Source organism: Pseudorasbora parva, chromosome 25 (assembly GCF_024679245.1).
Source record: "Pseudorasbora parva isolate DD20220531a chromosome 25, ASM2467924v1, whole genome shotgun sequence".
NCBI classification, from domain to species: Eukaryota; Metazoa; Chordata; class Actinopteri; order Cypriniformes; family Gobionidae; genus Pseudorasbora; species Pseudorasbora parva.
The window spans coordinates 20,092,929-20,165,017 of NC_090196.1; the positions used below are offsets into that span (position 1 = coordinate 20,092,929).

Here is a 72,089-nt window from a genome sequence, read left to right on the forward strand (position 1 = left end):
ACATGCACATCTAAAATACTTCTAAAAGCAATGCTGCGTCTACTGAGCAAGTAAACAAACCAGCATGCTCAATGAACAGATTATGTCATTGCACAACTAAAGCAAATAAAATTACCACCAAGCAGTCGAGTCCTTCCACTAAGACCAGCTTACTTATGTAACACAGAGAAGAACCCTACATGCATTAAAACAGCTAGATGTCAAAAAGACATCTTGTACCATCATTACAGTATAAGTGGTTCTTGATGCCAAAAGCATGACAGCGACAAATCAAATTTTAGAAATGTAGTGCAAAATATGTGTATGAACTGAACTAATAAAACATTTGTGTGTACTACCAGGACCAAGAAATGTTTTTCTGAGAATTAAACCATGTGCATGTGGCCAGTAGTTTAGAGTGCCCATCACAGATATTCACTTGAATCCTCCAAAAGTAAAATATAGGAGGCTTTAATTGCATTGAAGACAACAATGGTGAGAGTGAAACTGAAGGTTATTTCCAAGGTCGACTACTCCGTGAACGAGCGCTGTCTGATCCTGCTATGGATGAGCCTTGTCGACTGCTCCGAACTGTAGATGCACTGGAGCCAGCGCTGCTAGTGGACATTCTACTGCTCAGACGACCTAAAATGTGGGGGGAGGAAATAGTTAATATTATATACACACACACACACACACACACACACACACAAGTTTGGACACGGTTTCCCCATCAAAGAGGATGGGAAAGTGTCCAAACTTTCGACCGGTAGTGTATTTGTGTATAGTATGTAAATGTGGTGTAGAGAATAAACTGAAACATGCCTCCTATTAAAAGAATGACTAAAAATCATACTGAGATGGCCATGACTGCATTTGGATATTTTGCTGCCATCTACTGGTAAGTTCATTATTATGAATCCCTTTAAGGGTTAGTTCACCCAAAAATGAAAATTCTCTCATTAATTATTCACCCCCATGCCGTTCGACACCTGTAAGACCTCCGTTCATCTTCGGGAACTCAAATGAAGATCTTTTTGTTGAAATCTGATGGCAAAGAAAGGCCTCCATTTACACCAATGTCGTTCCTCTCTCAAGATCCATAAAAGGATCTTCCAACGCTCTCCATTGACTTTGTATTGTGTGAGGCTACCTCCTTGTCATTTCGGACTTATTACAAAAAGCAGAACCATTTCTAAAAGATGATATGTGACAAGGTGTACAGCAAACCTACATTTTTATAAGCTGTTGACCCCCAAAAAACGGGCATTTAAGGAGATAAAAGTGGATACAGGCAATAAGACGTGACGCTTCAGCAGGAAGAATGGGTCAATTTTGGGATCCTGACACTCAGTATGTCTCACAGTATGTCTACGTGTGCAGTAAACATGTTGTCAAATATCCAAATGTCAGTTTTATATATTATATTTCCTGTCGCTGATTACTTTGCCATCCAGTGGGCGTAGTTCTCAGTGTAATATAACATGTTCTCTGTCTTAATTGTCTGTATCCCCTTTTAGGACTTTAAACGCTCGTTTTTTGGGTCCACAGCTTATAAAAACTTCTGGGTTTTTGGTTCTGGTTTCTTTAGCTTGTTTTCTGTACACCTTGTCACATATCAGCTTTTAGACATTGTTAGATTTTTATAAGAAGTCAGAAATGGTAAGGAGGTTGCTTCCCGCAATAGAAAGTCAATGGAGACAGTGGGTTTGTCTCTTCAAAAAGTTTCAAAATGTCAAACTGCGTCAAGTAAGCACGGTTGAGCTTTTGTTATCCTCTGCCTCTGCACTGTACGCTCTGTTTTAAGGGGCGTGTCTGCTGCGAGACTTCAGTGTAAATACCCACTGCTGTGATTGGCTAATTACCATTTGAAATAACTAAGTATTACTCTCTCTTTTAGCAAGTTTTTACAATTACAACTCTCATGGTTAACTAATCGTGAAAAGTGTTGCATTATATTTAGATCTATGGCATTATATTTAGATCATGGCATGAAAGGTTGCAGTGATGATCATTGTGGCTGATCCCACACCTTGAGCTCATGAAAGCAAGCAGTGATCTAGTCATTGCAACTGTTTCTGTACACTAAGGAATGCTTTCATATTCACTACCAGTGCAAACGTGATATAGTTAAGAGATTTGTTGAATAAAATGGGAGTCACCGATAAACTCTCGCTGATAGACAGCTGCAGCGCGCGCTACTCCAACGATTGCAAAGGGAGCTTTCTTTGATAGCTTTCTTTACATAAATGAATCACCACTAAATAACATTCATCCTACTAAGAGAAACAACGCAAGTTGATGTTTAGTCACTGGTTTGATTTACTGACATACAGACAAAGAACATCTGACTGTACATGAGTCAAATTTCAGATCAGGCATTAGAATTAACACAGTTTATTACTTGTTGTTGCATTACTGTCGAGCCCAGGCACCGCACAATATTTTGTAATCCTCAATGGCAAGTTTATGGGTCGTTAGATCGATCTGGTTTAACACTAGACCTATGTTAAATGCGTGAATTAATGCGCAGGGTTAAACAGACAGTGATGAAGTAGGCGTTGATCTTCTTCTGTTGAGGCGGTTTCACATCATGCGTTGGCACATTTTGAGATCAAGTGTTTGCTGGGCCTGGTGTCAATAAAAGTTTTTCGTCTGTAAAACTTACAGGATATTATTATGTCACGACAAACTTTTATATATAAAAGGCTGAATGAAAAGTTGATTTCTTAATTCATGACCCCTTTAATCCACTAGATTCACATGGATTTATTTTATGATCACTTTATGAACCATCAAAGTTTTGGGTGAATAGACTTTCAATAATAAAGAAAGAAACCTCAGTTTTCATTTAAACTATCTTAATTTTTGTTAGTGTTATGGGTTTAATGACAACTAACCCCTTAATGCAGTGAAAATAGTTACTTCATTTCATCATGTTTGAAATGTATGACTCACTGCTAGGCCCACTGGGTATGAACACCTCTTCTAGGTAATGCTGGATTCTGCTGAGGTCCTCTGAGGTGAACCGCCACTTTTTTTCTGCTGCCTGTGGTGTCTGCTGTGGCACCGATCGCTTACGACCTCCAGGCCCCATAGGTGAAGGCACACAGGAGATGGGAATTGAGCCGGTTGTCATTCCCTCAGGGAACTTCTGAGCAACAACTTTTAAACCTAGTTGAGAAAGGAAAAGATGCCTGATACTGACAGGATGAACCCACATGTTGTTGTTTTTTTATGTTTGGAGATAATTGAGACCCTCTATAATAATTTGAAAAACAAACTTCTTATTTTCCCTTCTATGAGAAGTAATGTTTAAAACGTTCATGGAAGTCTTTGCATTTTGTTAACAGTCTCCTGTCAGCCTGGAAGAAGTCGGTGCATTGACTCACCCCCCGACAACATGAAGAGATTCTCGAACCCTCTCTCGCACATGGTGGTGGCCGCCTGACTTGCTATCCTTTCATCTTCATCATACAAAATTATGATCTTTCCCGATGCATTTTTCTGTGTAGCAGTTAAAGATGTTAAATCTAGGAATGGATATGAGTATACACAAATTTAAATGACTGATCACACAAAGCAGTGTGGCCTTGGGTTCCTATGTAATATATATATATATATATATATATATATATATATATATATATATATATATATATATATATATATATATATATATATATATATATATATATATATTACTGTGTAAAACAAATAAAAGAAAAATATTATTTATTTATTGTGCTTCTGTGGATTACATGAATATTATAGGTTTTAATACAGAACAAACATTTTCACATATCAGGAATAAAAGGATACGTAATCAAGGACTTCTTTGGTGTATGGGTTCATTATCCTTGATAAGGTTGCAATGGGGTAACTATATGCTGTGAAAAAAATAAAAGGACAAAATATTTTTGAAAAATTATATGAATTAATGTATATCAGGCTTTGAGCAAAATACTATTTGTTTTCCAGGTACGTTTCTTACCACTAATAATATGGCACTGATCATACTGCTCTCTGTCCCGCACATCCAGCAACAGATACGGACAGTCAGGAAAGGGGCACTCTGTGGTGTTGGCAGTAGACACTGGAGACAGTCGAATGGTCTTCTGTCCGTTCTTGTCCAGATCCAGTTCTCCCACGCCACTGATGACACTATGAATGAGCCCAGAGATTCTCAATTACATCAAGTGAGGACAGTCAGGGGTGCTCAGCGTTACAGGCTACATCTCGTCTATCTCCCCCCCCCCCCCCCCGGACAGGGTCTCTGAGGATGGAGTCCGATTGCATCGACTGTCCCCAAACAGACTTAATGGAGCTTGGGGCCATGAGAAAGCAGCCCAGCCAATGAGAGCTCTTGTGGGTGGACAATAGAGGAAATGTTAGAGGGGGGATCAGTTAGATGCATAAAATGATATTTTGATGTGGGCGGTTGAATTAAGGACATAGTTTGAGCTGTGTGTTACAAACACAAAAGTGATTTGACTACCTTTGGAGTGTAGATCTAGGAGAAAACAAAGTGTCGCCGGATTCGTCATTGTTGATACTCTGCGGGTTGAGAAGTGTCGGCTCTGGGGAGCCATTAATCGGATCGGAGAGATGGTCGAGCCCCGTTGAGCCAGAGAATATTGAAACATCATCTGAAATCATATACAAAAAAGAAAGAAAAGAAAAAACGGTTACCACTCTACGTTTACACCAGACATGATCGCTGCAACGCGATGCAACAGAAGACAGTATAACCCACCATAATCAGGGATTTTTGTCTGCACTGGATGTGCCTTAATTGTAAACTGAAGCCTTAGCCTTATTCTATTTATGACATTTTGACATGATGGAAAAATGCTTTGCAATGGTCGCTTTGTTGCTGGTGTAGACACGGTGTCAAGAGTGTTGCTATGTGGTTGCTAAGAGAAACAATGAGATAGAAAGGAAAAGCTGCTTTGTAAAGCACACAACTTTTGTACTCCCTGAGAAACGTAACATTCGCTTGCGAAACATTTGCGCTCACAAAATAATTGTTTACCAAGAGACTTTGCGTTTGCTTGAAAATACTTTGCAATCCACTAAGAACCTTTATGTCTGCTTGCAAACTTTTACGTTCCCCTGAGGAACTACACATTTGCGTGCACAAATTGTGTGTTCCCCCAAGGAACTTTGCGTTTGCATACACATTTTTTGCGTTTCCCTGAGGAACTTTGCGTTCGCTTCCACAAATTGTGCGTTCCCCCCGAGGAACTTTGCATTCGATTTTACAACTTTTGCATTCTCTAAGAAACTGCATTTGCTTACAAAAAATGGTGTATTCCCCCAAGAATTCTACATCCCCCTGAGGAACTTTGTATTTGCAAGAATTTCTTTTGCATTTACCGAGAAAAGTTGCGTTTGAGAAATTGTTTCCCTGAGCACCCGCTCAAAAAAGCATCAATAATATAGTAGTTTCCTCCCATCTCAAATTGTTTACATTTGCAGTTTTACGAGCTCATGCAAAATAAACAAGCGAACACAAGGGTTCTCAGGTGAATGCAAAGGATTTGTGAACATACAAAAAAGCCTTGCAAAATACCTTTTCCACCACCATGCCCTCTTAGGAGCACCGTACTAAATGGTCCTGAAATGTTGATAATATGTTGCTATGCAGTTGCTAGGGTGTTATGGATGGTAGCCAAGTTTAATACTTCAGGATAGGGATTTGTTCAAATAATTTTCCTTAAATATCAGCACTAATAATTCTTATTATTGAAAGATATTCAAGATACACTACCGTCTAATCCCGGCATTTCATCTTTAATATTGTCGTTCTGATCTGACACCGAAGCAACTTGGAGCACCTGAAAAAAAAAAAAAAAGGATATATAATATTAATAAATAATAATAAGGGTCAGTACATTTATTTTGTTAAAATATTTGATTTAAAATAAATGCTGTTCTTTTGAAATTCCTCTTGCAAAGAAGCATTGTCAATTTGTAAACTTAGTAATAATACAAATAAATGTCTCTTGAGAAGCAAATCAGCATATTAGAATGGTCTCTGAAGAATGAAAGAGAATGAAGAGTAACACTGAAGGCTGCAATAATACTTCTAAAAATATATATTTTTACTGTACTACAACTAAAAGTAAACCATATTCTTTGCCTTTGTATGTAATTTCTTCTTTACTTACCAGCTGAGCAAATGTTGTCACTTTCAGTCTTTTAAATAGCTCGTCCTTCCTATATCTGTAGTCTGGATAAAAAAAAAAATTATATATAGAATAAACATGCATTTCAAAGTATGCAGAGCTGCTGCACAAAAACTATTTTGCTGCATTTTACCTGGATCCTGAGCATTACCATTTCTCACTTCATCTTCATTTAAAGATACATCATTTAAATTCACACCCAAAATATCGAACTCCATTTTGATACCGATTAAACTCTCTAAATTTGACTTTAACGAGCCAATTGCTGCTACAAACTGAAACGAGCTATGCCAACATCGCTTTATATCTTTGGCAAGAACTCCAAAGTCCAGCCTCACCACCAAACCCACTGTAAGGCGCCAAGTGACACCACTGGATGAGGTTATGCATCTCGGTTTCAGACAATCTTGACAGAGGAATTACTGTAATCTACAGTACAATAATCCTTTGCTTATGTGTCCAAAAGAAGGAACAAGATTTGCTTATCCTTGAGAAATCAGAAGGAACCTGTAACAAGATGACCAATATGGACAAAGCAGTCTTTCTCTCCTTATCAGGCGAATAAATATAAGCAGGACAAGTGCATTTGGAGACAAAACAGCTGAACAAGTCATTAAGGAGCTGTTCACACAATATGCTTTTGTGACATTCTGCACCCTTTTGTATTCTTTTAAAACATTTTTTTAATATAAATTGTTTGAAATATGTGATGCGTTTGAACGTCTGCGATTTGTTAAGAGTTATAAAAAATATTTTAGTTAGAATTAAAGGGCTAGTTCACCCAAAATTTTAAATTAGCCCATGATTTACTCACCCTCAAGTCATCCTAGGTGTGTATGAGATTCTTCTTTAAGACTTATAAAATCAGAGTTATATTATCCTTGCTCTTCCAATCTTTATAATGGCAGTGAGTCATTGTTTCTTTTTTGAAGTCCATGAAAGTGCACCCATCCATTATATAAATGTTCCACACTGCTCCAGGAGGTTAATAATGGCCTTCTGAAGCAAACTGATGTGCTTGTGTGAGAAAAATATCCATATATAAAACTTTTAAGTAAATTATCTAAATTCCACCAGATTGCCTTTTAATTTACGGAAAAAAGTGTAATGCCTCTCGCAGTTCAAAATGCTTACGCTACGCCTGATGACATTGCACGGCAGTTTTCCGATCTGGCAGAGACATTTTACTTTATAAAGTTTAAAATATGGATATTTTTCTTACACAAACACATCACTTTGTTTCAGAAGGCCTTTATGAACCCCCTGGAGCTGTGTAGAGCAGTTATATGATGAATAGATGCACTTTTATGAACTTCAAAAACTAAACAACAATTTAACGCCATTATAAAGCTTGGAAGAGCCAGGGCTTTAATATAACTCCAATTTTATTCATCTGAAAGAAGAATGTCATATACATCTAGGATGTCTTGAGTGTTAGTAAATTATGGGGTAATTTTCATTTTTTGGTGAACCCTTTAACCTTCTGAAGTAAATGCACCATGACATTTTGACTTATTTCTTCAATATAACTTATGGATTTATTATATTCTGAACGTACTTTTCCTGGCCTCTTCTAGTCTCTCCATGTATTTTGTCAGGCTGAAGCCTAGAAAATAAACAGCGTTAGTCTTCACATATTTTGTCATATATCCAATAAATATTCAAAATGTTTTTGTTTTCCAAAAAGTGGATACCTGTATCAAGTCGTGTTTTTACATGTTGATATTTGGGGTTCTGTGGAATCCTCTTCTTTAAATACTGGGAAAACAAGCATTAATTTCAAGAAAACATGCATTGTGTAACTATTACGTCTGTCATAAAAAATGTGGCGTAACGTTAGCTGAAATTATTGTTTTTGGGATCAATATAATCGTTGGTTCTCACTGGCAGTGGAAAAATGATGTGTATTGAAGCAATCATTGATTTTAATGGAGTTTACAGTGCATATAAAGCCACTGTAAGCTCTAATAACATCGATTCGTTTAGATAAATTGTTTATTTATTGATTAGCACTGGTAGAAATTAATACAACATGAAAGCATCAGCAGTGACCTGATGTTGATGGTCAGACAGGTATGTTGGTGATGGCAACGGAGGTGTCAGATTCCCTTTTTAAACCCCATCATCTCGTGTGAAACATTCCCTGAGCTATCTTTCATAATATTATAAACCACAAAGTAACACGGCAGAAACATAAAAACACTGACCTGTGAATCACCAATCCCCCGCTTGACCGACATCTTCCAGTGGCTGAGCTTCGGCGGCTAACGTTAGCTTTTAAAATCAAAACTCAACGCGTTGCCTCTTTGAGCAACGTCTTCGCTGATTGGCTGGTTGAACTGTTTATCCAATCAGTGACGGAGATCTTTTCACCTCAATATTGAGTTCTACCACTTTACCGTTTGGGGAAGTTGCTATGCAACGGCGTTATTTTGCAATGCTGTTTCAATTCTGCAGTGACAGAGAGCCGGAATATTTTTTTAAATTCCTGATTTAATAATTCTCAATTTTTTTCCCCTGAATGTTTGGCTTGGGATATGCAACTCATTAACTCTACAGACAGTGTAATCTTTGCAAGACAAGCTTGCAAATTCTAGATTTAATCCCAGCACGCCTTCTGTTGCATTAGGAGGATGGGTTACATTAGCGGTTTCCATTGACTGCATTGATGCAGACGATTATCTGTGTGAATTAGTATTTTTCAGTTATAGCACCGACACATAAATGTAAATGATTACAATAAAGGGGTGTTTTGTAGATTATTCACCATATTGCTCATCCAGTTACGGTCTATGATCCAGTCCCGCTGACTCGATGATTCGGAGCGTGATTTGTTTGGTCTTGAGTAAAACGCGGCTTGTTTGACAGAAGGGAAGTGGCTCAACATGAAGCAGTTTCACTTGTTTACTTGTAAAACAAAGAACAAATTGTACCAAATTCAAAAAAGTTCTCGACGTTTTCCAGAATAATGGCGTCTGTGATGGTAAGACTATTTAGCAGAAATATTTTATAGTGTGAATATGACATTTTATTTGGTTGCGGTTTGGTTAGCTCTGTGCAATTGCGCTGGAAAGTTTCGTGTTTATGTTTGCATATTATGGAGGAACTTATATTGGCTATATTTGACGAAATAGTCAATGCAAAACAATAATTAGCTATCTATCACTAACAAAAAGTACTTTTGGAACTACTTTTTAGACATGGTAACTCACCATGGTAACGTTTCTACCATGATGAGTTACCATGTATTTATAATTTATATCAGGTTTGTGTGTGTGTGTGTGTGTGTATGAGAGAGAGAGTGAACTAAACATTCACTCAAATTGTTTTAAAAATAAATGCAAAAAAGAAACATTTTCATTGGACTTTTACACTTTATTCTTCTATGATGTAATTTTCAGGAGGATCCAACCCTTGAGAGACATTTTAAAGGACACAAAGACGTTGTTTCCTGTGCTGACTTCAGCCCCAATAATAAACAGCTGGGTATGCATATTTATATTCTTCTATTTTCAGTTAGAGAACATCCCAACATAACCACTTTCAACTTATCTTGCAGCTACTGGATCTTGTGACAAGAACCTTATGATCTGGAACCTCGCTCCTAAAGCAAGGGCATTTAGGTTTGTGGGTCACACAGACGTCATTACAGGTGTTCATTTTTCTCCAACCGGATCTTTGGTGGCATCGTCATCCAGAGATCAGACAGTTCGGCTTTGGACGCCCAGCATGTGAGTACAGATGCCCTCTTTCAAGTTTTAATGTATTATTTGTATCTTAATTCATTATCGTCTGTGTGTGTTACAGAAAGGGTGAGTCGACTGTGTTCAAAGCTCACACAGCGAGCGTTCGAAGCGTTAATTTTTCCAGCGATGGCCAAAGGCTGGTCACGGCCTCAGATGACAAGTCTGTCAAAGTGTGGGGTGTCGAACGGAAGAAATTCCTCTACTCTCTCAATCGGCACACCAACTGGGTGCGCTGTGCGAGGTACGAGACTATGTGTCTAACCTTTCCGGTTTTGTCACATAAAGTGGGATTTCTCTCACTGTCACTTGGTCTGTCCCTGTCAGGTTTTCACCAGATGGTCGTCTTGTTGCTTCCTGTGGCGATGACAGGACGGTTCGCCTCTGGGATACATCCGCACGTCAGTGCATAAACATTTTCACAGACTATGGCGGGTGAGAATTAAGTGTTGTTGGTCCTTTCTGAATCTTTTTGGGCATGCTGTATTTTTATTGGACCAAAGTTTCCTGATGATTTAAACTGTTTAGGTCAGCGACATTTGTGGACTTCAATTCCAGTGGCACATGCATTGCATCATCAGGAGCGGACAACACAATAAAAATATGGGATATTCGTACAAATAAGTTAATACAACATTACAAAGGTAGTTATATAAACTAAAATGGTTCCAAATCATAAAAAAAGTTAATTTCTTTTTAATTAGAGTCACAAGGACTGGTCTTTTTTTCAAGCTCTTAACTTGGTCTTGCAGTTCATAACGCAGGGGTCAACTGCTTTTCCTTCCATCCATCTGGAAACTATCTGATCAGTGGTTCGTGTGACAATACAATGAAGATCTTGGACCTGCTGGAGGGGAGGCTCATCTACACCCTTCACGGCCACAAGGTTTCACCCTCTTCTAATAGTGTAGCATTAGAATTCTAGTTGGAACTGTTGGGAATTCATCCAAAAATTATGATGTTCTCATCATTTACTCACCCTCATGTAATTTCAAACCCATAATCTGTTTTTTGTTTTGTTTTAAATAGGATACAAAAATAGATTTATTTATTACTTTCCTTTTTACTAAAATACACCGTTCTTGCCATACAGGAGATATCAAGAAATCACCAAAAATTAATCACAACACATGTTTTATTTTTGTTTTCCCATAATTTTCTTAATTTTTTAATGTTAATTTTTAATTCGAAAATATTCTAGGGCTTTTGTTTTTTGAAAATGCTTTTATTAATTGACAGGTAATATTTGGTCTATTAAGTTTTGTTACTGTCTATGCTTAAAGGGTTAGTTCACCCAAAAATGAAAATTCTGTCATTAATTATTATTATTACCGTCGTGTCGTTCGATGTATAAATATATAAAAATATCACAAATTAAGATATTTTTGTTAAAATCATTGGCACCAATGTCATTTCCCTTTCTTAAGAAAGGCAGTAAAGGCACTAAAGACGTCGTTACAAAGCCCATCTCACTACAGTCGCTCTACAATAATTTTATGAAGCGACAAAGGGCCTTATCTTGCACCCAGCACAATTGACTTTGTACACCGACGCATGTCATTCCTATTTTGCACCCGTGCAAACCGCGCTTTTCTCTCCACAGAAGCACGTCGCTAAACTAGTGAATGAATTTGCGCTCCCTGGGTGGTTCAGCGCAAAAAAGGAGGCGTGTTCCGGCGCAAACAATCCCTGGTGCTATTTTGCTGTTCCATTAAACAATTGGGCCACTGACCAGAAAAAACCTAGTCTAAAGTTAGTGGTGCATTGTGCGTTGTTCATTATGCTATTTTAAGGGCGCATGCTTGACCATAATGTATAGCGTGCACAACGCGCATACACTTTGCTCATGTAATCTACACAGATGCAACAGTTATTTTTGCAAATCATAAATTGTTACACTAAAAAAATATTAACACATGAGATGACGGAAATCATTGTGGTTTGCCACGAAGATGTGAAAAAATAGGCATAAATCTAGCTTACAAATTATTCAGGCTAATTGTAGTAATTAAGGATCAGACCTGTTTGCCCAATAGTGGCAAGACATATATGTATATAAGGACATCTGAAAAATTGGTTTGTCCGTCAAGAACCAGGAAAAAAAATCGACTGAAAAACAGTTTAACCGACGCTATTTTGGGTGGGTTTCTGCCATCCCCATACAACACAACTTCTCTGTCTTTCACTGCTCAGTCTCCTCGGCTATTAACCGCTCCTGGCATACGCCTGGTAAATACGCCATAATAATAGCAATCCATAATGGAACTTGCGCACCTGCTTTTAAAGGGAATGTTGGATGAATGCTCTGATTGGTTTATTCACATTACGCCCAAACCACACATGAATAATGAAACTACTTCAGACCAACCCATTTTAGATTTGCGCCGGGCGCAAGAGCCATTCATCCCGCCGAGAAAATAGCAACAGCGCCGAGACCCGCCCACAAAGTTACTTGGCCTTCGCGCTTTGACACTTGTGTTTCAGATCGTTAAAATAGGGCCCAAAAATTAATGCCATATAGTGATGGGCCGATTTGAAAATAAAGTTTTGAATAGTTATAAATCAGCTTATTGATTCATGATTCAGGTTGTGTGTCAAACTGCTGAAGTCCCGTGACTTTGGCGATCCGAGTCATGAATCAATACACTGATTCATAACTGTTCGAAGCTTTGTTATGAAATCGGCCCATCACTATATAAGTTGTTATTTAGGGGTTTTTTTTGCGCACAAAAACTATTCTCGTCGCTTCATAAAATTATTGTAGAATCACTGTAGTGAGATGGGCTTTGTAACGACGTCTTTAGTGCCTTTTTGGGTCTTGAGAGAGGAAATGACATTGGTGTCAATGAAGGCCTGTCTGAACCATCGGATTTCAACAAAAATATCTTTATTTGTGTTCTGAAGATGAACGGCGGTGTCAAACAACATGAGGATAAGTAATTAATGACAGAATTTTCATTTTTGGGTGAGCTAACTCTTTAAGCAAAAGAAAATTTTATATAGTGAATATACTGAATATGAATTGAAAATAGTGCGTATGGAGTACTTTTACAGTATGGTACATTTTTATATATTTTTGTCCATTTTTGGAGCTTGACAGTCATGATCAACAGACATTGTATGGCCAAAAAAAAGAATAATATATATAAAATTTGTTTGTGTGTGTCTGTTTTGTATTCAATAGAAAAACAACTGCAAACAGAGTTAAAATTACATTGACATTTTCACTTTGGGTGAAATATTTGTTAAATTTTGTGTGTATTTTAGGATGTATACCTGCATTAAAGAGCAAAAGCAAGCTACCCTTAGAAGAAAAGCAATGAAGTGTCTTTTTCTTCCACTGCTCTCAGGGTCCAGTGCTGGCTGTGACATTTTCTCGAGACGGAGATCTGTTTGCTTCAGGCGGTGCTGACTCTCAGGTAATTGTGACGTAATGCTTGTTTTACTATCCGATTAATGTCGGTCTGATCATGTCACTTATGCTCGTGATCGTCTGGGTTTCAGGTTCTGATGTGGAAGACCAACTTTGATTCACTAAACTACAGAGAGCTGTTGAGCCGGCATAGCAAACGAGTCACTCCAGATCCCCCTCCACACCTGATGGACATTCACCCTCGATCGTCTCACCGACACTATGCTCAGAATGGCACAGTAGAGGTCAGTGTCCACAACTGCAGTGCTACTACCCATGTGTTTCACAAACTATACTGAGTTTCCTCTCTGAGATCAGTACAGTATCAACACTGTAGATCAATTCAAAACATTGTAGTCAGTATGTTAGCTTGGTTTCATACCAGCACACACTTTATTCAGGTTAGTTATTATCTCTTAATTCTTTTGTTTCCTTAGATTAACCCCATTGTTGCTGATACTCAGTCTGGTGACCCTCAGGTGGTTGAAGTAGGACGTGTTCTTTTCTCCACAGCGGTAAGATCTAAGCTCTTACAGGAACTGATTCATTATGTTAGAACTGTTTCACTCCAAACACTAGGGGGCAATATAGCCTAGCTAATGTTAGCCCTCATTAAAAAGTATACTGTCACTGCTACACTTTTGCATGTTTTCTTTTTAAATGATCACTTCTCGTCTGTTTTTTTTCTTTCTCACATTTTTATGGTTTTATCTACTCCATACACTTCTATTCTCTCGTTAATATTACAGTGGGGTGTACAAATCTGAGACCACATTGAAAATCCCCCCAAAATTATTAAATTCCTCTGGATTTTTATATTTAATGTTAAATTTGATTGCTATTCTGATCCTATAATTTGTCATAAAATATTAAATGCATTTCTGACAGTTTTCAATCATTGCTTTTGTAATACTTTCATTTGAAATATTTAATGATTTATTTACTGAATAATAAAAAAAGATGCATTTGTGGCACATTTTTGGACCTTGCTGTATAATTACAGTTAATGAGGCACATGATGACTTAATGTGGCAGGTTTTTTATATTCTTTATATTTTTTGTATATATTTTATATTATATTTTTTTATATGTTTATTATATTCAGCCCTGCCTTGTTTGTGTGGCCGGCAGCTTTCCAAATCTTTCTTATTTACTGCGTGCCTTGTTCTTATCCGAATTATGGGAACGTCCTCATGCTTCCGTGCAAAATGCTGTGCTTTCTGCTTTACAAGCGGACCCCCCCCCCCCCCCCCCCTTGAGTGCTCTGATTTTGCCTGTGTAGAGTAGCTCAACCATGAAAGCAAAAACACACCGAGCACACACGTGCCTAAAGCTGGGCTTGGATGTGAGTGTGACCTCACTTTACTGCTGGAGCCACAGACTAATAATAGACTCCTCCACACTGTGACTTTAACTCTCTCTCTCTCTCTCTCTCTCTCTCTCTCTCTCTCTCTCTCTCTTGCTGTCTCTCCCTCTCTTCCATTTGTTCATTTTGTCTGTACACACTGTACTGCATAGAGAAAACAAGTGTCTGGCTTGAACGCCTACATACTCGTTGACTAGTCAATTAGTTATGCCACTAGACTCACTGGAAATGTGTTGACATGTCGTTGATCGTGACATTAATTGCACTTGTTCTATATGGTGGCATTCAAAAGTTTTAGATTCAGTTCTGATTTTCATTCAGTTTGATTCATCTCTGTATTATTTGGGTGTGTTTCAGTTGTAATAATAATGTACCGGTATGCAAGAAATTCTCACATTCATGTTTTTGCGAGTCCCATCCGGATTTAATTGTGATTCACAAACTTAAGATTCAGTTCTGGTTTCGGTTCATTTTGATTGTGATTTATTTAGGGGGTTTTTCAGTGTAATGAAAATATTTGAAAGAAATTTTCCCATTCTGATTTGATTCTGATGTACAGAATTTTAATTGAATTTATTATTTTAAATGATTTTTAAATGATATTATTTTAAGTGATTTTAATTCTGTTTGAATCGATTCTGTTTCATTTGGGTGTAATTCAGTTGTTATGAAAATATATAAAAGACATTTCAGGGTTTTTCCTGTTTTGAAAATATTTTGGCTACCGCCAAAGTGAATCTTTGTCCCATAAAAGATTTATTTCAATAATTTAATGTGGCGATACCTGCCACACTACCGGGTCCGCCGTAATAGCGTCTGCTTTGAAATGCTTCTGTGATTGTTTGTGTAAACGCTCTGTGAATATCGTCAAAGACTGTAGCTAATCACAGACGTATCTGTTGAGTGCATTAACGCAATGGCCCATCAGAAGCAGTGTTGCCAATTGGACTACTTTAACACTGTTGCCGCAGGCTGTTTTTAATGTATGCGGTGGGGATGCACGATATTGGATTTTTGCCGATATCCGATATGCCAAATTTGCACATGAAGTGGGGGTGGCATGACATCCATTGATGCTGTCTTTCAATTCTACGATTATTGTAGAGCTCCTTGGATTATTTTTCAACATCCATTTCCTAAAATTTTATTACAGATTAATACACTGTATATAAAAGTATTTAATTTACAAGTGTCATGCTTGTGATTTATGACATCATTACTGATTTGTTTATTCAGAACAAGAAGTAACTTCAATTTTTTTGTGTATTCTACTTTATAATTGTATTACTGTAACAACAGCGCCCACACTACATGTATAAATATATAGCGGTCTGGCTTGAATTAGAAATTCAAGGCAGCATTTAAAAACAGTCAATATATAAATCACTTTACATGCAATGTATTTGCTTGTTTTTACTTGAAGAATGACTGAAGTGCTGACATGGTCTCATCGCTGTAGCATTCCTTGCACACATGAGTAATTGCAGGCGCATATCAACACGTTATCGGCAAGGCAAATCGGCATATTTTTTTCATATCGGCCAAAGCCGATTGTAATATTTTAAGCGTTTATCGGCCGATTACGAAGTCGTGCCGATAATATCGTGCATCCCTAGTACAGGGGTTGGAGCAACCCCAATAATGTGATATTTAGCCCCAGTAATGCATTTTTTAGCTGGGGAACCCCGGTAAAAACGCAGGTTTTAGCCCCCAGAACGCAAATGGGCTAGTTTTGTTGTGAAAACCTAGCAACCCCGACTAGATGTTTCAGTTAGTCAGAATCCGCTTAAAATGAAGGATTTTTGTTCAGCACACTCGCAAAACCTTTCATTATAACCAGCAAAGTATGAACAAAATGTGAATGAGATGAATTGCAGTGTAGAGAGCTTCGTTGATTATAACGTTTTTCACAAGAGTGCAGCTTTCTGTATCTTATACTGACTGAACTGAAGTAATTTACAACTTCAGGGATTATAATCTCTTTGTTCGCTTTCTGTATATAATATTTTTCATGCTGCTAACTACACATTGCTGTTATGTTACTGTATTTCAAATGATCTGCGCATTAAAGGTAGGGTAGGTAAGAATTATCTAAAACACTTTTGTCCAAATTTGTTTAAACTTTCTTTATATGTCAATACATAATTAAAATGTAAGTCTCTGAAAAAGATAGTATAAAAATCGAGTGACTCTAGTCTTTTTAATCTGCAATAAACACAGCTCATTATTTTAGTTCGGGACGAAACAAGTGATTGGCTTGGGCGACTGTCACTCTCTCTCGCTACCATAGCTAACAAATTGCACAGTGCCAGGTTTTGACACCAGGGAAAACTTGAACCACCTCAAACACAGCAGCGGATACTGAATACCATGTGTTTGTGTTTCATATTGTGGTAACTGGTTAACTCGCATTATTACGGTCTTACTGAAATACTACTGTAAATCAGCTGTGGTCTGCAGTATTACCTAAAACTGTCTATTAATGCAGATTGTCTATAGTTCTTACTACTTTGAGTAAAGATAAAGGATGGAGCAACAATTGTTTTGCAAACTTTAATGTTACTTCAGTCATTCACATTATTAACAAATGCACTGTTTTTATTATACAGTTCCCGCATGTGCACCGCAATAACTTAGAAACACACACACACACAGGTTTGTTGATGGACGCACCCTTGTTATTACTGATGGTGAGGAATTACAGTTAAAACATCTCAACATCTCTAAATAACTAGTTTTTCAAATGTTTTATCGATTCGGACTCGCGATGGGATTGGTGTAAAATTGATGTCACAGTCGCTAAGGTTTAGAAAGCCCCTGGATGGAGCCAGAGTTAAGTTATGGTAATGGTCGTGTGGCAATACGCGGTATACCAATCGACGGTATACAACAGACTGGGCCATCTGACCAATCAGAGCAGAGCAGGCTTACGGAAAGGAGGGATTTAGAGCAATTGAATCCTCCATCGAGTTGTTTGAGAATCATTGAACATTGTGGTGAAGTTGATGTTCAATGTATATTATGAGAACATGAAGCTGACCTTCGAAACCTGTTGGAGACCGCCAAAACTAAATTAGGAAACTTTAAAATAGCATAATAGGAGCATACACTCCAAGACTTTAAGTATACAAAATAATAGACCTGCCACTTTTCCTTCTTTTCTTTTTTTTTATGTAATGTGATATAATGTTACTTTATTGTTCACTTTTCAAATCAGTCTCATAGTGACTTTTTACCTATACATTTACAGATTTTTAAATATAAAATAGTACTAAGCACTTTGTTTTATACTCTGTCCTAAGTAATTCTTTTTTATTTCATTAATAAATAGGATAAGTTAATATTATGTATTTATTTGGGATTTGGTGACCGTGTTCGTCTGAAAAAACCCTGCTTTTTCAAACTGTTTCAAACTGCCAACTTGTCTTTTTGAACTAGACATTAAAAGAACTGACTCATTGGAATCATTTGTTTTTGAATCAGACTACACTGGCAGAAATACCTCTTGCCAGAAACAAAAATAGCTTGCTGAAGCTGCATGGCATATGGTAAACATTAACCTACTGACTAATCAACTCATCTTCTGGATGACAAATTGACTTGTAAAAAATAGCCATAGTGCTCATTTACTTTTACCATTCACACTTATTTTTTTTCCAGTTCAGTCCAGGATGCCCTCCCTAATCCGACCTGTCAGGGCACATTTTTAGGGAAACCCTGTCATATCTGGCAGGACAAAACAGGACAGAGTTTCCTCATTCTGCTTCCCCGCCTTTGTGCGTGGGAGCAGAGACAGGAGGAAGTGGACGGCAGAAAGAAGTATGACCTGTGGCGCCTTTTTGTGTGACGCTTCCTGCCATCACTTCCTCTTGACTGACTCTCTCTGGATTCCTTTGTGTGTGTGTGTGTGTGTGTGTGTGTGTGTGTGTGTATATGCGTGTGCATTGATGCGGTCTTCAATTGGTGGAACTCCTCAGCATCTCAGTCCTTGTTGACTCCCTGATGCATTAGGTCTGCTCTGCATGAGACAACATAAGCAAGGCTAGAGGCATCTGAACAGCAGCGGAAGGGCCATGACCTCCACAAGTATTAGCTTGTCAAATAACTCGGTGTGGTGGTTACCAGTGGTTAGTTATATCACTTTCCTATTCCACTCTGACCTCTTAGACATCAATAAAAGCAATAAAATAAATTAATATTTTCAAATGCCAATATATTGATACCTTTTCTCACTTGTATCGATATGTTTGTTATATATATAATATTATTATATATAATTATATTATATATTATTGCTGGTGTGTGGTGAGCGCACTGGAGCAGTACTTTGGCTGCCGTCGCATCATCCAAGTGGATGCTGCACACTGGTGGTGGTTGAGGAAAGACCTCTGTCATGAGTGTAAAGCGCTTTGGGTGTACAGTAGTACATATGGAAGCGCTATATAAATGCCTCATTCATTCCATTCATTCAGTCATTCATATTATGGCGTGGCCATAACCATGTATTGAAGATTGGGGGGGACCAATTTGCCTATAGAAATAGAGAACAATGAAGTGATTTCTAGGTCTAATTCTAGTTGGGAAATAATAATTTTAACTTTGCAAATAACATTTGCATCAATTTGGATTAGAATATGCACATATAAATGTTTATTTGTATGCCTAATATGTCAATAACAAAATGTTTTTTATCTCTTCACAATCAGTTTTGAATTCCACGAGTCATGTAAATGCATTTTTTCTATTCAAAACGGCCATATTTGACATTTTAATTGACAGAAATTCAATTTGGCCAATTAACACAATTTTTTATGTGATCAGTTACTAGAAAATGTTCAATTGGAGACCTGATTTTTTTTAGTTTTTTTTTTTTTTTTTACAGTGTATGGTGCTTAAGGCCCTAATATATATGGTAAAAAAAATACCCATAAAAATAGTACATTATCATAATTGTAATAAATCGATAAATATTTTTGTAGACATTATACCACAACATCAATTTTTAATTCAACAATATGCTGCTATTTAGTACAGTTGTGTCTATGTTTGTGACTTATCTATGAATCAAATCCAAATGGGTGCTAAACAAAAGTATGATTATTCGTGTTCTTTGTATGGTAAAAATAAATAAAATAATCATCGCAGCTGCACAAGGCTGAATTCTCATTTTTGTACAATATAATTACAAAAATGTACTTATTAGTTGTAACTTTGCTGTCAAAAAAGTAGAAATTGGTATTTTCTGATTGTTTGTTGCATTACAAAATACTTTTTCTGCTATTGAGATGGGATACGAGTAAGATGCAGATGGTTAGGTTTAAAGGTGCGTTAATAGTGTAATTATAGATGCAAGAGAAATGTAATTTAGATGCAACATGTAATTACAGGAAGGTATTTTTTTTATATAATTGATATAAAAACATGCAAAAATTAATTGAAATTGACAAATAAACTCATCTAAACTAACGAAAATAAACTTATGAAGAAGATAAAACCTTTTTTTATCATAATAGTCATTATTATACATTCGGCTCAGTGTGTGCTTGCTTGTTTGAGGGTCTGTACATGTGTGTGCGCGGCACCTGGTATTACGTTTCTGAAGGTTGCTTGTGGGGTGACAGACAGGAAACAGGCAAAGAGCCTCTTCCTGTTTTGTAAAGTGCATGAGATTGGGTGGCCGCGAGGTGTGGATACCAGCTTGAAGGCCTGCCACCGGCTCCGGTGACAAGATGTGACATGACGGAAGTAAATCGCTAAAGATAGATTGGCCCAGGGGAAGGTTCACTTTCCACCGGGACAGCTTTGAGAAAGATAGCCTTACAGGGAGAGAGAGTGACTTGTCATTCGCAACCAAAAAACAAGAGCTGTCAGCAGGAAGTACTGCATAGTTGCATTGGAAGAGATATTCATTGCATGGTTTGTGCTTGTTGGAGTTGTTTAGTCGATTCCTTTATGGTGAAACATGTATAGCACCTTGTCATTGAAGAAATGTAGGTGGTGAAGTGTGGAAATTTGTGTTATGGTTATGTAACCGCAGTCATGTTTCAAACGTTATCGCAAATATCCTTTTGTTATGACAGTAGGCGGCATTGGCACTAGCTTTATTACACCTTTTTTGGTTTCTCCTGAAAGCACAAACTAAGGCAGATAATAGAAAAGGTCCATTTGAAAGTGTCATCCGGCCCATAATCCCCTGCATTGACCCAGGGACCTCAGACGGGAGCTCCGGCAGACAAACAGGCGCTCGCACATCAAAGACACAGGATCCTGGGTTGGTTCATCACTTATTCAGTATAGGGCACACCCAGAACTCAGTGTGTCCACCTTAATATTTCATCTAGTTTCTCGCCTATTGTGTCCGCCTGCCCCTCTTCCTTTCTTTTCTCTCCATTTAATGTTTTTCATTCACCCCTTTCATCTATTCCCCCCCCCATTCATCTGTTTTATCTGCTGTCTTTCAAATTCCACCAAAGGCTATTGACCCCTCTCCTAGAATAGAGCTGTTCCATCCATTGCGTCACACTGGCACTTTAACTTAATGGCTGATCTCACTTCCTCCATTAAAGCAGATGGTTCCTAAACAGTCCAGACCTCATCTTAAGTACCTGTCAAAACTGAGCACAATCACATTGAGTGTGGAGTTGAAAGGACCTTATCAGAATTTGGCTTGGGGTCTGTTTTTACTCTCTGACCTGACATTTTTTCGCTCTCTCTCTTTCTACGTGAGCTCTCTCAAGGGTATATAGTGGCCCGGAGGGGCATAGCTTAAAATACGCTGACAGTCCGTCAACATTGATTCTAAAAATAGTGGGCCTGTACTATTGCAGGTAACAGGGACACCTCAAAGGCAAACGGTGAGCTGCTCTCCTGCAATGCACTCACTGTGCAGTCCATCTACACAACCCTTCTCTTTCAGAACAGTAAAAAAAAATTAATCTTTAAAAATAATAATAATAATATGTTTATTGGATGAACCATCCTTTACATACCAACACGTATATACCTTAAAATTAGTTTGGGGTCGGAAAGAAGTCCCTTATGCTCACCAAGGCTACATTTATTTAATGAAAATATAACTTTTCTATTTTAGCATATTTTAAAATGTTATTTATTCTTGCAATTGCAAAGGGGAGTTTTCAGCATCAGTAGTATAGTCTTTAGTTACTGTAGTCACATGATCCTTCAGAAATAATTCTAATATGCTGATTTGGTGCTCAAGCAACATTCATCCTTATTATTATGATTATTAATGTTGAAACCAATTGTCAATTTTTTTTTTTTTAAATTACTTGTTGAATTTACTTTAAAAAGCAGCATCAAGTGGTTTTACGCAACTATATTGAGTATTTTTTCAAATAATTTAGTTATAGGTAGTCATACGAACCAAAGAAATTCAATTTAAGCTGATGAAATTACTTTGAGTAAATACAAGCCATTTTATTTTGTCACTGTTACATAATATTTATGTGCAGGCTACTTAATAATGTTACATTTATAAAAGTTTATGTTAGGTGAACACATTTATCGATTAAATTTACCTTATTGAAATTAACTATTTGCTCTACAAGTGTAAGTGAAAACTATTAAATAACAAGCATATTTTTATAAACAAAATGTAAAAATTACTTAATTGGACAAATTAAATTTTATTGAGGGCAGGAATTCCTTCCAATAAATGTGTAAATGAGTGCCCACAGCCTAAACACAGACAAAACTCTTCTGTATAATATTAACCACAAATTTACAGAAACTCAAATGGCCAACATAACTGAACATTAAACACTAACATAAACTAACAACATCTTTCCCTCTACTGATAAACACATAAAATAACACTCTAATGCCTAAATGTACTCTCTCAATGCAGTCCCTTGCAAAGCATGCTGGGAACTACAGATGTACTGCCCAGTTTGTTTGTTTGTTTGTTTCACACATATTAAGTAAAGCTGACAATACATATTTTTAGTAGAAACAACTCGGTAAATAATTTTTTTTAAGTGATGTGAACAATGATGATTTGAGTACAACAGTGACAGTTTATTTTTTTGAGTGTAGAAACTGCATCCTTGCTGAATAAAATGGTTTAAAAAAATCTTACTTACAACTTTTTATTTTATTTATATCATGGTCTGTCTGAATACTCAATTCTAATTGGCTGGAAGAACATACACATTCATTCATTAATAAATTAGTTACATTTATACAGCGCTTCTCTGGGTACTCAAAGAGCTTAAGATACAGATACATATTTTCTTTTTTCTTTTATTATTTTCTTTTATTATCATCTTTTATACCATGGTCTGCCTGAATACTCTATTCTGATTGGCTGGACGAATATTCACATTTTAATTATTTTATAGTAGTGCTGAGTTTATACTTTTAATTATAACAATTATAATGAGCTTTCCAGACATTTGAATGCATGCTAAAAACAGTTTATCATTATTAAAAAGATTTGCAAAACTTTCAAGCCAACATTGGAGTATCGCAATAAAAGAAAAGATTAACTGCTCAGTATTTTTGAATACCTACTCAATCCTCTATATGATACTAAATATATTCTCTTCACCCAAACAGATTTGTGCATTATGAGCACTTTTATGCAGTAAAGCGTTTGTTTGTGTACATGTTTTTATCACCTCGGCTACAGTAAGGCCTCTTCAGAGCAACAGAATCTGTAAAAACGTAGCAATTAAAAACACAGGTCATCCCTCCATGACCGTTTACTTTAATAGAGAGGTGCTGTATGCGCTGTTTCATGGTTTATTTTGATGCTCCATTTTGCTGTCGCTTTCCTCTTCACCTGCATGAGCTATTTTTAACGTAGCCTGAATGGAAGGTGGAAGCGCCTCTGTGAACTGCGTAGGCTGAGCTATCAAAACATCGCTTTTCACTGATGGAAAAAAAGGAGCTAATTTTTTAAGCTCAAAAACAGCTATGAAAACGAAGCAAAAATCAGCCTACGCATACTTGATGAATTGTTTTTGTGGAAGTTTTATTTTTAAGAGGCGCGTTTTTCTGAAAAATAGAGACAAGTCTTAGATTAAAATATATTTTACTCTATAGGCATGAGTGTTTGAAATAAACAGAGTAAGAAAACAAATCAACTTCCTCTGAGCGAGAGTACAGGAGGGTCATGAGCTCCGGAGGTACAGCTGAAACTCAATACTGGTCAGGGTTAGAGGGTAAGTTGCATCCCCCTGTTCCACCTGTTAGGAAGTCATTCATTTTCTATTCCTACACCAGCGCTCGCTTCTCTCCCTTCTCATTCACTCGATCTTAATCTTTCCGTGTCAAATGTTTCCCATTTTCTCTCAAAGCTCTTTAGTTTTATCGTGTGTAATAGCAGTTGAAATATTCTTTTTGTAAAAGTCAATGTAAATTTTTGTTTTTTATCATTTTCTCTGGTAATTTTTTTTTGCATATTTTATTTATATATTTTACTGTTACTTTTAAACATAAAAGTAACAGTGGGGTGTTTGTCACCATATTAAAAAAAATTACCAGAGAAATTGATAAAGAACAAAAAGGTACAGGACACTATATTTTGCTATCCTCACATAAATTAACTAAAGTAAACTGTGACATATTGTACCCAAAAATTCTTCATTCAGTGGACTACGTGTACATTTTTTTTTTTATTGACTAAAATTAGTCAAGACGGTTAAAACGCCCCAGTATAGTGATGGGGACACTGTACTGACAAAGAGCCCCGTCCTTCGGATGAGACGTTAAACCGAGGTCCTGACTCTCTGTGGTCATTAAAAGTCCCAGGAAGTTTTTCGGAAAAAGAGTAGGGGTGTAACCCCGGCATCCTGGCCAAATTTGCCCATTGGCCCCTGTCCTTCATGGCCTCCTAATAATCCCCATATCCTGATTGGCTTCATCACTCTGTCTCCTCTCCACCAATCAGCTGGTGTGTGGTGAGCGTTCTGGTGCAATATGGCTGCCATCGCATCATCCAGGTGGATGCTGCACATTGGTGGTGGTTGAGGAGATTCCCCCCTTCAATGTAAAGCGTTTTGAGTGCCTTGAAAAGCGCTATATAAATCGAACGCATTATTAAAAACTAAGACGGTTTGACCTGACCATGTTTTTGCTTTTGCTAATGCGACCTTTTTCACCACAGACTGAACAAAATGAAGCATTGCTTGGTCATCGGTTGACCTAAATTGCTATTATCTAATTGTGTACTTAAATTTAACAGCTAGCAGCGAATTGGTATACACACCACACCACACATATATATATATACACACACACACACAACTGTTTTTAATTTGCCAGGTTATTATATTATATTATAAATTGTTTTTAATTTAATTAAATCTGACATACCACTTGTTTTGTTTGTTTGTTTTTTATAGGTGAAAAAGAGCCAGTACATTGAGTTATTAATGTACCTTTTAATTTAAAGTTTTTTTGGAAAAAACTGACCTGACTTTTCAAACATCCAAGTCAGAAAGTCAATATTTTTTGGAGAATGACTGTAAACGTTTCCTTTCTTTCAATTGTACTTTTCACACTCTTTCCTGTTTGTTTTTTCTGTAGCCTTACACCACAGCCCTCCCTCTTTCTCTCACACCAGCCCTTTTCCGACTGTTTTCCTTTTTCTTTTACACAAACACCACACGCACGCCGACAGCACCACTGTTGGCTGTTTGGCGTCAGCTAGCCTCGGCCTCACAATGAAACACGCAGGGAATGTCCATGACCCTTTGAACCTCAACCCCTCGCGTCCCGCTCTCCCTGCCGCTCTCCTCCAAGCCCCAACATCCACCTCCAGCCACAGGCCCGCGAGGGCTGTCAGGCGCCTCTCTGCCGACCCGTCCGGGCCTTATGGGCTTAACCCCACACAAGTCACTGCATTCATCCTTGCCTCTGGGAAATGTGTTAGCATTACTCATTCTCTTTCCCCTCTAACCCCTCACACCTATTCCCTTGAAGATGAGGGGAAGTCTTTGGGTTGAATTGCGCCAGGGGGCTTTGACATGTACCTTTTAAAGGAGACAAGTCCCAGCTAAAGTGCACTTAACCATAAGGCTTCACATTCCTCCCAGGGCCTCCTCGTGCAGAAGCAGCATCTACGCCAACCGCATTATTCACGTCTTATCTCAACCACTCTCCAAATATGCGGTGTTAAGAGATTGAGGTCAGTGAAGTCCTTATCTCAAAGTGCGTTAATGTCTGTGTACACATCACCTTTTAACCCTTCAAACACTGTCTTAAATGGATTTGTTTTCACAAGACAATTTTAATGCAAGCAATAATTGTAAAGTTTTATTTTTTGTATGCCAATAACCAGTGAAGTGAACCAATTTTAAAGATGAAAACCAATGAAATCCTGCAGTGGTTTCAGTAGGGTTATATGGTAACATTCCTGTTGTCTTGCTGATTCGCAATTAGTGACAAGCTCATTGTGTGTCGCAGTTTCCCACAGATACTTTGCAGTCGATTTAGGATTACCAAATTCGAAAGCAGATTATCCAGCATTTGTGTAGCATTGGGGTTTATCTTAAATTAAATCCCACACAGTGACCCTCTTGTTTCCTTGTATTTGTGAATTTACCTACATTACTTTCTGATGTTTCAAAGTGACTTGTTTTGCTGTTTTTAAGCCTGATAATTAGTAATTAGTAAAAAAAATTAAAAAAAAGCTCTAAAATGTATGTTAAGTTATTGTGAAGTTTAGCCTGGTGTACAGGAAGGATTAGTGTAACAATTTATGTATTTATTTTTTGAAGTAATTCATATATTGTGGTCAATGTTTTGATGCTAACCATGTCATTCATACTAGACAATAAAGCATGAACCTCAGTATTTTATGACAAACCGTAATCATTTATAATTGGTCAATATTGCACATTAATTGTTATGCTCATTTCCTCTATATTTACTTTTATAATTACATTTTAACCTTTGCCATAAATGCAATATTTAGTTTTAAGAAAAATATGAATATCCTTTTTTCATACTAGCATTTAAAATTATAACTTTTTTGTGGTTTATTGTCAGTTTTTTTTCGAGATTAAGATTTTATGCCAGTTAACAACATATTTTCTAATTGAATTAACACTAAATTAATGTTCCACTGCACCAGCAAACCAAATTCTGAGGTATTTGCAAATATGACAAATCTCTCTTTGTTGTCGTAGTGATGTTTAAATGATGTATGTGATGACCAGGCAGGAGTTTCTTAGCCAGTCTGGGGCCTCTTTTCCATCAGTCCCGGAAGCAGGTTACCATTAGCACAAAACTGAGAGATCCCTCCTCAATCTGAGAAATGACCCAGGGTCAGAAACTCTCCATCTCCCTGCTCTCTTGCACCTTTTGTGTTTGGAACTTGTGTGCAAGTGCACATGTAGTTCACAGGACGAGCATATACCTATTCTAGCCCATGTTTCTTGCCTATGATTTATTTTAAAAAGTAGAATATACAGCTTTGGAAAATATTAAGAGACCACTTAACATTGAAAAATCCATGTTAAGTGGTCTCTTAATTTTTTTCAGAGCTTTATGTAATAAAATATGACGAGAAGAAGTTAAAAAAACTAATTAATTTTAATAAATGTCAGATAACTTTGAAAGGATGAAAGGTATGTAATGGATTACAATCAACCAATTAGCTGCCAGCTGTTAAATTTAAGTACACAATTAGATAATAGCAATTTAGGTCAACCGATGACCAAGCAATGCTTCATTTTGTTCACTCTGTGGTGTAAAAGGTCACATCAGTAATTCAAGAAAAACGCTTAAGCAAAACATGGTCAGGTCAAACTGTCGGAATAATTTTGGTCCCAATTATTTTTTTATTTTTTTACTGGTAGTCCACTGTATGACAATCTTTTGGGTATAATGTCACAGTTTACTTTAATTTGCCATCATCACTTACATAAATTAAACTATAGTGTCCTGCACCCACTAGTACCCGACTCATGACCACCTTCCAGACCTTGAGTTAGCATATTCAGACAGTACAACCCTCTGAAATCTCATTATCTCTTCTTCGTTGGACATTGCATGAATGTATTTTTAGAAACCTGCGCCACTGCTGGGGGGGAAATTGGTTGCTTGCTTCACCTCCGCTTCCCCCACCTCTCTCATGAAGACTGCATTCATCCCACTTGCTCTGCCTCTTCGTCTTTGTGCTATTTACAGACTACCTCATGTGAGTGCAATGAGTTAGGAAACACGCTTAACAAGCGCTTCACTGATGTCTCTGATTTTGCATGGATCAATTGAATTAGCCAGGATCAAATTACAGAATGTATCCCTAGAATTGACTGGCACGGTAGAAGTCATGTGCTTTGCAGTGTTCTCTGTGTTTGTGGGAGTGCCCTATTTTTCTTAATTTTGCTCACCCAAATGTGTCTCGGCTTAACTTGGGAGTCTGAGGTTCTAAATAAATACTATATACAATATACATATTAGAGGGTTTACATCATGCATGAAGTGTAGACATAGGTAATCATTACTCCTTAAATCTGGCTAGACAAACTATATGCTTCCAAATTACCACTCTACTTATGTTCTAGAAATGACAAGGATGGTCAACTAGTCATCCAGTGGTGACAGTGGATGAATTTAGAGATGCTGAGTGTTTTGGAGATTTTTTTGTGTGCTTTTTTTTAGGTGATGCTGCCGAGACTATCATGTCATTCTTGCAATTTCAAGAAAACCTTATTAGTAGTCAGTAATTTTATCTGACAAGTTTAAAAGCACAAATTTAACCTGACTCGTTTATCTCCAGCTTTACACCACTGAATCCGAAGCTTTACATTGCACTTGATGTAATGCTTGGATGCAGCTGCTTGGCCATGGAAACCCATTCCATGAAGCTCTCTATGCACTGTTCTTGAGCAAATCTGAAGGCCACACAAAGTTTGGAGGTCTGTAGCTATTGATTGTAGAAAGTTGCCGACTTTTGCACACTGTGTACCTCAGCATGCGCTGACCCCGCTCTGTGATTTTACGTGGCCTACCACTTCGTGGCTGAGTTGCTGTTGTTCCCAACTGCTTCCAATTTGTTATAATACTACTAACAGTTGAATATTTAGTAGTGAGGAAATTTCACAAATGGACTTATTGTGCTGGTGGCAACCTATCAAAGTACTACTCTTGAATTCACTGAGCTCCTGAGAGCGACCCATTCTTTCACAAATGTTTGTACATTTGTTGTAGCGTCTGCATACCTAGGTGCTTGATACACCTGTGGCCATGGAAGTGATCGGAACAGCTGAATTCAATGATTTGGAGGGGTATCCCAATATAATGTATACAAGTAAATTATTAAAAATGTGAATAATATTATATAAAAAAGATTATTATAATATAAATAAGTTTAATAAAAGTAAAAATTTGCAACCAAATGTCACAAAAATAACACTGACCCAATAGGCCATCCATATTGCTGAGCCCTGTCACGAGTGTATCACTATGTTTGTATTAGTACACCACCCCATTGTGAAGGTGTTCTGGAGAACTGTTGGGGTTAAAGAAGGGTCATCAGGCCAAGTGATGACCACAAGTAAATGAAGTCATTATGGAGATCACTCAGCGGGAGCCCTTGTTGAATCAGGAAGAACCACTTTGAATTTAAAATGACTGTATTGTTAAAATGATTTGGATCAGGGAAATCCTCTATTGTAGGCATTGCTCTGTTGTGGTCATTGTACCAGATTAAAATGATAAAAGGTGATTTACACCCACTCTGGTCTGCTGGATCCACTTTTAACACTGAAATCTTTTTATTGACTTGCTATAAAAAGCCTTGGGTTTCCAGTGAACTGCAGTAATGGGTCTCCATTGCTTGACAACCTTCGGTATTACCATGCGAAAGCACAAGTGTAAACAGTAGCTCTCACTTTAGCAGAGCGGGAATCTGCTTGCCCTCAGCCTAACCTTCAAGTAGTTGATGGAAGAACTGTGGAGGAATGGCGTTGGTGACTCTCATGTTTACTTGCCTAAGTGCGTCTGCATTTTTTCCAAGCCAACACTGGAAAACATCCACCTCTTCTCTGGCAAATCCTCTTTCCCATCATTCTCTTGACCTGCATTGACCCCCTCAAAGCAGCACTGGGGTCAGGTGTCAGGCCCGAAGCTCAAGTCCCAGTGCATTCTGGACATGCCTCACTATTTTCTCTTCCTGTTTTTTTCCCCACCTTACTGATATCTATCACTGTAGCATATGGAAGCAATGGGAGGAAGATGTCAGAGTTTTATTTGGCTAGGGGTAAAATTAGCCACTAGTTTCACACCTTTCAAGTAGTAGGTGTATGTGATACCCCAGAGATGCCCAAAACTCTATTCCAGTTTCACTTCTGTCTGTCTGTAAAATTATGGGCTGTGTCTACTTAGCCTCTGACTAAGGCGTGTCATGTTTTTAACATCCTCCCTGGCACTGGGAAAAATTGGATTCAATGTTATTTTCAGAAGACTCTTCCTTCTTGGTGGATCATCATCATCATTACTACTAAACACAACAATAAAAAATATATATATAAATAAACAATAATAATGCTTAAAATATAATAAGTATTAATGTTTTACTACTACTACTGTATCTACTCCTAATATATAAATATTAATGGTGCCCTAGAATGAAAAATTGAATTAACCTTGCCATAGTAAAATAAAAAGAGTTGGACATGGACATCACATGCAGTGAGTCTCAAACACCTTTTCACCTCTCAAACACAAAATCTTGTTTGTGAAAAACACCACAGAAAAACAAGCGTCATGCCACGTCAAATGCCACAAAACGCCACCTGTGACGCAATCGCTGAGATCCTAAATATGTACGCCCCTAACATTTGCATGTCAGCCCATGTTCATTGTCAGGCGGAACTGCGCATCTGAATCATCAGTTCAGTGGCAAGTGTCGCGCGAGGATAGCGAAAACGGCAGATCATAATATAATAACCCCTGTGTTGTCTAGATCTAACGCAAGATACTAGTATTGGAAACTCCAAGTAGCTCACATAACAGTTTGTCAAATGACAAAGGTTAATATTGTTTCCTGCCAGTGTTGTCATAAAATACAACAGTAGATACGTATGTCGATCCCTTTTGACGGATTGAAATCTAAATTAGCCTATATTTTTCATCATTAACACAACTCAGAAGCTACGTTTACTACTACTGTTTAGTTGCTTACAGATCGCTCAGTCGATCATTGTAGCTAACGTCACCTTCTTCACCATTAAGTTGAAACGATAGTCATTTGACAAGGCTTCTAGTCAATTTGTTAATTGTAATTGTTAATAAATATACATTTTTGAGAACTGAAGTATGATTATTTTGCAGTGGGTGAGTAGTAAACATGACACTGACTATTTTGAGTGGGTTCTACATTACTTTGTTTGACTAAATAAATCGACTTTTAAATCAGTACTCTACTGTCAAACTGTAACGTTACTGTACAAACAACATATTTACGTGCTACCCAGTTCAGTTCGTGATTCAAAGTTAAGAAGCTATCATTGTAAATTAATTTCCATGACGGATGGTATAGGTGTGCTAGCTGTCATTGAGCATCAGTGCAGTGAAACAGCCAATCAGAGCCGAACTCTGCATTAATATTCATGACCCTTCCAAATAAGGCAAAAACAGAGCATTACATCCTAGGGACAATTTCTGGGGTTATAAATGGACCTGTAAAACCGTATCGAGACAATTTTTGACCTTAAATAAGCCACATACCCTCTATTTAGATTTAGTCAGAGAACAATTTAAAATATTGTTTCAAATCATTCTAGGATGCGTTTAATATATAAAGTATTAATACATTTCTCAATGGAGGTAATTGTATAATTGGGTACAGACATTTGGTCTGTTTCTCAGCTTCACCTAAACTAAGAGGTGACTCTTTAGCTCTTATTGTAACATGAATGGAATGCACAGACCTCTTGAGGCCAAAAGTTTAAGCAGACTTCTCTAGATCTAGGGTAACTTTGGACTTCGAGTGTAGGTTTAGGTTTTCTAAGGATTCAAACTGTGGGAACTTGCAAAGAAAGGGTCCGATACAGACGTGCTTTTTCTGCATATATGGCCTAATCGGCTTGCACAAGAATGAAAAGATTTCAATGTCTGTAATTGTTGGCTATACTGCTTGAGCAACACCTCGCATCAGCTTACAGCCTGCCAGACAGGTAGCCTCTTTGTAAGTCTGGGATAAAGTGAGACGGCATGAGATCTCGCTTTATGCTAAGGGCTGTCAATTGAACCAGAATCGCTCACAGAAAGCAACGTCCATATTGAATATCTTTGATTTTACAATTATACAAAAACATTATTTGGCTTGTGCAGTACATGCCAAACCACACACCAGAAGCAAGTGGAGGAGTGCACCTGTAGTTTTACATTTCCAATTTGAATTGCAGATGTCATACCTATTTAGAGCAACAGGAAGCTCTTCTCACTAATCTGCCGCCTCTGGCACTGGCTCATATGAGAGGAAGCGCAGGGGAGCCTTGATATTCTGCTTTATGGGGTTGACCTACGGATATGCTGCGCTCAAGCCTGTGGCCTTTTCACATGGTGGCACTATTCTGAGACTCCGTGCCGCCGATATCATCTCCCCTCCGCATGCTCATCAATGCCTCATTTCTCCAGTGGCACGGGGAAAATGAGCGCATTCACAAAGTGGGGAAGCACTGGGCCTCTGGAGATACTCACAAGTTACCTTTACAAAGAGTTTGATGTTAGTATATTGCTAGAGCACAGTACAAATAGGGATGCATAATATATCTGTACTATATTGGTTAATAGAAGATATTAGAGCTTTTTTTAAGGCAGTGTAATTAAAATGTCTAATTTTGAATCACCCTTGTGCAACAGTGAGTCGCCAGCAGATGTAGCTTTCAGGCTGATTTGACGTGAAGGCTCTGTCTGTCCGGTTTAGGGAGTAATGGTGGAGCTGAGAGGTGGCATGCTGAGGCTGAGGCTCCCTGACGGAGCTCGGTGAAGGGCACAGGCTCAGCTGGACCTCACGCCACCTGCTGCTGTAGCTGTCAATCAAACGGCTGAACTTTCACTCTGTCTTCACGCACTCTTTGCTGCAGTGCTGCAAGCTTATAAGCAGGGGATAGTGCGAAATACACACTAAGACACTTACTGTGCTCCTGAGAAAAGGGAGTTAAAATGTGGGAAACTTGTATGTTTTTTTTGATACGTTGATTTGCAGATTAAATGCAGCATTTGGTATTCATTACTGGCTCATGCTTAGGACGTCTCAGCCTGTTCTACTTATTTGTTTTATGTTTTAAGCACTGTAATGCGGAAATGATTTACTTCCATGCCAGTCGAATGCGTCATTTGGCATGTGTTGCAGAGAGGGGTAAATATTTTAAAAAGTGGATAATTCTTTGAAAGCGGATTTAAAATAGGTTAATGATACGAAAAGACGCACAACAGACTCCTGTAAGGAACGCTGCCTGTCTGCCAGTTTTCGAGTCAGTGGGGAACAGAAAAACAAGCAGGCGAGAAAGTACAAGAACATATCTTTAGCCCATGGTAAATATAATTAATAAAAAAAATTCCCTTCTTAATGTCATAAATATTATATTAGCTAGGAGTGTATGGTGTGACTAATCATACTTTTGATTAAAGAGATGTTTTGTAACCAACTAGTTGACTAGCCTAAAAGTAAGAAACCCCTAGAAGACATGAAGGGTGTGTTCACACTTGGCATGTTTGGTCAGATTAAAATGAACACTGGTGCTTGGTTAGTGCGGTTCAAGTGTGAACGCTGCCATACAAACCCTGGTGTGCACCAACCAAGCGGACCATGGGTCTCGGTCCACTTCCAAACGAACTCTGGTGTGTTTCGAAAGAAATATAAATGCAACACAGACCAAAGACATGTAAATAACCCAGAAACGCGACAGAATTTCACAAGATATGACCCTGATCTTGATTTCTCCCGTTATGATGTCATAACAGGAAAGGTTTCCTCCCCTTCCTCAGCTTTGCCCACCCAGAGAATTAGTAGAGAATGGATTCAGTTTATCAGTCACAATGTCAGCACAGGCTTTACCATACGGATTCAACAGCACGGCCACAAACAGTGAGTAACTGTTCATTAATGCCTCATCTGGGATCAGTGATTTTTGATGTGTAGCTAATCATTCAATTTCTCACACACACTTTCTTTCTAAATCGTTTAATACTGTCAGTCCCGCCACTGGCCATCTTGATGCCCTAAACGTAACGCAGTGACTAAAACTATCAACTTCACGTTGTTTCTGTTAGTATCATGAAATAAATCTGTCATTTAAATGATTAAACTACAGAGAGCGATCAAAGAACACTCTTTATAATGTTCGGTTCTGTCAATCACGTTTATATGCAGTGCACACTTGCCCAAACTGCCGTTTGAATTGACGCTGCTCTAGTAATTATGCTCAACAGAAGCTCTTACTGTATTCATGTTGATGTCATGTTAGTTGCTAGTTGTGGTGAAAGCATTTTGTGAGAGAAATAACGTTACAAAGTTCACTCATGTTTATTCAGAGCTCTCAGATACAAACAAAATAAACTCGTGCTCAAAGCGCTCTCAACAACACGGTACAATAACACTTCCTCAGCAAATCTTTTCCCAGCTCTCCATCTCTCTCTGTCTGGACTGGCAGTTCTGCTCTCCTCATTAACACCCCCCACCCGCCACTCATTTCAAATGCAAAGATGTCAGCCAATCACAGCAGTGGGTGTTTACACTGAAGTCTCACAGCAGACACGCCCCCTTGAAACAGAGCATTCAAGCCAGAGGGCTAATATCGGTATATAGAAAAAATGCCTTTTATTTCTAAATTTTCTAAAATGTATGACATTTTTTGATATAAAAACCATACTAACAATATAAGTACACCTCAGGAAACATTATAAAATTATACAAAAATCCATGCCATGCGACCTTTAAAAACACATTGAGGCAAACCTTTCAATGTTAGCCAGTATAGGCATATTTATTAAACTCAACAGGATCAATAACTGCAAATAACAAATCCGTGATGTGATCATTTTCCAACCTTTTATTGTGTATTCAGGCTCAATGAAGTCTGTCAATTTTCGCAATCCGTATCCTTTAACAAAACTGAGTGGTCGCTTGTCTCTTCCTGTCATTTTCTAAGATAAGTGTAGTTATTCTTTCAGCGCAGGCGGGTTCACAGCGCCGGTGAGTTGAAGTGAATGACGCGTTGGGGATTTGCAGGATTTAACTATTCTCTCCTATGCTAGCACCTACGTGCCAGTGCTGAATGTGGCATGGATCCAGCGGAATTATTATATTTCATAGCTTAAATTTTTCCATTTTCATAAAACTTCTCCAAAAAAAAAAAATCCTGTGCTCATCTTTCAAGTGGTCATTTCTGAGTCAGACGCGACTGAAACAAAGAAAAAGCATGCGCGATCTGAAGTAAAATGAAAAGATTAAAGTCTTCCACTCCAGATACACTTACACAAATAATGTATTAATATATTATCAGCAGCATTTAGAAGCAAGTAATTTGATACCAGCAAATCTCCAGTAATTGAAACACTACTTTTCAATTATCAAGTACACAGGGGCCGCCACTCAGCTTCTGTTTCTTTTCCAACCTATTTTCCATTTTAGCATTCAGCTTTCTACTTCACAGCAATATTTCTTGTGAGTTCACTTCTGATGGCGTTTGTGGTGTCACCAACTCATCTCATTTCTGCACCAGCATGTCACGATTTTGTGAACAGCGGGTCGTGCCTCACTAATTTCAATGTTCTGTTGTAGTTAAATTGCATTTGCTTCAGTTTAGAGACCGTGGGCTTTGGACCAGGTCATTTGTGACAATGTCCTACTCTTAAATGGAAAATTCACAGTATTCTGGCTCTGTCTGAACCACAGCTGTGCACGGCCGAGGTTGAGCAAGAGAATTAAAAATTAAAGCAGAAGTGGGTGATTGAGAGAGAGGAAGAGCAAGAAGAGGAGGGGTGAGAACGGAAACAAATGTGCCGACTGCACCTTAAAATAAGGGGAAGTGCAGTGAGGATGGTGACAGGCTGAGACAAAATGTTAGAAATAAAAAAACGTATATAATTATTGAATTACATATGCCATTTTTTACTGTTATTATATTTATTTTCAGCATCTTGTGCTATTAGCGGCACCAAAATACCAAGTGAAAAGTAGTTATTATGTCCTGATTTATATTATTATTGTTATTATATATAATTTTACATATAATTGAATGTATGTAACATTTATTTTTTATTAATTAGTTCAAATAACAAACATTATTTTTGATAACGAATAATGATTATTTGTATTTTTGGACCCACTTTATATTAGGTGGCCTTAACTACTATGTACTAACACTGTAATTAATTATTTGATACAATACACTTATTTTGTACATACATGTTTTTACATTGTACTTACATATTAAAAAAAATACCTGCTTGTAATTACGTCTGTAATTAATTTCTGTAGTTACATTTGTAATTACACAGTTGGCACTTCCCTTAAACCTACCTTACCCTTAAACTGACCCACACCACCACACCTGTTCCTAATTCTACCCGTATCCACCTCAATATCAGCAAAAGTGCTTTGCAATACAATTTGAACACAGTTAGTACATTGTACTTAATTTTTGATGTAAGTACATAGTACTTAAGGCCACCTAATATAAAATGGGGCCTATTTTTTTAATGCATTTTATTTATAATTAAAAATCAGCCTCTCACCTGTCATATAACGTTTGTCCCACTTTTTTCACACATTTTAGACGTTTTATATGACAACACCATTAACACCATAAGATCTCCCACTGTCACTTATGATTGCACAACGTGCCACATGTACAGCACATGGCCTTTATGTGTCAAACATTTGTACGGCATGGTAGTACATCATGTTCGCGTTTAACCTTGCAAGTGTTTTCTTATCTTTTTTTCTCCCACACATAAAAGAGCATTTGATTGTCAAGCCACAAAAAGCAGAAGAGAGGATGTGGACTCTCTCTTGGTGTGAACAGTTTGCCGATGGGGGTTGAATCCAACACGTCTCAATGAGGTGTCAGTTGGCGACGTGATATCTCCTGCTGATAGCAAAGCTTTTACAGTCAGTGTGCTGTTGACCCTGGCGTTAATCATTGGCTGTGAGATCAGTATGGTTGTGCATAAAAGCCAAGATAAGCATGGTGCTTTAGTGCTTATTGGGCAGCTTGTTTTTTATTGCAGCTTTGGATTCCTAATGCTGTTGGACTTTGCTGATTTTCTCCTCTCCTTGCTTATGCAGCATGGCAGATATGTGCTATGATTGGCAGCATGTGTTTGCTCAATCAAGTTTTTCGCATGCACCATTTTCTCTGTTTAATACGTTAAACATATTAAGTCTTAGTTTAGTGTTACATGCTTTTAAACCATTTAAATGGGACAAGACAAGAGAATGCACTGTGAATGTCCTGTCTATGTGACACACACGACACACAGAAAGGCACACAGACAGCGCACTAGAAGAGTTATCTTTCACACTTGAACATACATTAAGTATTCTCATAAGAGCAGTCGGGTTAAATAATAAAAATATTCTGTCATTAATTACTCACCCTCATGCTCTTCCAGACCCGTAAGACCTCTGTTCATCTTCGGAACACAAATGAAGATATTTTTGTTGAAATCCGATGGCTCAGAAAGGCCTCCATTAGCCACAATGTCATTTCCTCTCTCAAGACCCATAAAAGGCACTAAAGACGTCGTTACAAAGCCCATCTCACTACAGTGATTCTACAATCATTTTATGAAGTGACGAGAATAGTTTTTGTGCGAGTTATGCTTGATAGGGCGCCAGATCCGCGCAGCAGCAGCCACTAATGCTGTCTGTCCTTTAATGTTAATCAAAAAACAAAGGTAACAGAACATTTTAGCTTTAATAAGAATTAATCTATATTAAAATAATAATTTATGCAGTTAAGACCGTAAATTGTTTGATAATTGTATTTACTTTCTGTATATTGATTATATATAAAGGCTGCAGGTAAATATGGTATTTATTTGAATGAGTTTATTTGAAGATTGTTTTAAGTTCACTTAAATAAAATTTACTTTTTTTAAAGCCTAATTAATGTTGAAATGGATAGCTTTCCAAACGAGCGTTTGTGTTGTTGTTCCTTCTGAACTATTTTGACATTTTTGTCGAGCGATTTTCCAGTTGATGACTCGACTCTGTGCTGCCCTCCGATGTCTGGTAGTGAGAAAAATTGTATGCCGCATGTGTTGAACTCGGCCATCCGCGGTTGAGTATACTTTGAAAGCTGTGCGGACGCGACCGGATGTAACCATGTGGAAACTGAAATATACACGGGTACTTTAGTGCCAGTGATACTGGCCTTCATTCATAAAAAAGTTTTTTCTACATTAATTTGGAGTGTAATTGTGAATAATTACAATATAAAAATAAAAATTACAGAAAAAATTGGGATTCATTTGTTTTTAATGGGAGGATGGATGGATATCAGTTATAATTTATTAAATGTATTCAATTTGTCTGTTTTTTATTTTATTTATTTTATTTTATCATAGACATGTTTGATTTCTATTTATTTAGTGATTTCACTTGGTCAATTTACATGACCCCCTTATCCCTTCTTCTTTGGATTCTAGACTAGACTCAGATAGCAACATAAGTGAGATAAGGTGACAGGGAAGGTAGTTTACTACAGGAAGCGGTAAGTATCATAAAAGTAGTCGAGGCGACTTGAGTGCCATATTTTTCCAAGTCTTTTGAAGCCGTTAGCTTTGCATGAGCATACTGAATTTAAAGTCGTTATTTACTGATACTCTTCCTCTCCAATAAATCAGACTGCTGGAATCCGATGGAAACTGCGAGTTGAACTCGAGAACTGAATCAACTCACCGTAACTCTCTGTTTTCCTCATCCCTGCATGACCCACATCCAGGGTGCTCTTAGCCAGCGGAAGCCAGTAATAATCAATTACCCACAGGGAGAACTGTGACATCAGTTACTCAAAGACAGCCGAATTTAATTTCCTGCCCTCCATCCGCAGCGTAATGCCATGTTAATGGTTTCCTGCTCAGAAACATTACGGCTGCCACAACGAGCATCAATTTGTATCTGCTACGAGCAGCACCACAGTGAGCTGACCTGAGCCAAACACTTTTCTCTGCCATGCATTATATTTGGACTGTAAAGTTTACACTCGATGCTAAACTTGCCTTCTCTACTGATAAAAACAAAAAAAAGTTATTCTGTTTACTGTATTGCAGTGTAGCGAAAAACAGGGTTTTTCTCATTCTCATTTCATCAGAAGCACAACTTCAATTTCCACCATATAGCAACTCTCCAGTGTTTATGTTTTTACCCGGGGACATCTGACCTTGACGGACTCAGCAGAAGAAATAAACTGGAGAAGAGTTCCACGTAAAAGAAGGCGGAGCCTCAGTGCACACCTACCTATTGTGTAATTGTCCTGGACCAATTGGAGTTTGAAGTTGTTTACCAGCCGAGTGTACTTTTCCGAAAAGTTCGCTTTAAAGCCATTTCATAAAGCAAGCCATTTTAAAGTCTCGAAATGAAGATAAAATGGCCTACTTTAAGTATATCGGGCCTTAATTTGCCAGTGGTTCCTTCTTTCCTATGGGTTTTTATAATGGGTTTTTTCAGTTTATGAGTAAAATAAGGTCTGTGGAAACATAAGCTGATGAAGCTTGACTGGTTTATTCTGCAACGTAAATTGTAGACACACCAAGAACAAAACATCAAAGTATGGTCAACTTACGTTTTCCACAGGTCCTAACTTGCTCATAAATTGAAAAAGCCCATTATAAAAACCCATAGGAAAGTCTAGAGGGAACTACTGGGTTCCCTGTCTTCTGGGTTTTGATGTCATCCCTGCAACACAGTCTACTTGCTACAATTTCCTAGTGAAAACTGTGTCTACACCTAATTTTTTTGTGCAACTACTTTGTATAAGCACATATTTGCTTTTGAATAGTTGGTAGCTTAGCTAGCTTCATTTTCTTTTTTGCCCTACACTGAGGCTGACTGCGTGATATCTTAAGCCTGTTTTAAGGTCTATATTTTTATCAACTCCTACAGTAGCATTTTATAGTAAACAAATTTCTGTTTGTCTATGTCATGACAAATTAAAATAGTGCATAAACTGCACCTTCAAGACTTAACCTTCAGTTTTCTAACTGTGACTCATCTTTGCCTACTCCGAGAGGCTAAATTTCCTCCTACACATCCTCAGTTGACACCACCACCACCACCTACAATGCAGCCTGTATGTTTAACCTTGCCTGCATTCCTGGCAACAGGGCACAAAAAAATAACAAAAGGAGCTGCGTCCCAGACAAAACAAGCGTTTCAGGCAACGAACTCACAAGGACATTTAAAGCTGAATTTTTCATCACGACTCTGCTGGGCACCGGGAGTCACAGGCTCTTGAGTGAAAATGAATGGAGGTGTTTGAATGCTATAGAATGTGCTTGATAGGGAAATGATGGGCATGGTTTCCAAGAACTTGGTCGATTACAAAATCACACTCGCTTTATGAAAGAAAAACAACCACCTTGCTTTCAATTATTATTGTCGAGATTTGAAAGAAAGTATTACTTTTATTCAGAAAGGATGCAAAAAAGTGACAGTAAAGACATTTATAATGTAACAAAAAATATGTTTCAAATACATGCTGTTCTATTGAACTTTGTATTCTTGAGCACCAAATCAGCATGTTAGATTGATTTCTGCAGGATCATGTGACATTGAAAACTGCAGTAATGGCTGCTAAAAAGCTTTTATTCACATTAAATTTCATTAAAAAATTATAATAAAATACAAAGCAGTTTTTTAAATGTGTAATAATATTTCACAATATAAAAAATATACTACTACTACTAATAATAATAATAATTACTAGTAAATAAATGATTATTAAAATAAGTAAAAAAAATAGTATTAAATTATAATTAATTTACAGATTTGTTTTTTGAGTTTATTAGATTATTGATGTTCAAGATAGTTTTAATTTTCCATATATATATATCGGTTTTGTGATTCCTTCAACCTGATTTTAGGGTGTTAGGAACCATCTAGGCGTGTGTGAGCGTGAATGCGCCTGATGACTCATCCAGTCTGTGGTATCTGAAACTTTGCCTCCAATAGGAATTGGGTCAGAGCACAGCATTCATCATCCCTCTTTTCCCATTTTGCGTAGGGATCCCCCATTTTCTTCAAACAAGGGCTTCTGATTTGAGTTCCACCAGTCGAATTTATGCTTTTGATTCTAATTAAATGAATTACAAAGAATCCCCTATATTAATGATATTACATCATTCAGTCTGATTGTTTTTAAATCCTTTATTTTTATTCCAGGTTGATTAAGCAGGTTTGTCAGTGCACCCAGGTTTGCATAATCATGTTATATCATATCCTGTGGACTTGGCATTTAGTGGTTTCAGGTCACTGGTGGTATCGGCACTCATTGTGAACACGGTTCATGGAGAACGGATGAGAGGGTACTGACAGCGATCTGCAGGTTTTATTGCTGTGTTCTTGATAAGGGTGTACACTTCAGTCACAATCGAAATGTGACATAACCACTTAGTCACAGAGCTGGTTATAAAATGCTGCAGTTTTGAGGTATCTCTGAAAACGGATATTTATCTTCCCTGAAGCCAACGTGTGGGCGAGCGAACGGTGGTTTGATACAAGAACAGACGGAGAGGGAAAAAGAAGGAAGCGTCTGCTTCCCCTACCATAGCGTGCGGGAGCCATCTCTGATATTCCAGTCTTTCAGTAGAGCTTTGTGTTTTCTATCTTTTCATCTGGAAGACTAACCAAACAGCTCTGCTTTTGAAGCCCAGGGTCAGGGTTGGCATGTACGTGCATGTGTTTGTTCATCTCGGAAGTGTGTGTTTCTCATTTCGGGACAAAGACCCATTTCAAAGCCCATTTCCTGAGCACTGCATAGCATACACACCAAAGCAAAAGCAGGTTCTCTTTGGGCTTCACCTGACCTTCTATCTGAAGCTCATGGTGGTGCAGACAGCTGTGGCTTTGGTCCCCTGACAGGATATGGCCTACATTCAGAGTGACAAGTGTTGGTTTCACTTTTCCACTAGGCCAGCCAGCATGAGGGTCAAATACACCATGATAAAGAAGTGTCAGACTTGGTTTGCAAAAATAGCCGTCATCGTAATCAGTGAAGTAGGACATGTGCAAATATGAAAACATGACATAGCAGTGCAGTGATTTTTAACATATTTTTTTAACTGCCACAACTCTGCCGTCATTGTTAAGCCCTCCCACCGACTCTATACACGATGTGATTGGCCTGACCAGAGTTTGGTTTTTCCAGCTCACAATCCAACAGAGAGTTACTAGACCACCCTAGCTGCAAATTAGATGTGTTGCCGCTAAGGTGTGTCTAGAGTTCTGGGCTAATATTATGCTCTTTTAAGAGCATTTTATTTTTTTAATTAATAGTTTATTTATTATCTGCTAAAATGTCAGAGCAAAGGGCATTAAAAACAATGAATACCTTTTTAAAAGGTTATGAATATAAAATTGTTCTTTTCCCCGTCAGTTGTTTCAGAGTCTCAAATTGAGTCACAAAGTCGAGTCTCATTGAGGTCTGGAGCCACTAGCTTAAACCCCATTAGACAGCCTTTAGAAGACAATTTACATGGTGGAAAGCAGCCTCTGATCCATAGAAAGACTGTTAAAATAAAAAGAGATGGAGACATTTGGGGTATAAAGAGGCTTGCAGGTCAAAGATCTTCCTTGATTTCAATAAAGATTTCCCTGTACAAGAGAGCTCACTTGAATGGCATTACATGGTATCCTGTGACAAGGAAATATCTTGTCACAAGACCAGATCAGTCAGTGGTTTAGTGGCAGTGAGAAGAGATGGTTATCTTCTTCTTTTTTTCCCTTTTTTAAAAATAAAAACTAACCATTTTGGGAGTGCCTATCCCTAAGTTGTTTTGCAATTGAATGACATTTGACATTTCTCTCACTGACACGGAGACATCGTTCTAATATTAGCGCTAACGAGGAGCCGATATTGTTGTGAAGAGGCCATTGAGAAGGTGTCTTCCCATTTCTTAATGAGTATACAACCAGACACGACTTCAATGGCTGCTCTGATCTTGTCAAGTATCCAGTCATTATGCTCCATTTCCCAGGTGTTCAATGAGTAACGCAGCGATATTTCAAAGGGTTGTTGTGGGGTTTTCTATGTTGTTGAGGGAGCTCATAAATATTCCCAATGGCCCAGTGAAGTACCTGCTTAGCGGCCCGCAAGCCTGTTGACATAAATTATATCTGTGCTGGCATAAAGACCCTCGGTTTGGCCTCATCTGAATGAATATGTTCAAACTATAATGACCCACCTGTGCCCACTTCAAACTTCAGACTGCAACACCATTTTAGACTGAACACAACAGTTGTTAATAAGGTGCCCATTCTTAGAACGGTCCAGGAAAGATTGAAATCGGTTCACATATCGCTTACACTGTCACCAAGGGAACGGAATGAGTGTAACTCTTTGCGAGCAACCCCAGGTACCTCTGTTGTCATGGTAACTGGTGAGGCAATCAAGAAGAGGTCACTCATTCATCCTGCAACACAGGCTAGTTTCTTGCCCGACCTGAGCCCATTGAGTAAGAAACACTGGGCCAAATCTGACCTTTCTGAGCATTGTGCGATTAGTCATGCCAGTATGAAATGCAAGATAACTCTAATGTTAGAACTGTTTCTTCTTTGAAAAGGTTACCTCTGATTTTTCCCCCCCTAGAAAGCCTCAGAATAGCCATAATTAACTGTTTTGTCCAATAAACATTATGATCTGTGCCCGACCCATACTGTATACTTAAAAAAAAAAAAATTGAACCACATACAGCTTACAATTTTAAGACTCACTGGTTGTTCATATTTCAATGTGTAGTTAAAGATGCACATTATTTTTTCTGTCAGTATTATTTTATAAATGATTATTATTAAAAGCATTTAATAACTTAATTATTTTTATATTCTAAAATATTATAAATATAAGTATTCTAAAATTATTATTTAAACATTTTTTAAGGTCACTTGGGTTTGCCTAAAAGTGTTATAGATGTATTTATTAATGAAATTCAAATTATTTATTAATTCTTTGGCATTTCTTTCTTTCTTTCAACAAGTACAAGTACTAAAATAATCCTGAAAATGTACCTCTCTCAAAAATGTGTCTCTTTCAAAGTCATTGATCTCATTGTGGACCATTCATCCATGCGTTTTGTTTTATTTTTTATTTTTTGTAATTTATAATCATAATATCATTACTCAATCTACCGGTGAAACAACAGATATGTCTTTTAATAGACATACCTGGGTGGGAAACACTATAATTTTCATGATTAAACCTGTGGCAGACCAAAGACACAATGTCAGTTTCAACCGATTTTAAGCATTATAATTCTCTGAACGCACACACTGACTAGTAAACTAGTATACTACTAACTATAAACACAGTTTATAGCCTATATATTTACTCAACGAACATGGAACGGCGAAAGATGGGCCGAAGTCAAGGTACTTCTCAACATTTATGATGGAGGAAATCCAACTTAACTTTTACTTTATTTAACAGTTTGATCGAATAATGTATACAATAGGATTGTTTGACAGATCAAAAACTAATGAATGCTGTGTGCTTAGGCTTTGGCTAAGCAATTCTCATCTTGTCAAAATAAAAGTCCAGCACAACTACCAGAGCGACATGGCACAAGTGATTCCTTATGTTACTTCAAAGTTCCAACTGCCGGAAAATGGTCCTATGGGAACATTTAGTTCTAGCGGGACTGCTCTGGTGGCTAATTCCTAAAACTTAGTTCCTATAGCTATCTGGTGCAAAGGCCCCTATTTAGAGGAATCTGAGCTGGAACTTTTTTCCTTGTTTGATCCCTCATGTCATACATATAGACCCTTACCTTTTCAGTCATTTTCACAAATGAGACGCAGCTACTATTGCAGATGGTATTTTCCAGGGGCTGTTTTCCACTATGATAGAGAAACTAAACACACACAGAAGATGATACTAGGTTTGGAGCGTAGCGTGAAGCGTGTAAATGAGGCTAGCAGATGTTTCCCAGATGTGGCTGGTGGGTGCCGGAGGACCCCAGAACAAACCCTTCCACACACTGACAGCTTTGTTCACCTCCTCCCCTCCCTTCCTAGGCCGTGATGCTGTCTCTCAGGCCTGAGCTTTGAAGTCAGGACGCTGCACAGGAAGTAAGGGGCTGCAATCGATTTTCTTCCTGCATTAGGGCAGGAATGTATGACCCCCCCACCCCCACCCCCAATCTCGCTTTGTCTCTCTGTTCTGGAACTGGTCAAGATTTTGGTTTTATGCATGATTGGGTCAGAGGCCCATGTAGTGTTTTCTGTGTTTCTATTGGCTATTGTTAGCAAAAAGATGATGATTAGTTCCATTGAACTAATGTCACCATGTACAGTCTTGTTCAAAATAATAACAGTACAATGTGACTAACCAGAATAATCAAGGTTTTTAGTATATTTTTTATTGCTACGTGGCAAACAAGTTACCAGTAGGTTCAGTAGATTCTCAGAAAACAAATGAGACCCAGCATTCATGATATGCATGCTCTTAAGGCTGTGCAATTGGGCAATTAGTTGAATTAGTTGAAAGGGGTGTGTTCAAAAAAATAGCAGTGTGGCGTTCAATCACTGAGGTCATCAATTTTGAGAAGAAACAGGTGTGAATCAGGTGGCCCCTATTTAAGGATGAAGCCAACACTTGTTGAACATGCATTTGAACGCTGAGGAAAATGGGTCGTTCAAGACATTGTTCAGAAGAACAGCGTACTTTGATTAAAAAGTTGATTAGAGAGGGGAAAACCTATAAAGAGGTGCAAAAAATGATAGGCTGTTCAGCTAAAATGATCTCCAATGCCTTAAAATGGAGAGCAAAACCAGAGAGACGTGGAAGAAAACGGAAGACAACCATCAAAATGGATAGAAGAATAACCAGAATGGCAAAGGCTCAGCCAATGATCACCTCCAGGATGATCAAAGACAGTCTGGAGTTACCTGTAAGTACTGTGACAGTTAGAAGACGTCTGTGTGAAGCTAATCTATTTTCAAGAATCCCCCGCAAAGTCCCTCTGTTAAAAAAAAGGCATGTGCAGAAGAGGTTACAATTTGCCAAAGAACACATCAACTGGCCTAAAGAGAAATGGAGGAACATTTTGTGGACTGATGAGAGTAAAATTGTTCTTTTTGGGTCCAAGGGCCACAGGCAGTTTGTGAGACGACCCCCAAACTCTGAATTCAAGCCACAGTACACAGTGAAGACAGTGAAGCATGGAGGTGCAAGCATCATGATATGGGCATGTTTCTCCTACTATGGTGTTGGGCCTATTTATCGCATACCAGGGATCATGGATCAGTTTGCATATGTTAAAATACTTGAAGAGGTCATGTTGCCCTATGCTGAAGAGGACATGCCCTTGAAACGGTTGTTTCAACAAGACAATGACCCAAAACACACTAGTAAACGGGCAAAGTCTTGGTTCCAAACCAACAAAATTAATGTTATGGAGTGGCCAGCCCAATCTCCAGACCTTAATCCAATTGAGAACTTGTGGGGTGATATCAAAAATGCTGTTTCTGAAGCAAAACCAAGAAATGTGAATGAATTGTGGAATGTTGTTAAAGAATCATGGAGTGGAATAACAGCTGAGAGGTGCCACAAGTTGGTTGACTCCATGCCACACAGATGTCAAGCAGTTTTAAAAAACTGTGGTCATACAACTAAATATTAGTTTAGTGATTCACAGGATTGCTAAATCCCAGAAAAAAAAAATGTTTGTACAAAATAGTTTTGAGTTTGTACAGTAAAAGGTAGACACTGCTATTTTTTTGAACACACCCCTTTCAACTAATTGCCCAATTGCACAGCCTTAAGAGCGCGCATATCATGAATGCTGGGTCTTGTTTGTTTTCTGACAATCTACTGAACCTACTGGTAACTTGTTTGCCACGTAGCAATAAAAAATATACTAAAAACCTTGATTATTCTGGTTAGTCACATTGTACTGCTATTATTTTGAACAAGACTGTACTTGTACTGTAAAGCAGCAATATGTAAAATTTGTTTGTATGAAATATTGAGAGGTGGCTCATTACTGAAGACCTTCACTATGGCAGAGAACACAATACCCAGAACATCCTATAAAGTTACATTTCCTATTTTCCTAAATTCAATAATCAAATTTTGGCATTCTTAACTTAAATTTCAGTTTCAGTGTTACGGGTAAAAAAAAAAATTGGTGCATCACTGCATACCATCTCCAAAAACGACAAAAAAGGACCCTAAAAGTAGTCTTTGTGAAGTCTTGTGAAGCCATAAAATAGCTTTGAGTGACAAACAAAACAACAGTTTACCTACTTTTATGCTGATTATTGATTTCGTTTCTTCAGAAATGAGCACCTGGTACATTCTGCTAAATATCCCATGTAAGAAAGAAAGTCATACAGGTTTGGAATGTGAGAGGGTCAGAACTTAAAATTTTGGTTTCCTCAGGATGTAAGGAGCCATGACGTTGGGACAAGCAGCAGAGATCAGCCCATCTCAGGTAGTTACCCAGGTCCAGCTCGATCTCATACACGACCCAGAGAAAAGGAGGATGAGCATCAAGAAGAAAGGTTTCCTGATGGCATGACAACATCTGCAGCGGAGCACTCGGGCATCCCATCAGGCCTTACTAGCACTCTGGAGAACATTGTGCAGCAGTTGGACATCCTGACCCAGGTGAACTGCTTTAAGGTCATCCAAGTCTGTTAAGTAGCTTTTTTAGATCAGACGTAGCTTGTTTTTCCTAGACGAATCTGAACTTCTGTTTAAAGGTTGGGTCATATTTACTGTTGCTTGACCGTTGTTGTGGGCAGAATTCAGTCATTTCAATGGGAATCCATGCAATTTCGTGTGAGGCTGAACGATTTTGCCACACAGATTTCCCAACAAGTTCAAGTTGGCTACGCAAATTAGCTGTGTTGCCCAACAGAAAGAGACTTCCTTTTTCTTAATAGATATTTTTTGTCTACGAAATATCACTAATGCCATTGTGCTTTAAACTGTTGGTTTTCGTCTCTCAGACCGTTGCCGTCCTCGAAGAGCGTCTTACGCTGACCGAAGACAAACTGAGGACGTGCCTGGACAACCAAGTCCGGCTTTTGCAACAGACACAACAAGTGGACCGGTCTGACGAGGAAACCGAGGGATCGTCTGTATAAGGGGGATACCCAACCCCAGTGGTCCTCGCCTCAATTGTAACTTCTTCTGGCCTGCAGAGGGGGTCACACCAAATCCTGTATTCTTTTGTTTTTTCATTTCAGCTTAAAGACATCCAGCTGTGTCATTCCAAATGAGGACATTGGACTTAAAATGAAAAAAAGGACACCAGATGAAAAGACTGAAAGCAGGATGAGGGAATGGCAGGAGGGGGGTTTGAGGGATCATACACCCTAAAAAAAAGTCAATGTAAAGAGGACAGCTGCAGCTAAGACAACATCCCAGTCATGTTTTGACAGCAGAGAGGGTTGTCATCCTCCAGGAAGACTGAAAGAATAGACATGCATGCACAGATTTTTACTGTATCCTTGTTTGCTGCATCACATGTGTTATGTAAATAGAGACCATTATGAATGAATTACAGCTCGAGTCTTTGATGCGATTGTGTCCCAGGCTGTATGAATGGCTTGTGCATGTGCATGCAAGAGAGAGAGAGACTGAGTAAGTGTCCTCAGAGACACTCGCAGTCTTGTTTACTCTTTCTCAATCAGCCGCAGCCTTGTGGCTTTCCTCTGGGTGGAGGTCAGACGGAAGCAGGGAGCCAATCGACAGAAGGGCCCAGCGGTGCTCGTTTGCTTTGCGTACCACATCCTTCTGTGTGCAGAAGCTCTGCTTAAGTCTTCACAACAATCTCACATTTAAAACAATGCATCCAACTGCAGTAAAAACAATCCATGGAATTAATTATTAATTATCAGAAATCATTTTATATTCTATATTCATTTATCAATCAATTTTTTTTTTTTTTTTTTTTTTTTTTTTTTACAAAATCATTTTTTATCACTTAACACACCCTTGCTGAATGAAAGCATTAATTTCTTTCAAAAAAAGAGAAAGAAAAAGAGAGAAATCCCTGAATTGTAGTGTATATTGTTACAAAAGATTTATATTGATTTATATTAAATGCTGTTTTTGTTTGTCCATCAAAGAATCCTCAAAAATAGTATCACAGGTTATAGAAAATAATAAGCAGCTATTTCCAACATTGATACTAAATCTGCATATAATGATTTCTGAAGGATCATGTGACACTGAAGACTGAAGTAATGGATGATTAGAAATTCAGCATTGCATCACAGAAATAAATTATATTTTAAAGTATATCAAAATAGAAAACCATTATTTTAAATTGTCATAATATTTCACAACACCACTGTTCTGTATTTTTGACCAAATAAATGCAACAGCCTTGATAACTACTCATAAGAATCAGGTACTCTTAAGAATTTGTCATTTTACACAAAAAAATCCAGCATGTGACTTTTGTTGCAACGAATTCCTACCAACCATCTCCCCCAAGACTGTAGTTTGTGACTTTTCTGTGCACAACACAAGTCGCTTGTCTCCGATGGGGCACTGGAAATGACCTAGAGCGACCAGCTAAACCAATAAAGAACAAAAAGAAGACAATAGAACTGTATGCACGTGTCCCTGTGTAAAAGGGGTTGTGTGCGGTTGCCTGCTCGCGCATGTGTCTGTTTATTTATGGATTTGTGCGCATGCAGGCTCTTGCAAGACCCACATATGGTAAAGTGGTTCCCTGCTTATGAGGCAGAGGAAGGTAAACATTATCCCCCCACAGACATCAGAGGACTAGTTCTTCCTTCTGTTAGCCAGGACTGGCTCGCATTGAATCAGAGCTTTTATACGCTTACAGAGGGAATTTCCTCTGACCTTCTGCTCTAGGGAAGAACAGATAAAGATGGAGGAATGGAAAAGAGGTCGCTCGTATTGTTGCTGCAGTGCCACCTGCACAGAATAGACCTGCTCCAATTTTTTTTTAGGGGAACGTCTGTTGAGAGGTTTTCCCTTTCAACAAATATAGTTCGTTTTATGGAGCGGAAAGTTTAAAGATGGTATACACCTGTTGTGGGTCGGAGATCTTTCTTGAAGTTTCCGAACTGGTGAGAGAAACTCCGGTTTGAGCAATAGAGGTTGAGAAAAAACACATTGCTCTTGGACAGTATATTAAAACTACTAGAAATCTGAGGACCAGAAATAACTGCTGCTTTAAAGCATTTGGATATATAGGGCTGAATTGGATTCACTTGTTTTAGTCTTGTCATAAATCCATCGTGCACTTATCTTGAGATCTCTCAGTGACCTTTAAAGCATCCGTTGCTATTCACATATGTGTTTTAAAGCGTCCTCACACCTGGTTTATTGAGTGGGGTGTTTTCCAAATCCAGGTGGTTTCACCCCAGTTTTGATTTATTTTTTACTGGTATATAAACGTGTTCCAACCTCACATGGGTAATGAATTTTGACTACAGATATCAGAACAAACGACAAAAAAGGAAAACAATGTTGTACTTAAAGGGATAGTTCACCCAAAATTTTAAATTACTGCATGATTAATTGATACCCTCAAGCCATCCTAGGGGGTGTACATTCTTCTTTCAGATGAATACAATCGGAGTTGTATTAATAAATGTCTCTTTCTGGCTCTTCTAAGCTTTATAATGGCAGTGAAAGGCAGCCCAAAATTTGAAGACCAGAAAAAGTGCATCCATCTATTATAAAAGTAATCCACACGGGTCTGGAAGGGTTAATAAAGACCCTTTGAAGCGAATCGATGGTTTTGTGTAAGAAAAATATCCATATTTAACACATAAAATAAAATATCTAGCTCCTGGCCGACCACCTTACATATTCAACTCGCGAAGAAGTGTAGCGCAGTGTGGATTACTTTTATAATGGATGGATGCACTTTTTGGTTTTTGAATTTTGAGCTGCCATTTGTAATGCTTGGATTAGATTAGATTAGATTAATTTGATTTAGATTTAACATAACTCGGATTGTATTTATCTGAAAGAAGAACGTCATATACACCAAGGAAGGTTTGAGGGTGATCCCTTTAAATGTCATGGAATGTTTTTTTTGGGTCAAAAATATGATCTTTTATTTAAAATAGTTGATGTATAGGCATGTCACATGTCTTGATGTCATGATTATTAAATATTTTCAAGTAATCAGGTAATTTCTGAATGACGTTTAGCATTTCTAATAATTATTATATTTGACAATTTAAAAGGGTGTGGAGCATTTGCATATTTTTATCACAGCTGTTTGAATCCTGTAGGCATTTGTGAAAAGTTACGAGTTTAAAATTTGCAATGGAAATTAAGACGAAATGAATGAAAAACAATGGGTTAACACAAACTCTCAAAGTGTTAAAATCTCCTTAAGAGAGGCGTTTTAAAAGGTGTGAAGGGTTAATAACCCCCCACCCGGATACTTTCCTCCTTGGCTTTTCTCCAGAACCTTGAAACAAGTCTATCCTGCTAACCGAAAACCCCCTGTGCTCTTATCTCAAACTTTTTTTAAGCCCGACAACCTTTGAAGTCACACATTTGCCCGGCCTGTAGCAAATCCTATGACCCCAAGTGTGTTTTAGTTTTACTTTGATTGAATAACACAGGGAACCTGATGTGTTTTCAGAAGAGAGATGTCAAGTTCAAAGGACACAGAGGTGTGCAGATTAAAACAGCTGCACTTAATAAAATCTCAAAGGAACATTCTCAAAACAAAAAAAGAGACCTTTTGGTGTGTTTTTATTTCACACCAAAGGGAATTCGGATTGTTGTGGACTTGTGTTTTACATTGAAGTGATTAGTATTGATGTTCTACATATTGTTATGTCTGTCGCTTTGCTTTTTTTAAACCGTTTTGCCTTGATAGGTTTTTTTGTTCACCCGGGAATGCCATTCATGTGGAAAAACACACCAATGTTGGTGAGCATTTATACCATTTCTATACACTGATTCTGTCTCTACGATTTCCTCTCACATCTGAAACTAGCCTATATTCTTTGTTATGCTTACATTTCACAAAGTCTAGCAAAGGGCCATTTTCCTGTAAAGTCTCATGAGCTTCCGGTTTTCATAGATATCTGTTTTTTTTTTCTTTCTTGTGTCCATTCAGCAGGAGGAGGAAATGTGGGAACAGGCTGTCCCTGCTGCTGATAAGGACGTACGGAACTTCCCACCTTCCACATATGGGGCCGGTCCTTTAACTGGAAAGAGGTGCTACCAGGGGTCATTGCAAAACCTACAACATCCGTCCTGTCTCCCCACAACCGGTTTGAGAAATCTGACCTTGTCAAAACGTATGTACTTTGTACTGTAGAAATGAAAAAAGGAACAGAACTTCCTGTGGAAGCGTATATTATTTTATTGTTTTATCCCTATCCAACTTGACCTCATTAGTAATCTGATGTGTTTGTACAGAAAGTGTGGTTACTTGCATACTTTTGCACAGACTATTACTGTGTCTCATTTCAGAAGGCTGCGTCCTCTGGAGGTCGCATTCGAAGGGTGAATACGTCATAAGGCCGTCTCATTTCAAAAAAGTGAGAAGGACTCTCCAAATACGACCTTCGAATGCGTCCTTCTTTCACAGGAATTCGGAGTGTGCATGAGGTGTAGCCTTCACGGCTGGAGATAACCCACAATTCTTTGCGTCTCTGTTAACAACCGTCATTTTGTTTTATATATTATATGAAAAAACGGCACCACCGCCAGATATACATGCGAGCGTAGGTGTGGTGTTTAAAATAAGTAGTTAAAGCTTTTTTTTTTTTTTAAGCTCTATTACCTCAAACAGATAGTTTTGGTAAACAGGATTACAACTGTTTAGTGCATTTTAAACGTTTAGAACAGTACTTTGCTGTCAAGACAAGAAACATTTCATAGTCATTTTCAAGTTATAAATAATTTTAATTCATATAACTGGCGTAAGAGCGCAGCGAGGCTAAACATGTTGGCATAGCAACGTGATACTTCCTACCTGTGTGTCCTACGAAGGACGTCTGGTTTAATTCTGATTGAGGACACTCCATCCTACACAGGACGTGTCCTCCGGAGGACGCAGCCTTCGAAATTTAACGAAATGAGACGCAGCTTATGAAACACTCATCTTGACAGCACTTTCTTATTTTAGAAATGAATAGGCTGATTTTATTGTATGTATTAATTTATCAGACAAATATTTATTTGATTTATTCTTAAAGTCATAAACAAATGTTTTATTTATTTGTTAAATTATTTACCTTGCCTAGATTTTAAAATGTTTCACTGAATGAAAATTATATAATTTAATAAATTATCTTTTATTTTGTTTACCATTTGAGCTCTATAGCTAAAACAATTACAAACACACTTGAATGATGCGCCATTACTTTAGTTAGCTTATTTAATGCATTAACTATTAACTAACAATGAACAATACATTTGTTACAGTACTACAGTACAACATATTATAGTAAAACATATTTCTTGTAGCTCAAGATAATTAACTAATGTTAACAGATACAACTGTTAATTTTAATCATGTATTGGTAAATGTTGAGATTAATATTAATTGAAAATAATAAATGCTTTAGAAGTAATGTTTATATAACTGATGTGCAGATTAACAAATGAAACCTTATTCTAAAGTTTTACTACAATATCTTTAAGTTTTAGGGTATGTGTGGGTTTAGGAGCTCAATATCTGTAGTGCAACAATAACTATACAAATATGTGTTTATAATAGAAAGCTGTTAAAAAGACTTTTATTTTCTAAAGCTGTGAATATGAAGGGTTCTTTAACATTTTAGATGCTGGCAATACATCCATATTGGATATTTCAGCATGTAAACATTATGTATGAATGCTTACAAATACTAATGAGATGAGACAAATCATAAAAAATTATATTGGGAGATATTGGCTGTTCGTGACCAAATTGCATGTGTTAATAAATCTGTTTATTTACTCAACTAAAAAATGTGACAACTAGCCCCGGTCTTTTGAACACTAATTGTGGCTGACTACAGAGACACACATGTGTAGGACTGCATCTCAGCGTTTGTCTGAGTGTCCATGTGACTGTCCAGTCATGTGCCACTCGAACATCCAGACTTCATCGCCACATCTCAATCCTGATGGCATTTCCTTAAGAAAGCCTATTCCCTTGATGCCTCCTGAGCTGGCAGGAGGAGACATCCCTGTAATCTTCCTTCTCTACACCCTATCTTGTTTTTTGGGTCTCTAGCCGGGTGGAGTACATCTGAATGAGCCTGCGTTGTTTGTCAATTCGTCCTTAAGGAGTGTGTGTGACGTTAGTCTCAGCTTTCCATCTGGCCTGATTGGATTGGCTGCATGATGAGAGTTTCACTTCAGCTTGTTGGAAAAGTTAGGTCAAGTTAGGCCCCTGCTCTAAACTCCCTGAACTGTTCATGCTTAGAAAAGCAAACTTTTAATTGTCTCTGAGGGTGAATCTCATGAATAAGTGTTAATATCTCACCCCAAAATAAAATGAAAAAGTTGAGATGAGACTCTGGGGTAAATAATGTCACCGATTCAATCACTGTAATGCTATATACTGTATAATGAAATTGTAATGTGCAAATTTACTAAATCTTCAATTTAGTTGAAAATAGTCATTGTTAAAAAAATTTTAAAAAGTCACAATGCCAAAAAAACACTTTATGAGGAATATAATTTTAAACATAAAAATATTTAAATTCTAATTGTATTAAAATGTATGTAATTACAATAAAATATATAATATAATTCAAAATATATATTATTAAATTAATATATTATAATATATATATATATATATATATATATATATATATATATATATAATGAACAAATTTTAATAAAATAATTATATAAATTGAAATATAAATTAAAATGAGTATACATTATAAATAATGATTTAAACTAACCCTAACCCTTAAATCTTTATTCTTTGCAATTAGTCACAATCCATCTAATAATACATAGCGGTTAAGACAATTACAGCGCAATTGTCTTAACCTGCTACGTATTATTATATGCGGCATAATACTCCAAGCAGCGTTATGCAATGACTGCGTCTCTGTTACCTATTTTTTTATGACACAGTAGGATAATACACGCTTAGTCCACTTATGTCATGTCTTCTTCCTGTCTGTAAGTCTTTATGTAAGCGAATGGTCGCCATCCATCCCACACTGATGTGCAGGTGTGTTATGGGAAGGCCCTGCTAATCCCAAAAATTGCCAACAAAGCAATGCCCTAGAGAACAGAGCGCTTTGTGTGTGTGTGTGTCTCCTTGTCTGTAATCCTCTCCAGGTGCTCTCGACCATTCTCAACTCTTCTGATCACTCAGCTTGTCTTCAGCTGAGGGGGCGGTACCTGCCAACTGCTGTTTTTGTTTTAGATTAGCCGCTTCCCTAAATCCCAACCCTCAGCCGGATGTCCCAAAACCATCTGTCACCGAGCCCTCTCCCATAACGGAGGCTGAGAGGATACAGAGGAGGAGGACAAGAAAAGAGGATGAGCTAGTGAAAGATGTTAGGAAGTAATTGCATCTGTAAACCCTCTCAGCGCTTGAGTCTGTTGCATGGGCTATATGTTAATGTACTGTTGTTCACTAAGTTATTATTTGGTTAACTGATAAAGCAAAGCCAAATGATTGCATTGGTGTTAGAAATTATTTGTAGGGGGGAAAAGTGTTTGCAAAGTATAGCTTACAAGAACAACCCATAGATATGAAGATGATGCTAATTGCTAAATGCACAATTCTTGTTATGCAATTAGCAATTAGCATCAACTTTATGTCTATGGGTTGTTCTTGTATATACTTGGCACTTGTATGTACTTGTATAAATAACACTTTTTTGTGTATAAAAGCTGTGTTCTATTCAACCACAAGTGCCCTACAAAGTGGACTTCACTTCAATCCGAAGGGAGCGAACATGTTCTTTGTTTGACTTTGCAGGATGTTCCTGCTTTTTGTCATGTGAAGTGAACTTCAGCAGGTATCTTAGCTCAAGGAGTAGGAACACAACTAATGTTCATATGTTGTTAGCATCATAATTTCATTGTTATTCCTAAAATTGTTAAGAATAGAAACAAACGAGATAATGGTAGCCCAGTCTTGGAGAGCAACTTCGTTTTGGTACATTAGTGACTTTGTTTAGTGATGTTTTTCAGTAGGTAAACAGCTTTTTAAATGTATTTTTCAACCTAATTTGTTTTATTAAATGTTAACTTACATTTTCCCCATAGCTAGTTTGCTAGCTAGTTAATTTTTGTTCATAGGTCATAGTGTATCTAACTATGTTTTCATTCATAGCGTCTATAACTACTTAATATCATGATTAGCTTGTAGCTTGACAAGCTAATAGCATCCAGCATTGTTGTTGACATGCATATTGTACTAATAACCTACTAGATGAATGTGGGAGACTCAGACTCTCCGTTGATCTTGTTGGTTGCTTAAAGAGAGATCTTGTTAGTGAGTTTTGTGCTTTCTAGACAATAAAGCTCACTAGCATATTTGCAATTTCACTAGCATTGCCTGCAATGATCTTTTGTGGAAGTGGTTGTCACATTTGGTCAGGTGAGCCTGTGTTACTGCCAAAGGTAGTTTTGTGTTAAGCAGGTTAAGAAGCATTTCCTAATCTTTTAAGATGCTGTTGTGCACGAGACCATGCTGGCAGCCCGCCTGGATGAGGTGATGACGGTGTTTCGTACGCAAACCTTCATCCAACAAGCTGTCAGGATTACGTCATGCTGAGGTGAGCAGTATGCTCTCTGTCTCAGACCTGTCTCGCCGCTGCAATCTCAGTCAGATTAACAGGAATGATGTTTATGTCTGTTTATGGTTAGGCTCTTTAGATTTTGTGGTTGAATTTAACATGAGATGTGAATTATACTATAGCTGAGCTATTGCTAAGTATGCTAAGTTGAATCACTACTGCTGTATGCATTTAAAAAGCGCTCCTTGCTCAAATAACTTTATTAAAATAATCAAATTCTCAACCATTTTTCCCCAAAGCTACATGAACAAATATGTACTACATGTATGTTAATTTAACATTGCTAAAAACAGCAGTGTATTAAGTTGACATTTTGGGAGTTAGTTATGCTAGTTATACAAGTTTGCCTTCAATTACATTTTATATGAAAAAAAAGCTACATTTAGCATGTTAATGTGCGCTATTGCTAGCTAAGCTAGTACTGCAAACATTTCAGATGGGTTAGTTTCACATGCCTAAACTTGTTCATGTTGAGAATTCGGCCATCTTGCTGTTTTGGGACTTAGCATTATGCTAATTGAATTACACTGTATATTGCTCATAGACTGTAAACAAATATGGATGTAGTGTCCGTGACGTCACCCATAGGATTCCGATAAGCCGTTCTGAAGCTTAAAGTAGAGACGAGCTGGCCGTCGCCATCTTGCGAGCGAGTCATCGCGAGTCACTCCCAGATAACAGAAGATGGGCAAGAAGGCGGGATGTGCGCGGAGCTGAGGTGACGCAATGGCTATAGACGGCGGATGTCATGAAGATCAAAATTAGCCTTATAGGCCAAAACCACAATTTGTACCAGGCTGTAAAGATGTTTTTTTCTGCTGTAAAGTTGAGAATTTTAACATGGGGCTTAATGAGATTCTGCTCTCTTCTGGAGCCTGTCCCTAGAGGCCAGTTCAAGAATTGCACTTTACATTACTTCCGTATTGGCTTCAAGAGAGATCGCGGGAGGTTTCCACTTGATATTGCTGTGCAAATGCTAGCATGGTTAAACCTAATTTGTGTGCTTCTCACCTACAATTAACATAATGTTGTAAAAAAAATGTTTGACTTGCTAATATATGCTATTGCTAGCTAGTAAACTGCAAGTAATTCATTTGAGCTATTTTTAAATGCTTAAACTTTATAGGATTTGGTTTCATGCTGAGAATGTTATCTTTTAATGTTCTAATTTCTGTTTTGGGAGATAGCATTATGCTAGTTCATACTTTTGCGGTACAAATTGCTAGCATGGTAAGAACCTCATTTGTGTGCTTGCTGTCTACAATTTACATAAGATGTTGTAAGGAAATGTTATATTTGGCATGTTACTATATGCTAATGCTAGCTAAACTAATAGTTAACTGCAAGTGATTCAAACTTTATTGGGTTCAGGCTGACAATATTGTGCTTATTGTTCTGTTATTCTGCTGTTTTGGGAGTTAAGATTATGCTAGTTATCTTACTGTATATTGCTGTGAAAATGTTATCATGATAACAAGTTTCTTCATTCTTGTGCTTCCCATCTTTAATTTACGCTATACGTACACATGGGAATTTGTAACACTTTTTACATTTTGGGGATAATTCGAATGAATTTTAACAATGTTATTTACATTACCTTCATGCTTTCAGGTTTTCCTAAAAATCTTACATTTCAGTATGAACCACATTGTGCGAATTCAAACTAAAGCATCCTTTTTTAAAATTGTAAATAGGGTTTATTTAGTTCATGTTTCACTACATACAAGGTATTTGAGTTTAATAATATTAAAGAAACCCATTGCCAATGTGTGGATCCACTGTTCTTTTTTGTTTTCAGTATGAATGTGTGAGTTGCATTTCCTGGTACATTTGCTGAAGTGAAAAGGCAAAGAAAACTTGTAATATCTCACCCCTTTTCTTTTCGCACGCTTTTGCAGGTTGTGAAAATGAGACTGTGGAAATGATTCGGTAGCATCTGCTCTTTTCCTCTTGTTAAACCTACATCTGTCAGACCATGACAACTTTAACAGGGATTTTGACGAGCACCACGGACATCCGCAGCTGGTAGGGGCTCACCTGACCTCAGACACTGTAATTATCGCAGCTTCTGTTTTCCCTCAAGTGCGGTGACTGTCTGCTAGCATCCAGAAGCTCTCGGATGAACACTGTACAGCTAGGCATTACCAATTATGTTTTGAAGGCCCCTCAATTTTCACAAATGTCCAAATAATGAAAGTGCGTTGCAAATATAAGTGAAATATTCACAGCTGTGAGATTTAAGTAGGCCTAATATGTCTTTGGACTTAATGATTTAAAGCAAGACACTACAGGCAAAATCATTGTTTTTTTCATGCACTGATCATTCTTATTATTTGGCTTTTCATGTTGTTTCAGACTTATGGAAAGAAAACATTTAAAATACATGTTTATTTGTGTATTTTATTGCATTTAATCTACTTAAGAAATATCTACTTCAGTAGCATTTACTCCAAACTTTACTGTTTTATTCCTTCACTTTAACATTTTTTTATTGGTTTAACTTCAAAAAGTAAGTAACCTGATCGTCTTAATTTTGAGTTTATTAAAATAAAAAATTAGAGTTGATAAAATTAATATCTGATATCTGAACCACATTAAAAAAATTGATAAATCATGAAAATAACACAATTTGGCATGTTTCACTGCATCTTCACAAATAAAACACACAATTACCCAATATGCGTACACAATCTTTTAATAATATTTGAATAAAGGTTGTCAATTGTCCAAAATGTTCATTGTATTAACTCAAATGTTTTATTTCAATGAATTCAACATTTTAAGGCAACCAGGTAACTTATTTTTAAAATCATTTTTTACAGTATGGGTTTTCTTGCCTTATTTTATTCCAAAAAACAATGACTTTTTTTCCCCCTGGCTGTTAATTGTTATTTTCTCATTAATGGAGTGATGAAAACGGATATCCAAAATCCTTTGACTCACTTGTCAATGTGGCTTTATCCAATGTTCATATTTCTGTTCTGGAAATTAAAAAAATAAAGCATGTTTAATCAGAGAATGTCTCATTTAAATAGTTAAAGAACATTTCAGAAAACTTGTAATTACAAAAACTGTCTGCAATTCTTAATGTAATCAATCCTCTGGGAATGGTGGCATCTCATCTTTTACCCTGTGCATTTCCTTAAACTCAACTAAAGTGAATAATGTAGTTTGCAATTTGTGCAAACTGGACTGAGAGATTTAACACTCTTGTATTTAAGTTGAGGACTGGTTTAGTCTGGGCATTAAATATAGGCAGAACAGCGTGCCGATCCAAGAATGCAATGGGTGCCACCCTCTCCTTTTGCATTAATGCACTACTTTGAACCAAGTGGCACTGCAGACCATTTTTCTCAATTGCCCGTGAGAAAAATCGAATGGCACTTGAGTAATTGTTTCAGGATGTCTTAATCTGACTAAAAGAAAGATCAGATTCCCAAATATCAGGGGAAACAATGTTCCCATTGAGGCTGAGGGACTGGCCATAACCTTGTGGGTGGTCCCGGAGCAAAGTACTTCAGATATTATTATGGAGCAGAGCTGCTTTTTGGATCCTCGCACCTTCTTGTAGCATGACCTTTGTGAGAGACTCCCCTCACAGAGGGATAAAAGAGATGCTGTGAATATGCTAGTGGGGTGGCGTACCACTCCAGCTCCCAGCCTATCGACCGTCTCCAGCGGCTCTATCCAGAATAGCCCCGCCGTCTTGCTTGAGGAACTGTTGAAACTCTTTGAGGGGTGACGCAATGCTTTGGGTCTGACTTACCTGGCTAAAAATGGGCATGTGTTGGACGAACACTCAACCTTGGTGGGTGGTCCGGCCTTATGAGCCGTTTTCCGAGCAGCTTTTATGTCTTTGTGAAGCGAGGCTGAATATGGATCCTGACACTTTTGTATAATTCTTGTTACAGATGATGGAATTGAACCCTTGCTGGTATCCGAGATTAATTTCAACTCATTAAACAGCACGAGTATTTGTGTGTGTATATAAATATAGTTTATCTGAAAAAATATTTATTGAATAAAAACATTGGCTAAAATGTTCATAAATAAAAAGCTTAAAGGAACTGTATGTAAGAAATGTATTTCAATTATTCATAAAATGGCTGATATGTCACTAGACATTAAGAAATCATGTTAATTTCAAATACTTATATCACTGACAACAGTAGTCCGGCCAGGATATTGTCATTTAAAAGTTGTTGTTGCAGCCCTCAACTGATGTTGATGTTGATGCTGATGAACATGTTGTGTTTTGGCATGAAGCTCCGCCCTCCACCTATCTACCAATCACGAAGTCTGTAGTGTTTCGGCATCGGGGTTGCCAGATCTTCCCTAGTTACCACAGCTGCAGCTACAAACATTCCTGCAGGATCCTGCAGCCTATCTGGCAACCTCGGGGGAGGGGGATACACCACTCTACAGTACTTTTGAAAGTAGTGTCAGTACCAGTTTTGGCCACAATCTTACATACACTTCCTTTAATATGTAAGATATAATATTAATTATTGTATTAAAATATTATTTGTACACATTTTAATTTGTACATGTATTTACATGAATAAAAAGCTTAATATATGATACTTAATATATAATAAAATGTACATGTATAAAATATAATATTACATTTTAAAACAATGTAACTATATTAAATACGTTATAAATTGTATGTTATATAAAAACATAATATAAATAATATTTAATTATTTTTATTTAATAAAGATTTATTTATAAAAAAAAACTTTACATTTCATAGTGGCAAATGTTGTAAGGCCAAAATGTCTGTAAATAAAAAAGTTTGCATATTGAGGTTGTTATATTATTTCCTGTGTATATGTCACAACCAATGGGGTTTATCCATTGCCTTCATCTCAATAGCAGTTGCTTGGCTGAAGCGAGACTTCTAGATTTTTGGAAAACTTTTGATGCGTCGGCTAGACCAGGCCCTGCAGGAATGATATGAGCAGGCTTGCAATCATTATGGTCTACAACATTAAGAGAGCAAAGCGTAGAGGTGCAGAAAGGACAGAATAAACACATTCCACTATAACTCTGCAATTTGCCTTTCCATTCCGCCTCAGCACAAACCAGTGGGTCGCTGCTGGGACTTGTAAGAGGATGTAAAGTGTTCCCCTCTCAGCCAGCACTGTAATTACACGCCATCAACTCCTCAGTTGCCATACAAACACATAATAACCTTCATCCTGCTCTCCTTCAATTACCCTCCCCTCTCTCCGCTATTACCCAGGATACCCCGGGGCCCCCTGTCTGCCTCTGTTTACACATTCCTGTCATATTTCAGGATCTGCAGGACCTCTGTTAAAGGGGTTGAGGAAAACAGCTGGGTCTGGAATGACGCCTTGCAGAAGGGTCTTTCTCAACAGCTCTGGGCCTCTACTTCATTCATCAAGAATGTGTTGAAATATGAACATTCACTCTCGGCCTGCGGTGGGAAGAGTGTTTATTGGTGTTTCTTTAACTCTGGCTACATATTTATTAAAACTAACTGAGTTCAACTTTTTTCCTTTTGTTATCAGAAGGTCACATTAAAACTTGGAAGCTCTCTTGCAATGCCTTCATCTGTTATATTGGATAGTTTTAGACCTTTAATTCATAAATGTAACTTCTACTCTTGTCCCAGACCAAAACTTTTCATATTAAAATGTTATATTTTAAAATAAAATCGTAATATTTGATTCATTACATTAAATGTTTGAAGAACAATGCAAAAATTGGAAACTATAATTTGTTTGTATTTAGGATATATTAAATGCTAGTTATAAAATTACCGGTGGCCAGATAAAAAAAAAAAAATCTCCAAGCTAGCCAATAGAGCAAGCAAAATAACTAGTTTAGTAAAACATGCTAGCCACATGTTAATTCATGGTAGCAACGTGTGAAATAATGTTATCAATGTACTGAAAAAATGCTAGCAATAAGCGAATCCATGTAAGCAATGTTAAAATGTGCTAATTCATGTTAGCAGAATGTTAATTCATGCTAACAGAGCGTTAAATCATGTTAGCAATTTGGTAGATGTTATCAACATGTTAATCCACGCAAGCAGTGCTAAAACACGGTAGCCACAGGCTAATTCATACAAACAATCTGTTAAAACATGCTAGCAACATGCTAATTCAAGTTAGTATTGTGTTATATAACATGCTAACAAAATGCTAGTTCATGTTAGCAACATGCTAAAACATGCAAATTCATGCTAGCAATGTGTTAAAACACATTAATGACATACTATCTCATGTTAGCGATGACTTAAAACATGTTAGCAACACATGTTAATTCATGTTAGCAATTTTTTTCCCTTTTTTTCTCTTTACACTTCACTAAATGTAAAGCTTATGAAACTTTCATTCTTTCATTTGGCTTTATTAAGTGAAGTTTGTCCCAACAAAGTTTACTACGCAGCTAGTTTTGTTATCACGTGATGGAAAGAGAATGGTGGGGATTTTTATTACTTTCAAAAAAACTAAAAATACATAAATTTTTTATTTAGCAAGGATACATTAAACGGATCAAAAATGGAAGTAGCGATTTTTACATTACAAAGAACATTCTGTTTCAAATAAATTATCTTTTGAACTTTCCAGTCTTTCACATCTGTTTTTTAACGTATAAAAATGTCTTTTGAGCACAAAATCAGCACATTAGAATGATTTCTGAAGGATCATGTAACTGAGGACTGGAAGAATGATGCTAACAATTCAGCCTTGTCATCACAAGAATACATTATATTTTAGAATATATTCAAATGAAGAGTTCAGATGCAAAATCTTCTAAAAGCCACTTTGGTCAAAAATGAGATAACTACGAAGTGAATGCTCTCTCAGCATAGAGTGTACGTTCATAAAATACTTTCACTTAATACTAAAATACAAAAACACTAAATCCCGGCCTCAGCCCATTCAGAAGTACCAGTACTTATATAGAAACCTATACATGGAAGCCTGACAAATGCTTATTTAGAAAAGCGCCTGATGGATTTAGAGGCTTTTGTATCTGAAGTCTTCAGTAGTTGTTAGAAATTCTAATAATATTTCACAATATTACTGTATTTTTAATCATAATTGCAGTCTGAAAAGTCTTTCTGAAAAGACTTTCTTAAAAAAAAACTTTTGAAAGTTTTGGAAATTGTTAATGGACCAATTAAAACTAAAACGAAGTGTTTCTGAATGTGCACATGGTCAAAAGTGCCAGCAGTTGAGGAAACACTCTTAGACATAATTACAATTTTAATGGGCTTTTTCTAAAAGTGTAATTTCAGAGTTCAAGAGCTTTAAGTGTGTTAATGTGACGTGACGACTGTGGAACACCTGATGAAAATGAACCATCACAATCCGACAAGACATGTCCTGTGGGGTGATAATGGTTTTATAGGTCTATGTGTCCTGCCCTTTAATAGTCACATGACTGAATGTCCATCTATGCATTTAATAACATGAATAATGCATTGGAAGGCAATCGATACGAGTGAAAGCTGTCCTGACTTAATAGTTTGTTGTTGACTCGGTTTCATCCTCCTCATCAGCACTTCCTGTTTTTAGGGCTGCTGGAGAGCCCACCGGGGCTGTTTGTTTACTGCGGTTCTCTGGAGAGACCCTCATGGCTCTGCTTCCTGTTTTGATTCAGAGGGTGCATTATTGTGCACAACTAAATCCAGCCCAGCCTTGAAACCTCTATTAGATTCCCAGGAGTGTCCTTTAATGCGGCCCTCCTCTCAGCCTAAGGCAAACTCATTTATTGTCCTGCTAAGAGTTCAAACAGACTGGAAGCCAATTATGAAATTACAAGGAGAAAAGCTGCATTATAAGAGGTGTCTCATACAGTAATGTATTTTATTCACAAGGATTTTTATGAAAATAGGCAGAATTTTGAACGTTGTGCTGGTTTTATTGGTGTTTTCCCCCTTGCAACCACTTTTTATTTTCACGTACGCATTTTGGGTTTGTATGTTTTCTGGGGACTTTCCATAGACATATGATTTTAATACTGTACAAACTGTATCCCCTAAACATATCCATCACAGAAAACTTTCTGCATTTTTACATTTTCAAAAAAAAAAAAAAAAAAAAAAAAAAAACACTTTAGTGTGATTTATAAACTCTCATGGGGACCAAAACATGTCCAAATTATTTATATTAACTCTCCGAATTATTTTATAAAAAAATAATAACTAATTAATAATAACTAATATATTATAAATAATAAATAAATGACAAATTATTATTAAACTATATATGGTGATCTTTTATTATAATTATTACGTTTTATTAATGTAATGTTTTAAAATTGTGTTGAAATAAACAAATATATATTATAACAAATATAATTATTAATCTATGTAGCCTATGCCTCTTAAAAAAATGTCACAAAATTTTATATTCTTTATTTTTGTTGATATTATTATCTATTTAACTTTGTTACAATAAAAGTCCTATTAAAGTATATAAAGTACAATTCAAATTAATATAATTAAAAAATCTATTAAAAATCTAAGTATTTTTAAATTATATATGATGCTATTTGACTTTATTTTACAATTTTGTTAATGTTTTATTATTAATATTAAGCTTAATTAGTCATTTTTACATTTTTGTTAAAACATACAAATAAAATTAATCTATGTATCTGCCTCTTCCACTTCTTTCACACAATATTCTATTATTTATTTAAATAAAAATCGTATTTAAGTACAATTCATATATATATATATATATATATATATATATATATATATATATATATATATATATATATATATATATATATATATATATATATATAATCTATAAAAAATCTAATTATTATTAAACTATAAATTAATTATACTATCTTATTTATTTTACAATTGTGTTAACATGTTGTAGTATTATTATTAAGTTTAATTAATGTATTTTTTTATTTGTTGAATTCTAATAAAATTATAAAAAATTAATTTGTCTCCTTATAGGGCTTACCAGGACCAGACACACAAACACACACACACATTACATATTATATAAGTACATATTTACTTTCTTGAGTTCAACATATTGAATCCATGTTTTCAGTATCTTCAACTGATTTATAAAAATAACAAACATAGTTTAATCCAATTCAGCACAAATACATTAATATCAAAATGTTTTAGCCCAACCCTAATATAATAGCTACAGTCTAATCTATTATATATTATACACTGAGAATGACACTTTCTCTCAACCGTCAGGTTTTGCACTGCATGTTTGAACAATCACTTTAAATGGCTTTTGTCACCTTCTTTTAACCTCTTAACCAGCTTTCTTAATTTGCAGTTTTGCTGTTTGTGAATGTGTACCAACCCCCCAACCAGTCAACAGTGAGAGAGGAAGTAAACATCACGAGGGTAGGAAGTTGCACTGTATCATAGGTGGAAAGAGAAGGTGGGGGCAGCAGCTAGTTTAAGAAAAGAGAAACCCTGGTGATTCACAACACAATCAGATTGACCTTTCATCCCAAGAGCACCGTGAGCTGCTCTCAGAGATGGTGGGGGGTCAGCAGAGACCCTGATGTGAGACAGAGACCCGGCCCGATGGAGCCGGCAGATAAAAGCGGAGCCGGCATTGTCTAAACCTCAGTCTAGTGGGCCTGGTGAGAGGCAGCAACTTACAAAACATCCAGTCCCACCCAGGAACTGAGGACGGGGGAAAAGAACTGTCATGCCCCCCCCCAATACATGCTATCCCATTCATTTCCCTACAGGAATTTGAATGGATTTGGATAAAACATTGTAATTCATACATGACTACAATTGATCTGTAACATGTATTTGGCTAAATGAAAATGCCAGCAAAGTTCAAGACTTTTGTTCCAACCACAGGGCTATTTTGTGCTGCGCTTGCTTCTGACACACAAGATATCATCAGCACTGTGATAATAGCAGGAAGAACTGAGCGGTTATCTATTTGCAAGCCGGTCGCCGGAGCCGGATGACCTGCGTGTGTCTGTTTAAAGGTTGACTTTAACTGGAGTCTGCTTGGTGGTTTTACATAAATGATGATGAAGCTGATTCTAAAAATGTTTTTAAAAAAGCATTTGTTACTGACAAACTTAACAGATTAATGTAATTTAATAATGCGTCTAAAAAAATTCTCAAAATAAATGTTCATATTTATTCTGTCAGTATTATAGATAAAGCCTACTGTGTGAAAACAAGTGAAAATTCTTCCATGATTTTGGATTAATTCATTAAAAAAAATCAGAGGTATTCATTTCTATCTCTTCTATCCCCTTCTATCCCCAAAATATCTTTCTCACTCACCTAAAGGATTATTAGGAAAACTTGTAAAAATTTCTCATTAATGCAATTATCTAATTACATGGCAGTTGTTTCAATGCATTTAGGGGTGTGGTCCTGGTCAAGACAATCTCCTGAACTCTAAATGTCAAAATGGGAAAGAAAGGCGATTTAAGTTATTTTAAATGTGTGGCATGGTTGTTGGTGCCAGACGGGCCGATCTGAGTATTTCACAATCTGCTCAGTTACTGGGATTTTCACGCACAACCATTTCTAGAGTTTACAAAGAATGGTGTGAAAAGGGAAAAACATCCAGTATGCGGCAGTCCTGTGGGCAAAGGAGAATGGGCCGACTGATTCAAACTGATAGAAGAGCAACTTTGACTGAAATAACCACTCGTTTCAACCGAGCTACGCAGCAAAGCATTTGTGAAGCCACAACACGCACAACCTTGAGGCGGATGGCCTACAACAGCAGAAAACCCCACCGGGTATCACTTATCTCCACTACAAATAGGAAAAAGAGGCTACAGTTTGCACAAGCTCACCAAAATTGGACAGTTGAAGACTGGAAAAATGTTGCCTGGTCTGATGAGTCTCTCTTTCTGCTGAAACATTCAGATTCAAACAGTCAGACAGTCAAACATTCAAACAGTCAGAATTTGGCGTAAACAGAATTAGAACATGGATCCATCATGCCTTGTTACCAACTGTGCAGGCGGCTGGTGGTGGTGGTGTAATGGTGTGGGGAGATGTTTTCTTGGCACACTTTAGGCCCCTTAGTATCAATTGGGCATCATTTAAATGCCACGGGCTACCTGAGCATTGTTTCTGACCATGTCCATCCCTTTATGACCATCATGTACCCATCCTCTGATGGCTACTTCCAGCAGGATAATGCACCATGTCACAAAGCTTGAGTCATTTCAAATTGGTTTCTTGAACATGACAATGAGTTCACTGTACTAAAATGGCCCCCACAGTCACCAGATCTCAACTCAATAGAGCATCTTTGGGATGTGGTGGAACGGGAGCTTCGTGCCCTGGATGTGCATCCCACAAATCTCCATCAACAGCAAGATGCTATCTAAACTATGATGCTATATGTCTCTGTTTATTTATTTATTTTACAATTTTGTTAACATGCTTTATTAATAAATTGTATTAATGTCGTTTTAATGTTACAATAAACAAATCTGCCTCTTTTTACCTTATCTCATTTTGTTACAATAAAATATTAAAGTATATAAGTTACAATTTCTAGTATTAATATAATTTTTTTAATATATATTAAAAATAATAATTATTAAACTATGATGCTATCTGACTTTATTTACTTTAACAGGCTATTTGAAATATTAATTTGATTTAATATTTAGTGCAATTAATGTAATTCTTTTAATTAATTGAAATTTTGTAAAACTAATTATTATTATCTACCTCTTCCATTTTCACAAAGTATTCTATCTTTATATTCTTGTATGTATCAGCCATTTAGGTTTTATGTCTTATAGGTAATATTTTTTATTTTATTATATGTATTTTTATTATATGTATTATTTAATTTCGTTACTATTTAATTTTGTTACTGTATTATTTATTATTTGTTTTGTGTGTGTGTGTGTGTGTGTGTGTGTGTGTGTGTGTGTGTGTGTGTGTGTGTGTGTGTGTGTGTGTGTGTGTGTGTGTGTGTGTGTTTTAAACGTTTAAACTACTGTCAATTCGAAGCATCAGCGATTTATTGTAGAGAGTGAGGACCATGTCTCTTAAAAGACAAAAGCTCACCCAGATGGACAGTAAAGCAGCCAAAGTGGATTACAATCAGAATACAATTCAGCCTCCCCAGAAGGATTTCCACAAGCTACAGGATAATGGCCATTATCTTGGTACTGTGTCGTGTTTCATATGTTAAGCGGCTGAAACTGAACACACCTCTGGCCCATGTGACTCCTGCGCATGTGAATGATGAGAGAGAGCTTGATGGACAATTAATGAGCAATTCACTGCCAAATGACACAGGAGACAGGATGTCTGACAGCATGTTAATCAGGTCACCCTAATCTGGGCTACTACATTCATTAAGAGCGAAGCGAACACATATTTCGTGAATATGATTGTTTTAGCATACTCGTTTAGCCACAGGCTGTCCCTGTAAACCCACCTAAGCAAAAATCTTTCTAAACTCGCCTACCTTATGCAAATGCCACAAGTTAAATAACATCTTGTTTTCGAGCTTTCTGAGCACCAGAGACCCGACCTGACCTTTAGCGAATAGGCTATAGGGCCGTAGTTCATTCGTATACAATTCAAATGAACCTTGTCCTACTGAAACCGAGAGCAATTATAAAATTGACATGTAAAAATATTTTCAAAGACATCTGGTTTAATAGGCGCAGGAATCCGGTGCAGCTGTAGGATTTGTGCGTTTTTTCCCCCAAAGCCTGCACACATGGTATCTCGACGCACATTTTCAGGAAATGACTAGAGGAGGTAAGGAGAAACTCGCAATTTGCATCTGGTGTTAAACTATTTTGATGGCCCTGTTTATGCGTTTATTGAGGCGCTCGTTCGCGCACCCTTTCATTGATTTCGAATTGAGCAATAGATCAAGCGAATACATATAGGATAATAAATAAAAACGATAGCCTATCGTAAATGAATGTGGGAAAAAAGTAACTATTATTAGCCTTATTATTTAGCCTAACCTAATGTTACCTGATTTATTTATTTTCCCCATTCGACATAGGTTTATTGTGTGTTGATCATTGGCCATGTTTTAGCTATGGGAAACAATAATGACAATTTGAAATGTCACTTTTATTTACAGTTCATATGGGATTAAAAACCGACTTCGAAAACATTGACTCTGTTCATTTTATCGCCGGCATGCAACAACGTAGCTACTAACTTACACTCCACACACCGACCTACAAATAGCAGCTGGACGAAACCGAAAAGCGGCTAAACGGAGTTCAAGTGTGTAACCTGAGCACGAGGTAGGATGTAGACCCCTCACCAAATACACTCGCAATCCTTCCTTCCAGTGTAGTGCCTCTTTACTGTTTGTTTGCACTCCGCTGATCCGGAGCGGAAATTCCTTTCCGTTTTTGTGAATGACAAACTTATTAACAATTCATCAACACAGTCTGTTCCATCCGGCCCCGTTTCCACGGCGACGATTGCTCGGCGCCTCCTGATTGGCTGGCCGACATAATGTATCCATTGAAACGCCTCGCGCTTGTATCCATTCACTAGCTCGCTGTGACAGAGAGCGCATCTAAGACTTAAAGAGCGGAGGACTCAGTGTTCTCCGGATAAATAACGAAGGGAAATATAGCTACGATTCGAAGCGTTTTGCTTTCGCGGTTAGTCTCTGAGCGATTTTCGACTGGATACCTAGATTGATTCGTCCGAAAAATCGACGACGAGAGAAGAGCGGTTATATAACAGATGACAACGTCAGTGGCTGTGGCTCGCGCACTCACTGGCTAGTGTGAGTCATTGATAAATGCATACAGTTGCATGAATGGGGTGGAAGTAGAGCGAGTCTGCGCTTGACTCTCGAAGGAAAACCCGAGGATTTTAATCATCTCGACGGTGCAGAAGAAGAGAATTTGACGTGAGAATCTCAATGCTCCAGGCCTGAGACGTCCACGGCCTCTTGCAGCGCGTCTTCTCCGCAGTTTAAGCTCTCACGGCACCGTACCTTATTTCACTAATGCTCGATAAGTTCAAACCCGTGCAGTTCGATTCGGTCATGGCCATAAGCAAGACGGTAGAGTGGCTGAAGGAGCAGCTAGAGACGCGCAGAGACTGTTTGCTCGTTATGGATTGCCGAGCGCAAGAGCTCTACGAATCGTCGCACGTCGAAACGGCCATTAACGTGGCCATCCCGAGCCTCATGCTCCGGCGACTCAAGAAGGGCAACCTGCCTATCAAGTCCCTGCTCTCCAACGGGGAAGACAGGGAGAGATTCGCGCGGAGGTGCAAGACGGACACCATCGTGTTGTACGACGAGTACAGCCGAGAGTGGAATGAAAACATCGACGGCGGATCCGTGTTGGGTTTACTGCTGAGGAGAATGAAGGACGAGGGCTACAAAGCGTTCTATCTGGAGGGTACGTTCATTTCCACATCTTTCTTTTTTTCTGGAAACAAAATATCATCTGTTTTATGTTATAGCATTTATGAGTTACTTGCTAGTAGGCTAATAAGCGACTGCAGTATTTCACTTGTAACCATTTATTATATAATTATGGTAGGCTACTAACTAGTATCTATCTAGTCACTAGTAGGCTACTTATTTGTCATATCGCATGTTACCTAATCATTTGATACTTGAAACAAATTTAATATTTTACTATTTATTCCTATAAAAATCTGCGGTTCATACTGACAAATAGTAAATACTGAAATATGCCCTACTGAATGGTGATTTGTTTTTATTAGAAACTAGCATTTCTTTATGATATTACTAAACACATTTTTATATTCTGCAAGTTACTAGTCAAATCGAAAATATAGCCTAGTAGAAATACACACTATCTTACAAATATGTACTCTAGTGCCTTTTCAACTGGTGAAATGTAAATGTTCATATGGGTACTAGTAAACGAGTAAATAGAGTAGGCTACTAGTATCTATTGAATGGCTATTAGTGAAACAGAAAACAATAAATAAACACTCATCAGATAATAGCTAGTTAGTTTTAAGGAATAAATGTTAAATGGTTTTCTAATTTGACCTTTTCAGGTGGCTTCAGCAAATTTCAAGCTGATTTCCCCACAATGTGCGAGACGAACCTCGACGGTTCCTCCAGCAGCAGTTCACCGACCTCCCAGGTCCTGGGTCTCGGGGGACTCCGGATCAGCTCAGACTCCTCAGACATCGAGTCAGACATTGACCGAGACCCAAGCAGTGCTACCGATTCAGACGGCAGCCCTCTGTCCAACCCCCAGCCCTCATTCCCCGTGGAGATCCTGCCGCATCTGTATCTGGGCTGTGCAAAGGACTCCACGAACCTGGATATCCTGGAGGAGTTTGGCATCAAGTACATCTTGAACGTGACTCCCAATCTTCCCAACATGTTCGAGAATGCTGGGGAGTTTAAGTACAAGCAGATTCCCATCTCCGATCACTGGAGCCAGAATCTCTCACAGTTTTTCCCAGAAGCCATCAGCTTTATTGGTAAGAATC

At 37.5% G+C, this 72,089-nt stretch overlaps 3 protein-coding genes across 4 annotated transcripts in view; 2 read left to right on the forward strand and 1 right to left on the reverse strand.

Moving 5' to 3' along the window:
* Positions 1 to 429: 429 nt before the first annotated feature.
* Positions 430 to 8,530, reverse strand: cep41 (centrosomal protein 41). Its single transcript, XM_067436339.1, has 11 exons — positions 8,378 to 8,530; positions 7,865 to 7,928; positions 7,729 to 7,776; positions 6,153 to 6,214; positions 5,753 to 5,819; positions 4,478 to 4,628; positions 3,974 to 4,143; positions 3,802 to 3,869; positions 3,372 to 3,486; positions 2,938 to 3,153; positions 430 to 624 (listed from the first exon to the last, which is right to left on the reverse strand). The coding sequence occupies exons 1-11, from the start codon at positions 8,408 to 8,410 to the stop codon at positions 494 to 496; spliced, it is 1,125 nt and encodes a 374-aa protein (XP_067292440.1). The 5' UTR covers positions 8,411 to 8,530; the 3' UTR covers positions 430 to 493.
* Positions 8,531 to 8,682: 152 nt separating this feature from the next.
* poc1b (POC1 centriolar protein B) lies at positions 8,683 to 48,769 on the forward strand. Of its 2 annotated transcripts, XM_067436337.1 has the most exons (12): positions 8,686 to 9,153; positions 9,572 to 9,656; positions 9,730 to 9,901; positions 9,978 to 10,157; positions 10,241 to 10,348; positions 10,442 to 10,557; positions 10,666 to 10,799; positions 13,264 to 13,332; positions 13,418 to 13,570; positions 13,763 to 13,840; positions 47,277 to 47,504; positions 47,849 to 48,769. In XM_067436337.1, the coding sequence occupies exons 1-12, from the start codon at positions 9,139 to 9,141 to the stop codon at positions 47,984 to 47,986; spliced, it is 1,476 nt and encodes a 491-aa protein (XP_067292438.1). In that variant the 5' UTR covers positions 8,686 to 9,138; the 3' UTR covers positions 47,987 to 48,769. The 2 variants fall into 2 exon arrangements, with proteins under 2 accessions (XP_067292439.1, XP_067292438.1); XM_067436338.1 differs by lacking the exons at positions 47,277 to 47,504; positions 47,849 to 48,769 and adding an exon at positions 18,352 to 18,564 and having other exon boundaries at positions 8,683 to 9,153.
* Positions 48,770 to 70,135: 21,366 nt separating this feature from the next.
* Positions 70,136 to 72,089, forward strand: part of dusp6 (dual specificity phosphatase 6) — a 4,170-nt gene continuing 2,216 nt past the window's right edge. The window contains exons 1-2 of the mRNA XM_067436189.1: positions 70,136 to 71,011; positions 71,646 to 72,080. Coding sequence (XP_067292290.1) covers positions 70,612 to 71,011; positions 71,646 to 72,080 — 835 coding nt within the window. The 5' untranslated portion in view covers positions 70,136 to 70,611. The remainder of the gene's footprint in view (positions 71,012 to 71,645; positions 72,081 to 72,089) is intronic.

Excerpts from the sequence above, each read along its gene's own strand:
- cep41 (XM_067436339.1), bottom strand. The coding sequence starts at position 8,410 with ATGTCGGTCAAGCGGGGGATTGGTGATTCACAG. Across the intron at positions 5,820-6,152 it reads TGACAACATTTGCTCAGCTG|GTGCTCCAAGTTGCTTCGGT; the intron begins GTAAGTAAAGAA and ends TTTTTTTTTCAG. Across the intron at positions 4,144-4,477 it reads CCTAGATCTACACTCCAAAG|TGTCATCAGTGGCGTGGGAG; the intron begins GTAGTCAAATCA and ends GCTCATTCATAG.
- poc1b (XM_067436337.1), top strand. Across the intron at positions 9,657-9,729 it reads CCCCAATAATAAACAGCTGG|CTACTGGATCTTGTGACAAG; the intron begins GTATGCATATTT and ends CTTATCTTGCAG. Across the intron at positions 10,800-13,263 it reads ACACCCTTCACGGCCACAAG|GGTCCAGTGCTGGCTGTGAC; the intron begins GTTTCACCCTCT and ends CACTGCTCTCAG.